Genomic DNA, 64,206 nt, shown 5'->3' with positions numbered 1-64,206 from the left:
AATCATTAATGTAAATTGTGAACAACAGTAATCTCAGTACTGATCTATGTAGTGCACAATTCCAACCTTAAAATACTTTTCTGTTTCAAAACCCTAAGTTAAGAGGGGAAAGAATTAATGGGAACCTGAGGAGCAACTTTATTACACAGAGGGTGGTACATATGTGGAATGAGCTGCCAAAGGAAGTGGTTGAAGCAGGGACATTGACAATATTTAAAAGGCATTTGGACAGATACATGGTTAGGAAAGGTTTAGAGGGACATGGGCCAAATGCAGGCAAATGGGGTTAGCTTAGTTGGGCATTTTGGTCGGCATGGACCAGTTTGGGATGAAGGGCCTGTCCCTATGCAGTAGATTCTATGATTCTAACCAGCTTGTGATCCATTCTGCCAATTCTGTCCCCTGACACCTATGCCAGAATTTTACTGCCCCACTTGCCACGGGAATCGGAGCAGGCGAGGAGTGGACAATGGCTGCTGACCTCGGGTGGGATTTAACAGTTTCGGGACGGGTGAGACTGTAAAATCCTGCCCAAGCTTAGGTTTGTGTTCTGATGTTTTGACCTGAATCATGCATCTATTATATGGTAACTTACTGCCTACTCGTGCTGTTACTACTTAAAAAAATCAACAAGGATGGTCAAACATGACCTAATTATAGTGGGAGGAAGCTAGTGTAAAGTATAAACATTGAGTTAGATCAGTCAAATATTACTGTTTGTAATATATATAAATGATTTGGAGGAAAATATAACTGTTTTGATTAGCAAGTTTGCAGACGGCACAAAGGTTGGTGGATTTGCAGAAAGCGATGAGGACCATCAGAGGATACAGCAGGATATAGATCAGTTGGAGAATTGGGCGGAGAGATGGCAGATGGAGTTTGATCCGGACAAATGTGAGATAATGCATTTTGGAAGGTCTAATACAGATAGGAAATATACAGTAAATGGCAGAACCCTTAAGAGTATTGATAGGCAGAGGGATCTGGGTGTCCAGGTACACAGGTCGCTGAAAGTGGCAACGCAGATGGAGAAGGTAGCCAAGAAAGCATACGGCATGCTTGCCTTCATCGGCCGGGGCATTGAATTTAAAAATTGGCAAGTCATGTTGCAGCTTTATAGAACTTTAGTTAGGCCGCACTTGGAATATAATGTTCAATTCTGGTCGCCACACTACCAGAAGGATGTGGAGGCTTTGGAGAGGGTACAGAAAAGATTTAGCAGGATGTTGCCTGGCATGGAGGGCATTAGCTATGCGGAGAGGTTGGAGAAACTTGGTTTGTTCTCACTAGAACGAGGTTGAGGGGTGACCTGATAGATGTCTACAAGATTATGAGGGGTATGGACAGAGTGGATAGTCAGAAGCTTTTTCCCAGGGTGGAAAAGTCAATTATTAGGGGGCATAGATTTAAGGTACGAGGGGCAAGGTTTAAAGGAGATGTATGAGGCAAGTTTTTTATACAGAGGGTGGTGGGTGCCTGGAACTCGTTGCCGGGGGAGGTAGTGGAAGCAGATATGATAGTGACTTTTAAGGGGCGTCTTGACAAATACATGAATAGGATGGGAATAGAGGAATATGGTCCCTGAAAGGGTAGGGGGTTTTAGTTCAGTCGGGCAGCATGGTCGGTGCAGTCTTGGTGGGCCGAAGGGCCTATTCCTGTGCTATAATTTTCTTTGTTCTTTGTCAGGCTGAATGTCCTGCCTGTATTGTAGATTCTATGCAATTTGTAGAAACGTTGGTAGTTTATCGCAACTGGAAACTAATTGATTTGTTTCTAACTGCATTTGTGTTTTAAGTGCCCCAAGCTATCAAGAAAGCACATTGTTGAAGATGGTGCACTGTGACACAACAAGACCTTTATTGTTCCTAGAAGCTGCAATTTGTCCACCCCAACTGTAAGTATCGGGGACTGATTGTTAACAACGCACGCTTGCAAAATAGCTGAGGTCATGAATACTGCAGACAACACACATCAGTCTTAAAAGCAACTGTCACTGTACAGTACCACTGAAAACTACTGACAGCTGCATACACACAGAACTACTGACCACAATGTGCAGAGTATAACACTACGCAGTGCTAACTGAGAGAGATGCAATGGTATTTGTCAAGGTTCATCCTGAGCAGCTCCGTGATGCAGGACTCTGGGCTATACAGGCTGTTCCCAGGGACGCACACCGAGACAAATATGAACTGCTGCTGTAGGGCATCAACTTGGTGAAAGACACTCTTTGGTCTGCCCAAAACCTGTTGATCTTCCAGTGCAAAGAATTGTCCTCCACCGAGTGTTGCAGACTGGCACATTCCAAGGGCCAGGACTATTTGCTGAGAGACACACTCAAGCTTGGGGCATCCGCCACCAAGGCACAATAGGAAAAGCCACCGTGTAAGGCCTTTCACCGAGGGGTTAGTAATTGGGAAAAGCCTTCGGACTGTATAACTGTGTGTAACTCTGTTAAAGCACTACAAAGTGCAATGTGCAGTGTACATAATATTATAAAGAAATTTGGATTGTATTGTAACATATGAAACGTTTTTGGACTGAACACTGAAAATTTTGATCTTAATGAAAATAAATATGTTTTTTTGTAATGATTGGAATTGTTTCTGTAATGTTTTTTCAGATTATATATGAATAAAGTATATTTTTGAAATAAAAAAAACTCTCCTACAATGCAGAGTTAACAACCCTCTGAACAGCAGACACTAAGTGAAACCACAGTCCCAGGAGCTGCTAACACTGCACAGAATAAACAGCACTGTGAACTCTGACAACTGTCAGTGCTAATAAGCCACACCAACCACCAATGTGCACTATAAAAGCAGCAAAGACCAAAGTGTTCTATCAGTAACATCAGGTTCTAACAATAACATGCAGTTCAGTTGAGTTTGGATTCGTCCACAAGAGCACAACTGAACTTTAGTCTTATAATTACTGACAATAGATCCAAAATTCTAATGTCAATAATTGACAGCAACCGCTCGTGAAACTTCTTTGAGGTTTTGATCACTTTCATTTAAAAATAATGTCCTTTTAGCAAATCTGAATAATAAAATGGTCAGAGGTCATTTTGCTTTCATGTAAAATTCAAACTTTGTTTGCAATTACTATTTAACCTATTTGAAATAAAATCTGGAAATTACATGAGCATTGGTAGAGGTGGAAGACACAGTCCAACGCCGGCATCTCCACATCAGAGGTGGAAGAGGCAGTTTTATTAGTTTCGCCAACCATCTGTTGAATTTAACAAATTATATTCATATTTAATTTGAACATACAAACATACAAATTAGGAGCAGGAGTAGGTCATTCAGCCCCTCGAGCCTGCTCGGCCATTCAATAAGATCATGGCGAATCTGACTGTGGCCTCAACTGCAGATTCCGTCTGCCTCTGATAACTTTTGACGTCCAAGGTTAAAGTACATATAAGACACAGTTTTTTAAATGAATGGATTTAGTGCAAGACAGCACTGCATCTCTTTCTGAAAAGCAAAAGCGCTATGCTCTTGCTTCATAGAAATAGCATAGCATCCAACTAATAGTAGTTACAGCAAACATGAATGCTGGAATATTCATGTTGGCAGCACAGTGACACAGTAGTTAGCACTGCTGCCTCACAGTGCCAGGGACCCGGGTTCGATCCTCAGCTTGGGTCAATGTCTGTGTGGAGTTTGCACGTTCTCCCCATGTCTGCGTGGGTTTCCTCCGGATGCTCTGGTTTACTCCCACAGTCCAAAGATGTGTGGGTTAGGTTGATTGGCCATGCTAAATTGGCCCTAGTTTTAGGGGGATTGGCACAGTAAATATGTGGGATTACGGGAATAGGGCCTGGGTGGGATTGTTGTCAGTGCAGGCTCGATGGGCCAAATGGCCTCTTTCTGTACTGTAGGGATTCTATGATCCTATGATCTGCCATGTTCTCTTGTCCATCTCTTGCATAGTCCCATGGATAGGAATTAAATCATAGAATCCCTATAGTACAGAAGAAGGCCATTTGGCCCATCAAGCCTTCACCGACAACAATCCCACCCAGGCCCTAACCCCACGTATTTACCCTGCTTGTCCCCCTGACACTAAGGGTCAATTTATCATGGCCAAATCAACCTAACCTGCACATCTTTGGACAGTGGGAGGAAACCGGAGCACCCGGGAGGAAACCCACGCAGACACAGGGAGAACGTGCAAACTCCACACAGACAGTGACCCGAGCCGAGAATCGAACCCAAGCCCCTGGAGCTAACCACTGTGCTACTGTGCCGCCCCAATTGATTGAAATAGAATTGATATGTACATTCACACATCCTTTCTGCATGCCATGATCCAGAATGAGGCACAATATTAACTCAAATCACCAAATGGAGCAGCCTCGGATCTCCACCTCATGACAATCCCACAAATGGAAGAGTAAACTTCTATGATGTGAATTAAAAAGGCAATTCTAATTCCAATAAATGTGGTTCCAGAAAACCTGAACCAAAACGGTAACAAATTAAAAACTGTAAAATATCAAATTGTGAAATCAAATAGTGTTTGAAAACTCAGACAATTAATGCCAAAATGGAATGTTCTGGTCTACATCAACTGAACAATTGTGGAGCATGAATCTAATCTGTCTTTTTAAAAGCTGGTCCATTTTAATCAGTTCAATTTATTCAGTTGCCATTTTATGACATCTGTTCAGATGTGATGCTATTTTGGAGCCACACAGTGTCACTATAGTCACATTTTGTTTTGTAACATGAAGAACTGGTCTATTAGGAAAAGCAAAATCCGGTGGATACTGGAATTCTTAACAGCAGAAAATGCTGGAACTTCTCAACAGACCAGGCAGCATCTGTGAGGAGAGAAACAGAGTCAAATATCTCAGGTTGATGACCTTATATCAGAACTGTTTACAGAGAAAGGCATAGATCATCATCGGCTGTTCTTTCAGACAAGCTAATGAATGATCTGTGATTTCCATAACAACGAGTATAATTATTTAAACTGCATTATCGAACATGATAACCTTGATACGCAGAATCGCATCCTCAGTGAATGTTTGAATGAGAATCAGGCAATAAGGCTTTAGCAACGTAATGGTTGTAGTGTTGGATCTGTGCATCGTTGGTTCAGACTGACCGAGAGTGGACCCCTACAAAGAGTAAGGCTGAGGTCAGAAGGAGTGAGGCCGGGAGAGGGGCAGTCAGAGAGAGTGAGGTCAGGAGCAAAGTGATCAGAGAGTGCAAGGCATGGGACAGACTGTTATGGAGAGTGAGAGTGGGAGTTGAGTGGTTAAAGTGAGGCTGGGAATGTACAGTCTCTCTGACTGTGAGTGTATGAACTGCACAAAAGGAAAATAATCACATAGTGACTTCACCACACATAAAGGTACACACGGGTAAGTCGACAGGAAAACATTTAAAATAATTTAATGAACATGGAAAGTAAGCTAGATCAATTATTAGCATAAGCAACAAAATGTAATTCAATTTGATACAATACATAATTTTTAACTTATTTTTATACATTGTATATTGAATAAATAATCAAATAATTACAATCGATGTTTAATTAACCAGATCTGAAAGAATAAAGTTGAAATTAAATAAAGACTAGTATTATTAAATATTTCATATTTTTTCATTATATTAAATCTGAGATATAGATAAGAATTAAACTACTTAAATTCACAAACTAAAATAAAGTGACGTCAGCACAATAGAAGGTCAATAAAAGTTATTATAATCCCAGAAGACCATTGGGGAGAGCTGACGGGTGGTGATTTAACTTGAGGGTCACCACACCTCAGGGCGAGGTTAAGAAGGAGGGACCTCCATGAATAATCTCAGGTGGTGCAAGAATTGAACCTGCACTGCTGGTGGCATTTCTTTGCATGATGCATGAGTTAACCGACGCCCCAACAACAGAAGCAGCTGAATGGTGAATAACTGGGGAATGTTTATTTAAGTCTGAAGTTTATCCTTTCATTTAGTAGTCTAATAAATCAAGGTATTGGCAGGCACACCTGTGAAATGTGCATCCTGTACCATGTGGGGGCTCCAGAATGTTTGTCGTCTCCTGGACAAGTACATGTACAGAGGTTGTTAGCTAGAAAAACTCAAGCTTCAGATTCCAAACATTGAGCAGCAGTTGGTGTCACTGTGGTACATAGATAGCAAATTTCAATGGGTGATCAGTCAGTGGCACAGTGGTTAGCACTGCTGCCTCACAGCGCCAGGGATCCGGGTTCGATTCCCAGTTTAGGTCAATGCCTGTGCAGAGTCTGCACGTTCTTCCCCCATGTCTGTGTGGGTTTCCTCTGGGTGCTCCGGTTTCCTCCCACAGTCTGAAAGACGTGCTGGTTTGGTGTATTGGCCATACTAAATTCTCCCTCAGTGTACCCGAACAGGCGTCGAAGTGTGGCGACTGGGGGATGTTCACAATAGCTTCATTGCAGTGTTAACGTAAGCCTACTTGTGACAATAATTTTAAAAAACTAAAGTGATGGCCAGACAGTGAAGAAGAACCAGGCAAGTGCATCTCACTCTCCAACAGATATTCAGTTCTGAATAGTGGTGGGGAGATTATTCCTATCCACATGTAGCTGAGCTGTACAGGGAGGCAGGAGGAAGATTGAGAAAGCAATAGTGATCAATGTTTCTATAGTTAGCAGAACTGACAGGCATTGATGCAGCCACAGATATGAATCCATAATTGCCTCCCTGGTGTTAGCATCAAATAAATCACCAAATAGCTGCCAAGTACTGTGAGGGGAGAGGGTGAACAACCACTCACCCTCTTGTTTTGGAAATACACTGTAGCTGGATCAAAATCCTGGAACTCCCTCCCCAAAAGCACTGTAGATGTACCTAAACCTCAGGGACTACAGTGGTTCAAGAAGGCAACTCACCGCCTTCTCAAGGGCAACAAGGAATGGCCATTAAATGCTGGCCTAGCCAGCGATGCCCACATCCAGTAAACAAATTTAAAAAAAACAGAGGTCATGATCCATTTCAGCAACATGGGTAGAAACAGCAAGTTTGGCCAGGCCCAGGAGCCAGTTCATGAGGAGGTCTTAGTGACCTTAGTAGACCTCATAGAACCTTAGTGAGGCTGCACTTGGAATATAGTGTTCAATTCTGGTCGCCACACTACCAGAAGGATGTGGAGGCTTTGGAGAGGGTACAGAAAAGAATTACCAGGATGTTTCCTGGTATGGAAGGCATTAGCTATGAGGAGAGGTTGGAGAAACTTGGTTTGTTTTCACTGGAGCGACGGAGGTTGAGGGGAGACCTGATAGAAGTCTACAAGATTATGAGAGGCATGGACAGAGTGGATAGTCAGAAGCTTTTTCCCAGGGTGGAAGAGTCAATTACTAGGGGGCATAGGTTTAAGGTGCGAGGGGCAAGTTTTAAAAGAGATGTATGAGGCAGATTTTTTACACAGAGAGTGGTGGGTGCCTGGAACTCGTTGCTGGGGAAGGTAGTGGAAGCAGATACGGTAGTGACTTTTAAGGGGCGTCTTGACAAGAACGTGAATGAGATGGGAATAGAGGGATATGGTCCCCGGAAGCGTAGGGGGTTTTAGTTAAGTCGGGCAGCATGGTCGGTGCAGGCTTGGAGGGCCGAAGGGCCTGTTCCTGTGCTGTAATTTTCTTTGTTCTTTGTCTTCCTCCTTCCCCACCCCCCTCCAGGTGCCTGTAGTTCAGGAGCGTGAGGCTGAAGTGTAAACAAAACTGTAACAAAAGGTGTCTTTTAAGAAAGTTCAGAGAGGGTGCAGTCTACCACAACCTATATAAGCAAGGTCCACAGATTCCACAAGGCTGCAAAAATGGCACGCTTCTTGGGAGTTTGTGAACGATGCAATCTAAGGTTGTCTGGGACTGCTGTGTGCAACACCCTCCACCCCAGATCCCCAATGTTAAGAGGGAGCACCCCTCCATTGAGGGATCTCCACTGGGGACCTCTGCCATTGGATGGCAACAAGGCACACCAAGGTGTGTCCAGGCGATGGGCGGGGGCAAGGATATGAAAGGTGTGCAGCAGAAACTCATACACGAAACCCCTCCGTGCAGTACAAAAAGGCACGGAGGGCCTTTCTGCAAGGAGGCTCGGGCTGTGGGGTACCAGTTTTGAGGCAGGTTCAGGGCTTCAGGCTAATGTGAAATTCCATCTGAGAAGGGGTGCGTTCACCACACAACCGCAGCTCCTCATGACCATGAGTGACATTGGCTCTGAGCACGGCCGTTTTGAGATCACGAATGGCATTGTCTGCAAGCTGGACATCCACCACCGTGCGATGCGCTGACTCGTGGGTGGAGCTGCAGGTTCCTGAGCATCAGCTCCCTGACAACAGCCGCTACTCCAGACGGGGGAGAGCTGGGGAACGAAGCAACCATGTTCCAGACTCGGAGCAGTTCCCGGTAAACGACAACATTGCAAGGAGTTAAGAAGACCCCTCAAGCCCCTGCCAGATTACTATTTTGGTATAAATCAAATAATCAAACAAACTGAGGGACAATTTAAATGATGCAGCCCTTAAAGGGACATCATCTGAACCAAGAAGCAAATCACAAACGAAACTTGAAACATCAAATCAAAATGTAATTAAGGGGGTCAATAAAGTACCCCAGCGCCCATGGTGCCTATCAAAAATGGGAGGCCTTGATGGTGTCGATGGGCTCCAGGGACACCCGGCCGCAAATGTAGCTGCAGTAGAGGGGCAGACACTCAGATCAGATGATGCCCCACTACTGTCTGGATTGGCTGTTTGCAAGCTTAACCAAGCCCAGGAGGAGGTTAACAAAGAGGTCCTCCTCCTTCCCTGCCCCATCTTCACGCCGGGTGCCCATAGATCAGGAGCATAGATAGGACTGAAGTGCAAATAAACTATAATGAAAGGTTTTTTAAGAAAGTGGAAAGAATATGCAGTCTACCACAAGCTTTATAGCATGGTCCATGGATTTCACAAGGCCACAAAAAGAACTGGCTTCTTCAGAGTCCGTCAAGTGATTCAACCCACGGTTGTATGGGACAGTTGTATGGGCATACAATACCTTCCACCCCAGGTCCCCAGTGTTTAGGGGGAGGATTCCTCCGTAGAGGGACCTGCACTGGAAAGCCCTTGGTGTCTGCCCAGGATGCACAGGAGAGGTAGAGGCAGACTGCTGTTTGCTACATCCTGTTGTTCGTGATTATCTTGACTGGCTGTGCAGCAGCTTCTCCTCCTCCCTATGGCTGCCCGATGGGCACTGGCTTCCATCTTGGGGTAGAGGGGCAGCGGTAGAGATTGAGAAGCCTCGCCGTCCCCGAGTGCTAGCACTCCTGGGATGCCCACAATTGCCCACACTGTGGAGTTTATGCCCTGAACCATGGAATGCACGCCCCATGCCATGGGATGAACATCCTGTGCCGTGGAATGTTTTCAAGAAGGAGATAGATGTATTTCTGATTTTAAAAATGGGATATGGAGAACAGATAGGGAGGTAGATTTGAGACCAGGGAGAGGTCAGCCATGATCTGATTGAATGGAGGAACAGACTCAAAAGGCTGAATTGCCTAATTCTGTTCCAAATTCCTATGTTCATATGGAATGCTATAGAGTGCACGTCCTGCACTAAGGTCTCCACTGCAGCCGCCATACAGCGTTGACATGGCTGCCTTGGAGTGTTGGCACGATCTCCTCAGACAGAAGGCATTGCGACTCCTCCTTACAATCCAAGGATTGATTATGGCATCCATCCCTGATGTTCTCCACTCCAGCAACTGAGGGATGACCAAGTCCAGAGGAATGTAATCTGACTGGGGCTCATCAAAGTGCTAACTTCCAGCAGTCATCCGACTGCGGGGTTCCTGGGACATCCCTGTGTCTGCCTGCTGTGGATCAGAAAAAGTGAGGTTCTCAGCAGATGGTGACCTCGAAGACTCTCGGGTGTGTGCCTCTGAGCTGGTGGAGGGTGCAGGTGAAAGCTGTGGTGCCTCTTCAATCTCCATGTCGGAGAATTCATTTGAGCTGCTATTTGTGTTGGTCTCTTGTGCCTGACTGGTGGGGGCATGGGCTGGACCTCTGAGGTGCCTGTAAGAGAAGGAAGATGGCATGAGCGCATGTCAGGAGCATAAGGATATGAGATAAACTCATGTGAGGTTGGCGAGATGGATGATGGTGATGTGGGTCCTCCCCCTCGGCACAGGAGCACCAGCCAGCTGGAGGGCTCTCTCCTCAACGTGAGAGAGGATTTTTAACTCAGCCACTCCTCCGCCCATCTGTGATCTCTCTTTTTTATTGTGAGTCAGCTTGTTCTGCAAGAGAACAGATGGGGAGAGTGTAAGTAGGCTGTCTGCCAGGTCAGATGGTAAGGATGCCTGGCATGTGCGGTTGGTGGTGGGAGCAGGGATGTGATGAGACAAAGAGGGGAGATGAGGAAGTATGTGGGAAACACTCCGAGACTGGAACATGGTCGCCTCGCACCCCCAGCTCTCCCCCGTCTGGGGTAGTGGCTGTCGTCAGGGAGCTGCTGCTCAGGAATGTGCAGCTCTACCCACAAGTCAGCGCATCACACGGTAGTGGATGTCCAGCTTGCAGCCGATGCCATCCATGATCTCAAAACAGCCGTGCTCAGAGCTGATGTCACTCGTGGTCATGAGGAGATGCAGTTGTGTGGTGAGCGCACCCTTCGAAGATGGAATTTCTCATTGGCCTGAAGCCCTGAACCTGCCTCAAAAGGGGTAATGTCCCTTGAGGTGGCAGTGAATGGGCTCCCAGTGGATGTGTGATGGATGTGTGGGTGGGTGAGAGGTGACAGATGAGAAGAGTGACTTAGCCTGGCTGAATGGTGGAGGCCCTTCATCCTCTTTGTGCACTGGAGACCCACCCTCTTCTGCAGGGAACTGGTGCTTACCAAGCCTGCCACCACCTCCCATACGGGGTTGGTGACTTTGCTGAAGAGTTTTCTCCCTCCTGAGGGTACAGGATGTGGCACCTCTCCTCCATGGCATCAAGCATTCGAGTCAAGGCTCCTTCAGAATTTCTCGGAGCAGCCGCCCTTGCAGCCATTCTCTTTAGTGGGCTTGGAACAAGTGCTGGTGAAGCATTTAAATAGAGCTCCCCATAAATTAATGCACTCAGCTGATGGCTGGATGGGCAAATCAGCTTCCGCCTGCCACGGAGGTGGCGCGAGACCTGTGAAACATATTTTTTTAAAGTTCGATTCCCGGCTTGGGTGACCGTGTGGAGTTTGCATGTTCTCCCCATGTTGCCCTGGGTTTCCTCTGGGTGCTCCGGTTTGCTCCCACAGTCCGAAAGATGTGCTGGTTAGGTGCATTGGCCATGCTAAATTCTCCCTCAGTGTACCCGAACAGGCACTGGAGTGCGGCGACTAGGGAATTTTCACATTAACTTCTCTGGAGTGTTAATTTAAGCCTACTTGTGACAATAATAAATTTTAAAAATATGAAAGAAATCAGAAAATTCTGCCCAATGTGTCACATTCACAATGTGGAAAGTCCTCTGGTCAAAAGCTGTTCCACTCTGGCTCTCGACTTGTCTTGTTGTGAACTTTGTTTATGGATTTGCATTTGCATGGGTCTCTGGTGCTCTCCTTGCTGCTGTTGCCATGCTGCTGCTCCTGGTTTCTGTTTGTTTGTGTCCTATTGTGCCCTCTGGGTGCACCTCTGGAAGCCAGATCTTTTGCATAAGTGGGCCCAGTGTCCGCACTGTACCACACGCCTGGTACAGATCTTGGAATGCACAGCAACTTCGCAGTGGATGCGACAAGCCATACTTATCACACAGCTTGCTTGCTTTTTGTGACCTGTTTATTGGGCCGATACTGTGAACTGCACTTCGTGCTTGCAGATGTTGTTGCCTGGCTACGATGGCTTCGTAATTCCTGACATCTTCTAGCAGTGCATCAATGCTGTGATCTTTCTTCTTTTCTAAGAGGTTTTTTGGAATGCTTCGATAGGTGTTGAGGTAATTATCAACTCCATTATTTGCTCTGACAATTAGGTCTCTGAGAAGTTACATTCGTTGCCCTTGCTGTGGCATCTACTGATGAATTGGTCTATTGATTCCTGCGGCTGTTGCCTGCAGAACATCAACGCTAGGCATGAATTCCAAAATCCACTTGGACCCGAAGTTGATCCTCTCGCACTTTCCATATCTTTCTGGGAGCTTTCGGGTGCTCTTCAGATAAATCAGATGTATTGACTCTGTGTAACCCCTTATTATCAATTGTTATCAGTACTTTCATGGCTTGCTTGTTTGGTTCTGCAACTGCTCAGTCTACGAAGCATAACTGCAATCTTTGTTTAAAAAGTTAGGACATCGGTGGCCTTCCAGTTCATGTTGGGGGGTTTGGGTATCCCTCTTTCAGCTGTTTTTTTCAGATACTATTGATATATAGAAATATTCGATGTGCCTCCACCAGTGTTCTATAGAATTATAGAATCCCTACAGTGCAGAATGAGGTCATTTGGCCTATTGGGTCTGCTGTGAACTCTGTTTTTTCTCTTGCTTTATAATTTATTTTATGTACTCCTCGCATGCCTTCAGCACTGTATCTGATGTGCCTTTTCTATTTTTCATTCTGTATTTAACTCTGTACCCTCAACCCCGTTCCAACTGGCCTTTATTTTCAGTAGCACGATGCGGCTTTTTGCTTGCTCAGACTTGCTCAGCCCAAAGGTTTGGGCTGTTACAGTTTGTTTCTTCTGTTTTCAGTGCTTGTTTACGACTGTTTTGTGTAGCGTGGGAATTTCTGGAGTGCTTTTTAACCTTGTTTGCTGTTTCTACCCTTGGTCTTCAAGCTTGCATTCTTTGCCCTGCCAAAGAGAACAATCATCCCTGTACACCACGTAGTAATATCCTTCTGCTATCAATATGTAACACAAATCAGGTATACGGATTCCATTTGTTTGAGGAACTCTGCTGGAGTTTATTTTTTAGCTAAATCAGTACAGCGATAGATCAATCTCTGGACACATCCTGTTGTCTATGATACTAAAATGCAGAGAGTGTGGCTTCTGGTCACATGACAACATGAAGGACCTGGCTTATCTGTATGTTGAGCTTCTTAAAGGGACATCACTATTTATATTACATTAACTTTGTTAGGTCACATTTATTTACAACGTAAGTGGGTTCGATCAGATTTATGACTGATTCCCCAGGAAGAAAAGGCATATTGGTTTGTCTGGAGTATATTATTGACCAGGTCTGCTCTGAGGTGTTTGTCACTGCAATATGTAATTGGATCCAGTGCCAGGCAAATAGACTACAGAGTTTAGAGCTGCTGTTCCCAAGCTGTGAGTCATAGAATCATAGAATCCCTTTAGTACTGAAGGAGGCCATTCAGCCCAACGAGTCTGTACCAATCATGATCCCACCTAGCCCTATTCCCACAACCCCACACATTTACCCTGCTAATCCCCCTGACAATAGGGTCAATTTAGCATGGCCAATCAACCTAACCCGCACATCTTTGGACTGTGGGAGGAAACTGCAGCACCTGAAGGAAACCCATGCAGACACGGGGAGAATGTGCAAACTCCACACAGTCAGGAATTGAACCCGGGTCCCTGGCACTGTAAGGAAGCAGTGCTAACCACTGTGCCACCGTGCCACCCATCATGACAGTTGGAATTTTTTTCTTCTTCTCAAGACCATTTAAAATAGCACTTGTGCAGCCACAGCCAAACACCATTACAAGCCTCCACTGAGGCTGGGGCTGGAGCTCCAGCTGTCAGTGCTGCTGCAAGTCCAGCCCAGGCAACATCCTGGTGAATCTCCTCTGCACCCTTTCTAGTGCAGTCACATCTTTCTTATAGAGTGGCGACCAGAACTGTACACAGTACTCTAGCTGTGGCCTAACGAGTGTTTTATACAGCTCCATCATTATCTCACTGCTATTACATACTATGCATCATCTAATTAAGGCAAGTATCCCTTATGCCTTCTTAACCACCTCATCTACCTGACCCATTGCCTTCAAGGACCTATGGACATGCACCCTTAGTCCTCTGTACTTCCTAGCATCCTATGATTCATTGTGTATTCCCTTGTCTTGTTAGTCCTCCCAAAATGCATCACCTCATACTTTTCAGGGTTAAATTCTATTTACCGCTGTTCTGCCCATCTGGCCAGTCCATCTATATCAATCTGTAATCTAAGGCTTTCCACCTCGCTATTTATCACATCCCAAATTTTTGTTTCATCTGTGAACTTACTGATCATATCTCCGGCATTCCTGTCTAGATCATTAATGCGCAGTACAAACAGCAAGGGACCCAGCACTGATCTGTGCGGTACACCACTGGACACAGGCTTTCAGTCACAAAAACAATCTTTGATCGACACCCTCTGCCTCCTGCCACTAAGCCAATTTTGGATCCAATTGGCCAAATTGCCCTGGATCCCATGGACTCTTACCTTCTTGATCAGTCTCCTGTGCAGGACCTTGACAAAAGCCTGACTGAAGTCCATGTTGACTACATCAACTGCACTGCCCTCATCTATACTTAGTCACCTTCTGGAAAAATTCGATCAAATTTGTTAGACATGATCTTTCCCTGACAAAGCCATGCTGAATATCCTTGATTCATCTTTACTTCTCTAAGTGGTGATTAATTCTGTCCTTCAGAAACTTTCCAAAAATTTCCCTACCACTGATGTTAAGCTCACTGGCCTGTAATTATCTGTTTTTTCTCTACTTCCCTTCTTGAATAATGGAACCACATTAGCTGTCCTCCAGTCTTCTGGCACCTCTCCTGTGTGGAGATGCCGGCGTTGGACTGGGGTAAACACAGTAAGAAGTTTAACAACACCAGGTTAAAGTCCAGGTTAAATAAACCTGTTGGACTTTAACCTGGTGTTGTTAAACTTCTTACTGTACCTCTCCTGTGGCCAGAGAGGATTTGAAAATTAGCGTAAGTGTCCCTGCAATCTCCTCCCTTGCCTCACACAGCAACCTTGGATACATCGCATCTGGGCCTGGGTATTTATCCACTTTTGATTCTGCTGAAACTACTAACACCTCTTCCATCTCAATGTTAATCTGTTTAATTATATCACAGTTCCTCTCCCTGCTTTCTATATCTGATTTGTCCTTCTCCATAGTGAATTCAGATGCAAAATATTCATTTAATACCTCACCCACTGTCTTTCAGCTCCACACACAGGTTGCCACTTTGGTCCCTAATGGGCCCTACTCTTTTCCTGGTTATCCTCTTACTCTTAATATACTTATAAACCACTTGAGATTTTCCTTTATTTTGCCCACCAGTGCTTTTCATGTCCCTTCTTCACTCTCCTAATTCCTTTTTAATTACCTCCTGCACCTTCTCTAGGGCATCCATTGCCTTCAGTCCCCTTTATCTGCCATAAGCCTCCCTTTTTTTTCTGTGACCAATCCTGTATTTTCCTTGACATCCCGGGTTCTCTGACCTTTCGGTTCCATCCTTTACCTTTATGGTAATATGTTGGCTTTGTACTCTCTCTATATCCTTTTTGAATGACTCCCAATTTTCAAATAGTCTCTGGCTACAGGTGAGGTACTAGAGGACTGGAGGACAGCTAACCTGGTACCATTATGACTCTTCGCTGGATTTTCCTCCAAGTAGTTGCTCCCAATTGGCTTTGGCCAGATCCTGTCTTATCCTATTAAGATTGACCTTCCCCCAATTAAGAACCTTATTTCCAGTCCATCATTGTCCTTTCCATTACAATTTTGAATCTTGCTGAGTAAGATAGCAGAATGTGTTAATAGAAGAACAAAGGTCGGTGTTCAGTGAAAGCAAAACTTTAGAACAGATGGCCTGATATTGCGCTAGGACAGAAAAAAATGGATTTAAAAAAGGGGCCAAGATGGAGGAAAAAGTTCACAGTCCAAAGTTATTGAACTCAATGTTCAGTCTGGAAGGCTCATATGAGACTAATAGGAAGATAAGGTGCTATTACTCCAGTTTGCGTTGGGCATCTCTATAACATTACAGTAGGCCATGGACATGTGGGCATGAGAGCAAGATGGTGAGTTGAAAGGAAGGTTGAGCTTATGCTTGGGGACTGAGTGTAGGTGCTCTGCAAAGCGGTCACCCCCCAGTCTGCATTCAGTCTCCCCAATGTAGAGGAAATTGCTTTGGGAGCAGCGAATACAGTAGACCAAAACTGAAAGAGATGCAAATGAAATATTGCTTTACCCGATAGGAGTGTTTGGGGCTTTGGACACTGAGGAGGGAGAGAAAGGGGCAGATATTCCACCTTCTATGATTGCATGGAAAGGTGCCGTTGGAAGGAAATGAGGTGTTGGGGGTGATAGAGGAGTGGACCAGATGTCACAGAGGTAGTGAATGCTGACAAGGGGTTGAGGGAAAGATGTGTTGAGTGGTAGCATCATGCTGGAGTTGGTGAAAATGGTGGAGGATGATCCTTTGAATGTGGAGGTTGGTGGAGGTGGAGTAAAAAGTGAGGACAAGAGGGACCCTATCATGGTTCTGGGAGAGAAGGGAAAATGTGAGGTGCGGAAGATGGCTTGGACACGTTTGAGTGCCACAGTGGTGGGGGGGGGGGGAGGAGCATTGGTTATGAAAAAAACAGACATGTCAGAAGCCCTGTTTTTGAAGGTGGCATCATCAGAACAGATGCGATGGAGGTGGACAAACTGAGAGAATGGCTTGCATTCATTACGGGAAGCTGGGTATGAGGAACTGTAGTTGAGGTAGCTGTGTGGGAGCCAGTGGATTTGTAATGAATATTGGTGGTCAGTTTATAACCAGAAATGGGGACAGAGTGGTCACTGCTTCTTGGCCAAGGTCTATGAGATGGAGTGCCTCAGATGAAGTAATGGAATGGTAAGTACATAAAATAACATTTTTACAATGTACTTTCAAAGTAAATTTTCATATTTACATGAATTAGTATATGCTAATCCATAAAATGTGAACTTTGATAATTATGTATTAAATATGACTATGCTTTTTTTTACTGGTGCCAGTGGTGATGTTGATTGGATCACATTGGAATAGTTTGGAAAGCAGTATAGGGTTGTTATGGTTGCACAATATGGCTGAGCAAGGTGCAAATGATGAAGAACAGTGATATTGTCGAAGGTCCGAAGCTTCATGAAGATCCTCTTTGATAGGAACAGGTGTAACTGTCTGGTTAAAGAATTTGGCCTGGATTTCTGTCTCCAAATGGAAATGGGAATTGGAGTGCAAAACACTGTAGTTTGATTTTCTTTGGAGGAAAAACAATTTTCCTCCACCTGGGCGGCACTTTAGCACAGTGGTTAGCACCGCTGCTTCACAGCTCCAGGGACCTGGGTTCGATTCCTGGCTTGGGTCACTGTCTGTGTGGAGTTTGCACATTCTCCTCGTGTCTGCGTGGGTTTCCTCTGGGTGCTCTGGTTTCCTCCCACAGTCCAAAGATGTGCGGGTTAGGTTGATAGGCTATGCTAAAAAAATTGCCCCTTAGTGTTCTGGGGTGCGTAGATTAGAGGGATTAGTGGGTAAAATATGTAGGGATTTGGGGGTAGGGCCTGGGTGGGATTGTGGTCGGTGCAGACATGATGGGCTGAATGGCCTCTTTCTGTACTGTAGGGTTTCTATGAATTCTTCCCAACCCAATGACATTTTTGTGTAGCCTCTTTGCAGGTCAAAAAGGCCCGAATGCAAAATGCACACACCGCCTCTGAGCTTGAGATACCTAATGTGAAGACCACAGGAAAATTGTACATCTTCCAGCAAGCATTTTAAGAGATGTATGGGGTTTTGGAAGCCATAAAAAAAACCACATCCCCTCAGGGAGATGGTGATCAGTGGAGAAGTCTGCTGATAAGTCGGAATATTCTGACAAATGTAAAATAATTTGAAAGCTTCAAATGTAACATAGTTGTGTTTTAATGCTGTGGTGCATCATAGGAGTTCTGGAAAGGTAAGTTGACTCTTACATTGATTAAAATGCAGGACCTGAAATGTAATAATCTCAGGATTACTGCATTAGCGAGAACAGCAATAAAAGAATAGATTAGATGAATGTGTGGCTGGTGTACCAGGGTTAGTTAGATTCTTGAGGCATTGGGATTGGTTCTGGGGAGGGTGGGACCTGTACTCGCTGGATGGGTTGCACCTGGGCAGAGCTGGGATCATTTTCTTCGTGGGGGCTTTTCCTCATTCCATTGGGGAGATTTTAACTAGTATGGCAGAGAGATAGGAACCAGTGTGCTCAGATGTGTTGTATTTGGATCAGAAAATATGAGGAAGAACATTAGTTAGTGATGTAGTCAGTGACTCAGAAAGACAAAAGAAACAAGGGCTAAAAAGTGTCCAAGGAAATTGATGGGGTTCAGCTGCTTATACTTCAATGCAAGGAGTATTACAAACAAGGCAGAACAACTAAGGGCCCAGGTAGACACATAGCAGCAGAATGTCATTGCTATAACGGAAACCTGGCTAAAGGAGGGGCAAAATTTGCAGCTCAATATCCCTGGCTATAGTCTTCAGGCAGAATAGAGTGGGTGATGAAGTGGGTAGCATTATTGGTTAAATAATCAATTACAGTTGTGAGAAGGGTTAACAAATTAGGCTTTATGGGATGAGTTTAGGAATAAAGAAGGGTCAGTCGCACTACTAGGAGTATACTACAGACCCCCAAACATATATGTAGACAAATTTCTACCTGTAGGAATAAGAAAGCAATAATAGTAGGAGACTTTAACTATCCCAATATCAACTTGGTTTCAGTCAATATAAGGGGCATTGAGGAGTATGAAACAGTGATCAATGCAGTATATGTTGTTTCTTATTGCAGACCATTGTTCAGCCAGCAGTAATTAACGGTTGGATGGCTAACAAATCAGTGTCACCAGGGCCAGCTGGATTGTTCCCTAGGATGTTGACACAGAGGTCAGGGAGGAAACAGCAGATACTTGGGGATTATTTTCCAATCTTCACTTGACACAGGGGAGATGCCGGAGGGCTGGAGGAACGCAAATGTGGTTCCGTTGTTTAAAAAGGGTAAAGGAAATGCCAAATAATTATAGGCCAGTTAGTCTTACTTCGATGATGGAAAAATGTTAAAATCAATCCCGGGAGATCAGATAAAGTCACTTAAAAGGCATGAACTAGTCAAGGATAGTCAGCATGGCTTTTTGGGGCAGTCTTGCCATACAAATTTGATTGAATTTGAGGAAGTGATGAGGGTAGCATTGTGGATGCTGTCGACATGGATTTTAGTAAGGAATTTGACATGGTCCCACATGGCACACAGGGTTATGTCACAAATTGGATGCAAAGTTGGCTTAGTAACAGGAAACAGAGCGTTAATTGTTCATGGCTGTCCTTGTGAATGGCAAGCTGTTTCAAGTAGTATTCTGCAGGGCTGTGTTGAGACCCCCACTGTTTGTTTTATATTAACTTGGGGGAGGGCAGGGCAGAATTGGAAAATGTGCAGGTGACAAAAAAATTGGCCATGTTATGGATGAGGATAGCAGTAAGCTCTAAAATTCTAATAGATGGGTTGGAATGGGCAGGTAAATAGCAAATGTGAGATAATGCATTTAGGGAAGTCAAACAGTAAAAGGGAATACACAATAAATGGGAATATACCAACGGGGTAATGAAGTGAGATCTTGCCGTGCAAGTGCACAGGTCCCTAAATGTGACAGTACAGGTAGATAATGTAAAGTAAGCATATGGAATGTTCTCCTTCATGGATGTAATTGTTCTGGAGAGTGCAGAGATTTACTAGTGTTGCCAGGGATGGAGAAATGTAGCTGAGAGATTGGAGGATACATTGTTTTCCTTGGAACAGAGAAGGCCAATGGGTGACATGATTAAGGCATACGAGATTGAGTGGTAGACAGTAGACAAGAGAAACCAGTTTCCTGTGAGATACTTCAAAAGTATCTTCAAATTCTGTAAATTGAGTTTGTGTCTGTTTGCCGTTTGTGAGCACATCTCCCACTCCACCAGACGAAGGGGCAGCGCTCCAAAAGCTAGTGGCATTTGCTACCAAATAAACCTGTTGGACTTTAACCTGGTGTTAAGACTTATTGTAGATACTTCAAAAACCAGGGATCATAGATTCAAGCTAAATGGCGGGATTAGAAGAGACATGAGGGAAAACTTTTATGCAGAGGGTGGTGCGTGTCTGGAATACACTGCTTGAGTTTGTGGTGAAGGTAGGAACCCTTAACTCTCAGGGTTTAGGGAACTGGATTACTGTATTGGAGAGCTAATGCAGGTCTTCTAACCAGCTGGCCAACACCAATTAGCACTGCAAACCCAAACCCCATGAAGACAAAAATCTCGTCAAGTGTGCACTTCAGAAGGTGCAGAATTTTCCTGTGCCCAGATTGAAAATCTTCCAGATCAGTTAGTTTTATGTGACATTTTCTCACTGTTGCCTCCACTTTATGAAGTCTAGCATGAGGCTCCTGCAGTTGCATGGAAAATAGGTCTCTGATGAGGATGCAAGCCTGTTTGACTTTATCTCATGATGGATGTGTACAGAAACCCGTTTCACCTTACTTTGGTTACACCAAACTTCTGATGAGCATTTTTCAGTAGGCCCCAAAACATCCATTAGCCCTTGAAAAACCAAAGTTGATGCAACATCCCCTTCCACATTTAAGGGAAGTAATACTTGATTACCTCAGGATCACCTGTTCCTGGTTACAAGGAAAGATGCTGCAGTTAGGAGCCAAAAACATTCAGCAATGCTGCTCTCATTTTCAGCTGCAGTCATTCAATTGCTATGTGATGACCAAATGCTCAGTTCAACTTCAAATGCCAGTTAAAAAAAAAACAGTATTTGTATAAAATCAATACAATTAGCTTTTTTAAAGCTTGAGTCACAAGTAGACTTACATTAACACTGCAATGAAGCTACTGTGAAAATACCCTAGTTGCCACACTCGTGCCTGTTTGGGTATACTGAAGGAGAATTTAGCATAGCGAATGCACCAAACGAGCACATCTTTCAGACTGTGGGAGGAAACCAAAAGACAAAGAATGTGCAGACTCCGCACATTGACCAAAGCTGGGAAGCGAACCTGGGTTCCTGATGCTGTGAGGAAGCTATGCCAATCATGGTACTACCCCCAATTAGTAACATCCAGGCTGAGATTGCCAAGTAAACCAAGGGTTTAACCATCTAGCAAAACACATTACCTATGCAGTGATGGGATTTGCTGGTACTGGCATTACTGGTCAATAGTTACACAAGCAGAGCCTCAGGCATTCCGTAGCTGCAAAGCACAATTTAAACTATGATAGAATCCTGCAGCGGATGATTATCTGCCTAACTGAAATGAACCGTGCACTTTTATTTAATCATTAGCACCTTTCAATAAAGGCAGGAAACTGCAGTAGTTGAATGGATTGAAATACATCAAGTGGTATAAATTCAGTGCACAAAAGGGACTGGAGTTGAAAAATATACAGGATTGGTAGATGATCAGTTCCACCCAAGAGCTGGCACAAGTACAATGATCCAAATGTCTGGTTGTTTGGTGAAGTATATTGTAATCTCAAATTACACAGAACATAGAATACCTAATTTCAGTTTATGGAATCAATTCTGACAAGGTATAGATCATGACTACATTTTCTCTTCCTTTAAACTAACCAGAAAATACCATCCCACTGCAGCTGCAAGAATGGAACTGTTGCATTGTTCTTACTGATTACTGCACTTGGTAACAAACTAACCCAGATCATTTCAAACACTATAAACCCTCCTTTTCAGCACAAGACCTTGCTAGCAGACCAGAAACACTTGGTGAGCTGGGTACTGTCAATGATTGATCATGAGTTGACGACAGCTACGCGTGGTAGCTACTACAACTGTTATGGTAATTGTTGGTTGCAATTCTGATTGTCTTGTGTCAAGAAAATGAAAACATGTACCCAATCCAAGCAGCTCCTTGGGACAACTGCAACCCTCATACAATGACTTTTAATCATAGCTGTCAAAATCTCAATGCAAGCTAGTTAAGAAGTTACAAATCCCACTTGGTACCTCTGGCAGTTTTAATCAATTACAACACTGGACTAGTTCACTTGAAGGCTCAGCTATTCAGTTACTCCAGACATCTGATACAGTGATAGCAATTTGCATAGGTTACAGTGAAATGCTTAAAGGATCTCAGTGGAGACATTTTAATAGTTCTGAGCAAACTAGGATAACATTTAATATTAGAGCATCAGTGGAAGACAATTCTTGTGAGCAGAAGCAATTCTAGCTATCATTCCAAATAAAAATGGCTAAGTAGGGATAGGGATCCATCCAGTTGCATGGCCGAGTCAACTTTTGCTCACTGTTTTTCTTCTCAGCTAGCAAAAGTATGAGGAATAAGTCATCCTCAAGCAAATAGACAAGTTTAGTTTACCTAGTTTATTTTAAAAACCATAAAATGTTCCTTACAAAACAAGATTGCATTCTGCACATTTACTGAATGGATCTGGCACATTTAAACTACCAGTACTATTGTCCATAAACAGTGTACATCTTAATGTTACCATATTACAGGAAATACAATAAACCACTGAAACATTTAGAACAAAACATAAAACCCAGAATCCACTGTCACTGTTGGAAATTTTTAAACTGTCTAAGCTGTGCTAAGGTTTACTAATTAAAACATGACAAATGAAGAAAAGCAGAATATGATCTATGCTCCCAGTGTGATCTATGTAAGCAGAGGAATGTTGGCTCTTCAAACAAAAGCAGTGACAAAAAAGCATTGATGTATTCCTTCAATCTTCTCCGCTTTTTTGTTTTACAAGAAGTGCCCAGAGTACTGCCTCACACTGTGAAGGGAAAGCACAGAATATTTTGAAAACGTTTCAATTTTATAAAAGGTAGATAGTACAAGCATATAAAGACAATAAATCCCTCCACTTACTTTGACCCAAACCACTTCCTAATTAAATGTACCCCAAACAAAAATCAAGCCTCCAACCCGCAAGTTTACATTTTAAACTCAATTTACTGCAACAGGTTTGCAAAATTAGTTCTGGTTACCAAGATTTGGTCAGAACATTTTCCAACACCATTTAATATATCTATATAAAATACTGTGCTTTCAAGACATGCAATTTGAGCAATTCACTAGTGCTGGGTCGAAAGTTTGATATTTTGAACTTCTAAAGGAAATCTTTGCCTTCAGAGGTTATCAGCAATATTGCACACCCAATTGTGTATAAATTCAATTCCCCAAAATGACCCTTTCCACCACCAAAACAAAAACGTTCCCACTACCAAACTGACCTTTTCTCGTGTGGAGCTGCGGTATCTGAACGCACGGGTCAGCTTAAGAGCGCAAAGCGGCTGCTGTAGCTGCACTGGGGAGAAACCAGGTAAAAAAAAATAAACTAATTTGACCAAACAATTTTTTTCAATGAATGTTCAGGTGCGAGTGCAGATCAATTCGACCCAGCACTAAAATTTTTAATCAAAGCTTGTGTACACAACAAACAGCACAGAATTGTATTCAACTTAAAGGTAACAGAAAATGGTAGTTTGCTGTTGCAGAACTAAAAAATTTACTGAAAGTAAAGTTTGAATAGAACTTTCAGGAGAGATATGATCTGCGCTATATGGCAGACTGTGATTTGTTGTCAATCCAAGTGTCAAAAACAACAAAATCACTAGTCTTCCACACAGAACCAGACCACAATCCAAGTTGACTGATCTTCTATACTTCTCAATAACATTAGAATTAGAGGTTTTTCACAAGTAGAATCAGTTACTATTCATAAACTGCAAATTTTTAAACAAACATTTAAACAGCAGATACCATTTGTGGAATTAGTTGCCAGTGAAACAAACAAGTTTAAATATTTTTATAAAAAATCAATTTCAGAACATTTAGAACTTAATCAAGGATGCTTATCATAGCCCAGCAGATGGAAAGACAAGAGGAAGCCAATTTAGCTGCTATATGAAAGTTTAAAAACATCTATTATTACTACTTGCCTGTTCTGCAGCAGATACTGTGCATTCTGGATCTGGTCCTGTGTGCCTGTAATTGTGATTATACGATCCTCAGAGCCTTCAAGGGGTTCATCAATCTTGATGGATGCTCCAGATTCATGACGGATTTGCTTAATTCTCTGACCTCCTTTACCAATTATAGAACCAGCCAGCTGTTACAAAAAGAAGAAATTGAAGCATGTAGTTAATGCGCAAGAACTCATTTCTGAATCAGCACTACATGGTCCAACTAAAAAAAAAAAAGAGTGCTACAGCCATGACCTGCAATTCTGATCTTGACCGTAGTGTGTAACATGGAGAAATGATGCAGGCCAAAGAGCAAATACAGGGAAGAAATCTTTATCCAACTTTTAAGTGCATTCTCATGGCAAGTGTCTCCTTGAACAACTCCTGGAGCTCCTAGGAGATGCACGAACTGCCCAGCAAAGGGGGATCTACAATCAGAATCCTCATTTCTGGGAGTACGAAAGACAATTCTGAGCAAGGTTGACAGGTTAAAAATGATTGCACCAAGTACTGGGAATTTAAGAGTTTATAAACAAATCTAAAATAATCTTACGTCTTTGGGGATTGTGACTTGTGTAGTAATGATTGGGCCTCCCAAATCTCCATATCCACCACGGTTACCTGAAAACCAAAAATACGCGTTACTCATGAATTAAGTTAATCTAGTCAAATTTATGTAATTACTTCAAAGAGCTGAACAGAGCAAACTTACCATATCCAGAAGCACCCTGTTCACAAGGATGAGGAAAGAAGGACAAGAAAGCAGATCTTAATATGTTGAAATGAAAATCTTGAATCAGATCATGATTATCTCCAAATCTAACCATAATTATGAATAGGTATCAACCCTTGCAGATCGTAAGGTACAAGAAAATAAAACAACCCAAGATGGAGTAGCCCCACAATATTGTATGGTTAGTGTAAGCAGCACATGCAATAGCCTATTTTAAGTGTGGTTAGGCGAGGTAACATTTGGAAAGTAGGTAGGAAAAAAAGTGCAAGTAATCCGCTCATCCCAAATGTGACAACTGATTTTACAGCCATTTGCATATAACTGCATTAGTATTAAAGTTTCTACCCTTTCCCATTATGGAAATGTTAGTAAAATTTAAAAAAATTATAGCCTACTTACCATTCCATCATAGCGATCGTTCATTCTGTTCCTGCCATAGAGAGTACGGTCACTACAATGAAATAGGAGCTATTTGTAAACACAGCAACTGCCCCAAATCCAGACTACTTTGGCAAGTCAGGATGGTACAGCCTGTTGTCCAATATAGCAAAGATTATGGACTAATTTTACTTCTGAAATAGAGCAATTTAAATTACTTCCAGCCAATTATCCTTACTGAATATTTGTTGCAAGCACAATATGACTAGCAATTCCATCTAAATTACACCCTCAGCCACTTTTGTTTTGCACAAGTAAACGAGCCTAGGTAACACTATCAACTGATGAAATTAATCCACTCAAAGCAATTTTGTTGATTGCAATTCTACATCTGTCTAGAATTGTCAATTTAAAAACAGCATCCTAAATACGCCCAGATGATTCATACAAAGGCAATTGTACATTTAATAACTATCAATTGATACAATATCTTACACTGGAAGAAAATACATGACTCTCAATCTTGAAGAGTTGCTTTTCAGATTTGGTGGCAACACTTCAAACTCACCCTCTAGGTGGAGGTGGGGGAGGCAGGATACGGCCTCTGCCACCTCTTCCAGCACGAGGCAGAGGTGGGGGGCCCCTACGGGTTGGTGGGCTCATATCATCATAAGCATCTCTTCTGGGTGGGGGCATGGGACGGCCTCTGCCTGAAATTCCCATAGGACCCCTGCGCTCATATCCAGGTGAAGGAGGATGAGGACCACCTCTGCCACGCATTTGAAAGGGAACAGGACGCCTTCCTCTGTCATCAAACATCATTGTAAATCCACCATAATCATAGGTTTCATCATAGAAATTCGGATCATATGGCTGTGCACGCCCCTTGACAGGAGACTTGAGACAAAAGAAAATATGTTACTCATGCTGCTAGTATAACTCAAGATAGCCACTGATAACATTTTATTCAACATGAGCAATTACCAATCTAAACAAGGCCAATAAAGCCCCAACATATCAGAAATTAGCCGAGGAACGTAAAACCTTCATTACAATCTCCAGATACACAAAGACAGTAATACTGGAAGATAAATACCAACCTCTGCCAATAATCCCAGGATGATCTTGATGCACTCAACCACTCGGTCAGGTTTACCTCCAAGCAGAACCACTCGATCAGTTGAATGAGGACAACATTCCTGAAACAGTTTGATAGTTGTCTGTGTGCTCTGGCATCAAAAAGGAAATAATTACATGTCAATACCAAAAATACTCTTCAAAAACAGATTTAGACAGTTGAACAATTGGAGTATGGAGGGATACAGCCCTGTTGATTAATTCTAGTCTACCCATAGAGAAAGTTGTGCTAGATCAAGACAAACAAAAGAACAGACCAATGTCTTAATCTTAACTGCCTTACCAGGCAGCTTTAAAATTAATGTGCATTTCAGTGAATCCAGAGGATGTGCAGGAATTTAATGCTGGAAACAACAATGGGTTCAGGTAAACATGAATCTGACCATTTACAAAATATTCACTAAGCAATCAAAACCAAATTTTAATACAAGATGGGCTTACCTCTCTCAGCTCCTTAATCTTTACTCCCTTGACACCAATGATGCTTCCAGCCTGGCTCTGATGAACCAACATTCGTAGTTCACAATCAAAGTCCTTCCCTTTATAGTGTTGATACTGTAAGGTCAAAAGTTGAACAACAGAAGCATAAAATTCTTGAACTGCGTTACTTATTCTCTATATAACAATCTCATCCAATTTAAACTTGAGTTGTGGGCTGACCACATAGCTCAATTGTTAACAAGGCCACATTTCATGCAGATCGTAACCAATTAAAAAAAGAGCACAACTCACCTCTTCCAAAGTTGGAATGATCTTCGATAATATATCACCAATCGTTTCAATATCCGCATTTATACTCAATATGCTGCCAAATGTTTTTTTAAACCATTGACAATTTAAGGAGAAAGGAAACAAAAATCAGTGAGTAAGCCATTCATAGCGTTCTGAAACAATGCATCAAGTACATAACATTTAAAAATAAATTTTACGCAAGTATTTAGTAAACCCCCATTAAATATTTACTAGTAACATGCAATTTAACGAATTAACATTTCAAATTAAGACAGCTTTGGAAAAATGGGTAACTGGAAGGGCTCAGATTAAGTGGGCAAGAAAAAACGACGTACAGCTGAGCAGAAAAGTGGAAAAAAAATCATTCGTCCCCACCACCAGCAATTTGAGAAACCCCTGGAAATATTAGCAATTTTGGCACACCTTCTCATAGGCAAAAGCAGAAGTATGTGAGTATCATGGAGAACAGTATTAAAAAAGGTGTTTGACAAATTTGGAGAAAGGTTAAGAAACTAGTTGTGGAAACAGCACTACTATGCCCCTGCAGGAAACCAAATACAAAATAATAAAAGGAAAAGAACAATGAGACAGAACAAATGAAAAAGTGAAGGGTGACGAAAAGTTAGCTTGTAAGACTATGATAGGCAAATGTGGGGAGCAAGGTGGGCCACAAGGATAGTGCAAGAAAGACAGATTTAACAAATGATTTAAAATGCAGCAAATATGCAACACTTGAAGCTGTGCTCCTTCCATTAAAATGAATTAGTGGATTGCTCTGGGTGGGCAACTCACGTAATAAAGACCAGCCACAAAAGACTTAATGGGGAAAATAGACAGAAAATAACTTGAAAACAGTACACTTTCTATAAGGGACTACTAATTAATAACAACAAATTCAGGTTATATAGATACAATTCCTCGTTCTAATCAGGCAGTGAGTCATAAACTGTTGGGACATACCGCTCGGGGCCACTGCTGTCTGGGACTGATACACTGGCATTGTACTGCATTGGTCACAAAGGCGTTCGTGGTTGTTGGCATTGGGCAAGGGCATTCAGTGAAGTTCAGGTATTGGTGCCCATTGGCATTTGAGCACATTATGGGCATAGCCAACCAGGGTATTCAGATGGGCGTTCAAGGGGCAGATGGGTCAACGTCATGATGGGCAACGCAGGGAACATGTCGATCCAGTACAAGGGCAACGGAGATAAATGGCCAAAAAAACAAGGAGAGGGAAGAGGGGGGAAAAGGAGTAAATTTTAATTGAATGATATTATAAAATCTATTCTCATCACTCTATATATCCTCTGTAAAGACTTCTGAAGACTCTATACAACAATGGAGGCACTTCATAACTACATTTTTAGAACAAACAACAGTAGTTAATTTAAATAATATTTCACCTTAAGGGAAATAACTACAAATAATCACTTCTGAATGAAATTAACATTAACCTGAACTGCTACAGGGCATCTATTTATGCTGGCTAATATAAAAATTACAATTCTGTTCAACTTTATTTTCTCAAAACATTGCCTCCCATCTATGGAAACATAGTTAACACTGTTCTATACCCAATTTCATATCAAGCATTCTTCTTTACATAAAGCAGTCTTTGTCCTTCACGTACATCTGTATAGCTGTTGAAGTAAGAACAGATGGACATCTTTAAAAAAAAATTTAAGTTCTACTCTGGGAAACTCTGGATTACACTAACCACCTGCAATGTTTCTCCACTTAATATTGTAGTTCACAAAATAGGATATGCTGAAATTAAGGATTGTTACAGTTATGGACACCTTACAAAGACACTCAACTATGATAAATTTAAAACGGAATCCTAATTTAAAAAGTGATTGACATCTCCTCAAATCTAACCCAGTCATAATTGTAGAGAAATAAGATTACACATTACAAATGGCTGTCCTCTCAGAACAGTATAATTAACTAATCTTAAAATATGTCCATAGTTTGTGACTGTCTAGCAATACATTCAGAACATTGCTCTAATTGTACTTAGTTAGCATGACAATTAACTTAAACAAAGTGCTATATCTAAATAAATTTTAACCTACACTATAGATGTATACTCACGTCTGTACGCAATGACTTGATGTTTTTGCCACCTTTCCCAATTACTGCACCAGCATTCTTAAAAACAAATCAAAGTCAAACTCTAAGCAACCTTCATTAAATGCTTAAGCATATTCTAAAGTGACATTCAGATTTTAAGAACAGACTATTGAAGTCTGATTCTAATTATCCATTAATAGAAAGGAGAAGAGGATTCTCACCTTACTCTGCAACAGAAGCCGTAGCTCCACACACTGGTCGTTATTCCGAGATCTCTTAAAGGCTTGTTCTCCATCATGGTCCTCAGCAGGACGTTTGCCTGAAAGTTTTGCGTGTTTTTTAAAAAAATATCAAGCTTTATAAATATTGTTGGCACACTAAATCTAGCTTCAGAATATTCTCCCTAGAATAACAGTTGGCAATTCAGTCCTTCATTCGCACCCTGGTTGGCAATCTGGTAATATTTAGTTAAAAGCAACTCAGGACAAAACTCTACAGCAATGCATCATGGAATTCTTCACTTTCCCACTTACCTTCTGTGCATCACAATGTTCACTAATCCAACCTGGAGAATGTATATCCAGAACCAAAACCAAATGGAATTTGTTCTCACCGATTAGTTGTTACTGAATTATTTCTTGAAACTAGGCAAAGTTGCTTTAAAAACTAAATGCCCATGTATATTTTACATGTAATTCTAGCTATTAGAAAAATTCAGACTTGTGTAAAATGAAAACAGACACTAGAAACTAGTTATGTGACTGTGGAGAGAAAACAAGTTACATCTTCAAGGTATATATACCCTTGTGTACAAGCAATTAAATGAGATGTCTTAATTGGGAGTGATTGGGTAAAATTCTGCAGATGTGGGTCAAAGGTGCATCCCATTGACCCACATCTGCAGAATTTTATCCAGAGCTGCATGCCACTGGCTAGACATGTTTAAACCTGGAAAAAGTAGTGATTAGCCAAAGGCAATCTAGCTAAAAACATCTCAGAAGGATCAGCGATCCTAGGACGATTTGATGCCAAGAAGAATGCTACTTGGACAATGAAATTTCTGGAGGATACAAGGCTAGCAGCAAGTTTGGAATTTAAAAGACATGCAAGACCACTTCAGTGGTAAATGGAGCTGATGCCAGAGATATTAGACCATGAGCCTTGAGATAACATTACCAATGTAAAGACAGGAGGACTTCTTTCTGAATGATAGCTAGTAGACAAGTCAAATCAATTCATGCAGATGGGGATTGAGGGTGGTCCAGAGCACAGGAAAGTCAACCTCGATGGATAATGGCCCTCAAGAAGCTGCTTGCAATTTCTGTTGCTCTTGTCAGAGGAGCAGAGCAGTAACTTAAGAGGATACAAGATTTGCAGTATGGAAGGCTATGGATCTGGGAAATATACATTTGCACATCTTGGGGACAGGAGCAATGGCATGAGGTAAGAAACCAAATCCAAAAAGGGAGATGAAATGGCCTCTAGTGAGTATAATGAGGAAAACATTTGTTACCATGCTCTGGTTTCTAGCCAATCCATTAAATAGCTCTGCACAACCCAATTTTCTTTCCTATACACATGGAGGCAATATTTCCAGCCTTTGTTGACAAACCAGTTAAGTATTTTCATTCAAGACTGCTCTGTAAAATACTGTTTCTGAAGGAAAAGAACAATTAAAAATACATTGGGAAATCACAGTTCATGGCATTATAATCTAAGGAAACAAAGCACAGGACTAAATACTAATATTCTTGTGACAACTATATAATACAAGAAATGCAAAAAAAAGCAAAACATACAAGAACCAGGGCTAAGACTACTACCGTTGGTCTCTGGGCTGTTATATTTGATGTCTTGCTGATCAGTCTCCATTTTAGATGTCAAGAATGGCAAACAATATGCAAAACTTGTTATGCAGCTAGTCTGTAAGACAAAAGTTTTTCAAAATTAGTAAATACTCATTTGCTAAATAAACCAAAGTCAATTCTCCCAAGAATATAGTCACTAAATGAGTAAATTTGTGGCAATTTTATAAAATTGTATTCAATAATCTCGTACAATTCAGTGATAAACTACTGCTAAAAAATTGAACTCCACATTCATGTCAGATAGCATGTCAATATGAAGAGACTCACTTTGGACTAGCCTTTTACAAGGGAAGAGTGAAAATATTAGCTCAGACACTTCAAAACATTTATGTTCCCAAAGCTGCATAACTAATCTAAGTATCAATTTCAGAGACTGCTTTAAAACAGAACAGTTGAGACCCATGGGATGAATAAACTAGAGGTTCACTATCTCCACTAACCACCCAGCAACCTAAATGAATTTGCCACTGTACATTTGTTAGAACATCTGATAAAGGGCAACATTGAAGATACTCAAATCCAACATCACTCACTCAAGTCCAACTTTAAAACCAGTCCAGAAGGACAAGATGAAACAAAAACACAGGAAACACTTAGCAGTATGAAGAAAGATTTGGAGTTGAATTAATTCTTCAGGACTGAAGGAGGGTAGAAATGTGAGAAGGGGGAAGGGAAGGAAAGGATACATCTTGGATAGGGTAGAAATTGAGATTTAAACCAACGCATGGGAAAACAAAGGGAGAAACAAGGTTCATGATCCAGAATTGTTAAAAAGAGGCTAGAAGACTGCAAGAACCCAAACTGGAAGATAAGTTCCATTCCTCAACAGAGGATTGAGCTGAAACACAGCAGGCCAAGGAGATAAATGTGAATTTGAGAACAAGGTGGTGAACTAAAATGGCAAGCTCAGGTGGACTGAGCAAAGGTGTTACACAAGTGGACATGCAGTCTGCATTTGATCTCCGCAATGTAGAAAACAGCATTGAGCAGCAAATATGCTCTACTAAACACACTGGGGATGGAGGGGTACAAGGTCAGATGTAACACTTCCTGTCATGATACAGGGACAAAGTGTCAGCGAGGTTTGAGGAGCAGATTAGGATGTTATGGCAGAATGGTCTTTTTTGAATGGTAACAGGCGAGGAAGATATGAAAAAGGCAGGACAATGGCACAGTGGTTAACACTGCTGCATCAGCGCCAAGGACCTGTGTTTAATTCCCAGCTTGGGTCAACTGCCTATGTGCAGCCTGCACGTTCTCCCACTGTCTGCGTGGGTTTCCATCCAGTCCAGAAACGTGCTGGTTAGGTCGGTTGGCTATGCTAAATTGCCCCTCAGCATCAGTGGGGTTAGCCAGGTAAATACATGGGGCTATGGGCATAAGCCTGGGTGGGATTGTTGTTGGTGCAGACTCGATGGGCCAAATGGCCTCCTTCTACAGAGATTCTCTGATATCTGAGACAATTCCTTTGAATGCCAGAGATATGCAGGAAATGGATTGTACACGGCAAAGGGCTCTATGAACTACTGTGAAGGAAAACACATCAGAATTATCATTGAGGAAGGCTGCATCATCAAGAAAGAAGTGGAGAAAATGGGAATCCATTCAGAAACATGAGGGAGATAAAGTTTCAATTGAGAACAGAAGGAAATAGCATTGTTACTGTCACCAGGAGTTGCAGGAATAGGGTTACCCAGGGTAGTAGCTTTTCTTTGGACGAAGTGAGAAAACTTGAAATTACTCAGTGGAAGAACAAGTTCAGAGGAAGGATATGGCTCCAGTCACTAACTGGCATTAAACTACCGAAATGAGATGACTGCAAGTGTTGAAAAATGAGGTGGCAATGTCGAGTAGTGGGAGAGTCTTCCATGGGTTTTCTCCACTTCTCCTCAGTCATCATTTTAAAAAATCTGTTCCAACCACCCCAAAAGTGAAGGGTTTGCATTTGTCTAGTACTACCACATACACATTTACCTACAGGCAATGGACTGAGCATGGCATATTCTGTATTATCTTAAATCACCCCCAGGACATGGTAAAGAAGTTGGTTGGAAGCACAGCCACCTTGCAACAGACTTTCAGCAGCTTTTAATGGCCGGTAGATGCTTTTGTTTTGATAGATCACAATTGGAAACTGCGTAGCATTGTTACGCGTCATTTACTGCTTCCATTGAAGGGATTTATTTAAATGTTAAACAGGTGGGTAATTTTATTGACACCACCCCTTCCTTGTAATTTCACTCCCCTACCTGCGGGACAATATATATTATTTTCATATTTAGATTTTAGCAGATTTTGTTTGAGACTAGATCTGCAGGCTAAACTTCATTATCAACTCGAGGCCACACACTAATCCATTGCACTACCCCGTTCACTTCACCACCAGTCTAAAAAACCCTTTCCTCTTATATTCCTCCTTCGACTTAACACCCAAATCACCTCAAAATTATCTGGACACTTCAAGGTACGATACACGTAACATGCGAGCTCAGTTAAGAGCGATCAACTAAGAGGGTGCCACTAAGATTATGGTCCGCGCTTTGGATAATGTGCGCTCCATTTCAACATCTCTAAAATATCAGATTTATTGATCACAACGGATATTAAACAGGAGATGGGATGAATTTTAACCCGGCTAAATACAAAGCAACACGTGGGCGAAACAAAAAGCGCGTGTCGGATGAAATCCGGCCACTCGAGCGCCACCATGAAGCAAATGGAGCGGGAACACCTCAGAACCTGTAACATACAAGGGTGGCAATTATTAACAGTGGCAGATTAATGGCCCCATCCAGACAGGCACTTAAACAAATACGAGGCTGACGAGAAAATGCCACTGGGAGTTGCTGCGTCTCCCCACCATTTCGGGCCCTGTGTCGGAGGGGTGGGTGAGCAGTGTTGCGAACATGCGCTAAGTAACCCCGCTGCCGTCAAACTGCAATGGAGCGCCTTAAAATGGCCGATGTGATGAGACAGCGAAATGCGCCTAGTAACGCGATTAATAAACACTGCGGCTCAAACCGCCATCCCCTGCCTGCCCCGCTGCTCCCCCCCTCCGCCACCCTTCCTCCCGTCGGGGAGAGAATTGAGGAACCGAAGCGCTTCTAGAACGCGGCCGCCATTCGGAACAACAAACCATCCCTAAAATGGCGGCGGCGAGGTCGGCACGCCAGAAGACTCGCGATCGATTGCCTCTTCCTTTTCTGAGGGGGAGGGGAAGCAGGGCGGATAAAACCGCCGCCATTTATCCCGTGACTCGACAAAGAATCTAGAGACGGCCAACGGCAGCAGCGTTTTACAAGGCCACAATCACCCGGGACGACTCCAACTAGGCCCGCACTGCCGGGCGCCTCTGTGTTGACCGGACAGGAGTCAAACTCGATTTGTTTTTTTTAAAAAAAAACTGACTTTCACTATCAGGCCACCTTCCAAATATCCGAGAAAATTAGTGGACGGTGGAGTAAAATGTCTTCCACACCTCCCCCGCCCCCCCGCAACTTCCACACCAACGACGAAACGTGCCGCTCTCAATAACTTGCCATTTCTTAAAAAAAACTAATCTTTTTTCCCCCTTCTTACGACAACACACAACATATATCGTTTTTCGGAAGGGGGGGGAAATTGAAGCGCGGTAAATAGGCGAGCTGCCTGCTTCCTTACCGAAGCTAACGGCTGCGAACAGAATCCGAGCTCAGCTTTCCACAGAAGCGAAGCAAAATGGATCGCTCTGGTGTGGCAGCGACTGCTTTACCCACAAGCACCAGCGAGCGCAGGCCCCACCCAACTCCCCCGGACCCGTCACTGATTGGCGCAGAGCCGGCTACGTCCCGCGGACCGGTGACGTAACCCGAGACACGTCCTGCGGCGATTGGTCAGGGTGCCCGTCAATCAAATAACGTCAGCGGCCGCCCTTGTCGCCCTTCTGTTTTTTTACAAAAAAATAAAATTATATAAAATATGCAATATACACAGTTTCTACTGGGGCTCTTTGTGAACAATTATTCCTTAAAACTGCTTATTATTGCAGCCCCCCCGATAATGTAGTCTCCTGGCGGGTTTTGTTTTATGTCAATTTTTTGTGGCGAATAAACCATCAAACGACGACCAAACGGTGAAGAACTGCGAGATATCGCGATATCTGTCCGCGCGGGTGGCGGGCGGGCGATTTCCTCAGCTGGGGATGGTGTGATATATAATATAATGTTCTCTCACATAGACTGGCGGCATCTTAGTGTGTGCTTAGTATTGGTCGTTAAAGCAGGGGAGGAAAATACTGTACCACCGTGCTTTTGGTCTAACCTTCGGTCAGAATTTCCTCTAGTTTTCCGCCAGGTGCAGTGAGTGCAGTCCATAGTCACATTGATTTAACAAAATTCAACAGATTTTCCTTCAGTGAATCCTTAGAGGGCTTGGCGTTCAAGGTTTGTGGAAGATTGTTCTTTGTTCTTGGGTGAGGGATGGAATTCACAAAGGGGTGTATGTTGGTTAGGAACTCTTGAAGCTGTACTCAGTGGGCCTTTAATGGATTCGAGTCCTAGTCGATTAGCTCACATTATGGGTTTCAACACATTTAATAGTACCATTGGTTCTAAACATAACTCATATGCTCACCTCATTACACAGTTGTCAACAACCATCGCATTTTTAAAAAAAGTGGATTTTCTTGATTCTGTTTGAACCAAGCTTTCTGAGGTAAAAACAGAAAATGTTGGAATAACAACAGGTCAGACAACATCTGTGAAGAAAGAAAGTTTCAGACTGAAATGTTAACTTTGTTTCTCTCTCCACAGATGTTGTCCGACCTGTTCAATAATTCCAGCATTTTCTGTTTACATTTCAGATTTCCAGCACACGCCTGTATTTCGCTTTTATTCCTTTCTAACAGTATGTTTGCTGCTAAAGCCTGCCTGTTTTAGAAATGTTTAGAAATAATATTTTTGTACCGTGTGAAATAGTTAATCAACTTTCAAAAAAGTACACAGGATCTGAACTTTTGTAAGTAATGGTGGTCTGTTTTTAAATGTCACTGGTCACAGTTGGTGGTACTATGAATCGAGAAACATTTGCAGCATCAGGGTGGGACAAGATCATGGGAGGTCTTAGACTGGAGTGTAAGAATTTTCAATTGAGTGCAACAAAGGACTCTTGAGGTGCCATGGGTTAAAGTTCATCTTTACTGCCTGAAAGCAAGTATTGCATATGTTTAAAGTTTATTTATTAGTGTCACAAATAGGCTTGCATTAACATGCAATGAAGTTACTGTGAAAATCCTAGTTGCCACACTCTAGGGCCTGTTCGGGTACACTGAGGGAGAATTTAGGATGGCCAATGCACCTAATCAGCGCGTCTTTTGGACTGCGGGAGGAAATCCACACAGACACGGGGAGAACAAGCGACAGACAGTGACCCTAGCCAAGAATCGAACTGGGGCCCCTGCTGCTGTGAGGCAGCATTGCTAACCACTGTGCCACCATGCCATCCATATGAAGAAAGCTGAAAGGGAAATTCATGTCAGGGGAATTGTAATTTGGTAATATTTGTTTTTGCTTGTTTTGTATAGGTTCAGAAAGGGATGTGTGTTCCTGCCATCACCCTTGAGATTTTCTTTTCTATCCAGGCAATGCTTAATGCTCAACGAGTTAACAAAAGTGAAAATGTGTCTCAATGGCTACATAGGCAAGAGTAGTGGGTGAATGGTACTCAATGGGGAAGTGGGGAAAAATATGTACATCAGAATTATTCTGTAGTGGTCGACCACAACATGAGATACATTAAAGTTGGGAATATTGCATCGTAAAATATTGTTTTGGTGTCAAGTTGGCCAAAGTTTGTAATTGACACACTGATAACATCATCTATGGAAAATGTCTGAAGGTACCTTACAAGAAAATTAGTAGAAAACAAAATGACAAAATACAAAACAGGGGCAGATACTGTTCCATGGAGGGTAAGGTGTCTGAAAACTTATTTTAAAAGGATGAGATTTTTAACTGGGAAAATTACGTGTGAAATTGGAATAAGACCATAAGATAGAGGAGCAGAATTGGTCTATTTGTCCCATCAAGTCTGCTCCGCCATTCAATCATGGCTGATAAGTTTCTCAACCCCATTCTCCTGCCTTTTCTCCATAACCTTTGATCCCCTTGCCAATCAAGAACCTATCTATCTCTGTCTTAAATATATTCAATTACCTGGCCTTCACAGCCTTCTGTGGCAATGAATTCCATAAATTCACCATCCTCTGGCTGAAGAAATTTCTTCTCATCTCGGTTCTAAAGGGATTTATTCTGAGGCTGTGCCCTCGGATCCTAGTCTCGCCTACTAATGGAAACATCATCCCCGTGTCCACTTTATCCAGGAATAATTTGAGTGAGGCCAAAGAATTTAAACTCAATGTGGTGGGAACATATGACCATAATAGTTAAGCAAGGATGATGCAAATGAAATATAAGGAAAAAAGTACTTTTATATAACACCTCTTGTTCTTTTGAAGCCCAAAGTCCTTAATAGCCAATTACTAGTGTAATGTTTAGCAGGGTATGGACTGCTGAATTTTGAGCATGTTTCTATTTCTTGCTGCCAATTAGATGTTATTGCAAGGTATGCGGCTGTATAGGTGAATATGAGCGTTGTTTTTTTATTAATTCTTGGGAAGTGGATGATGCTGGCATGATCATATTTATTGTACGTCCCTAATTGCCCTTGAGAAGTTGGTGGTGAGCTGACTCTTGAATCATCACAGTTTTTGTGGATTAGGTTACGCCTAAGTTGCAGCTGATGCTGTACCTTATGTCCTTAGCCTGCTGCCCTTACTCTTGTGGGGTGGTAGAGGTCATGGGTTTGGAAGATGTTATTGGATGCTAGATTGAAGACCAAGTAGCTATAAATAGGATATTGAAATGCAGCAACTAATATTTAAAACAATGCAAATACTTTGTTTTGTGTTTTCTTTAGGTTTCATTATTGAGTTTAAGACCACTAAATGAAATTTAGAAAATCAAAATGATTTCTGCAAGAATTGAAACTTGGCTGGAAGCAACATGGCATCTCAAAGTTCCTTCACACTGGCTTCAAGCATGTGTAGAGTGGATTCAACAGGAGAACCAAGGTGCTGCTTTAACACAGGCCCAAATCAACAAACAGGTTTTTGAGCAATGGCTTCTTACTGATCTCCGAGATCTGGAGCACCCAGTTTTGCCAGTTGGAATCTCGGAAACTCAGAAATGTGAGCTTAGTGGATTTTACTGCTTACAGATTGATTCTTTAGTCGATGTCAGTCAAGCTGCATACAGCCAACTGCAAAGAATCAGGGGAAAGGACACCACTAATGAACACGTGACGTCAACACAAATATCCCAGAGATCTTGGGAAGTAAAACCAACCCGAATGTTGATGCTGCAATTAACAGATGGAGTCCAGGAGCTCCAGGGTATGGAGTACCAGCCGATTCCTGCTCTCTATAGTGACCTTTCACCAGGCACAAAAGTGTTGTTGCAGGGTAATATCACCTGCCGATTAGGACTTCTGCTGCTTAAACCTGAAAATGTGAGGGTGCTAGGAGGTGAAGTAGAATCTCTTGTTGAAGTAAACTCCCAAGTGAGAATACTTGCGAGGTTAATTGGGGAACCATATGACACTGTTGTAACTAGAGTGAATAATAATGATCACAATAGAACTGACAGGATTGATGAGATGCCTCAGCTTTTGGGACCTTCAGATGATGAGCTATTGGCTGGTTTTGATGAAGATGATCTAGTTTTAGAATCCAGAATGGATTCTGAAAGTGGGTATTGTAGTAAAACTGACACTTCACTCAGTATTCCAAATCGCACACCGGCTCAAACCAGTGCTTTAGATAGCAGGTGGCAAAGTATGGAGTCCCAGACTCCAGAAATGTCTCGAGAATTTCCAAGTGAAAATAGAGAATTATTAGATTTTAACGATGAGGACTTTGATGAGTTTCCCTTGGATGAACTGGATGATGATTTGTTCTTGCAGGATGAAATGACTGCAGAAATTGAGGCTGATGGAGCAATCATCCAGTCCCCAAATTCGCTCAAATCCTTAGTGGAGGAACCTCAGACAAGTGATACAAACCGTGTTGCAGAATCAACAAACAGCAGATCCAGTCCAAGCGAGGAGCAAAATGTAAATACCGCCGATAATACTTCTGGCTATAGCTTAAAAAGTCAAGTTAAACTTCTTGGAAGTGGTGAAAATGCAGGGCCAAGTTCCATGCTAAGTAGCTCAAATGCTCAAGAATCTCACGATTCCCTGAAAAAAACAAGCATTAGTCCTGTGGAAAGAAGAAATAATACAAATATTTTCACTATGGAACTGGAATATGAACAGTGTAAATCTTTAGCACCGTATGAGTCCTTTGACAATAGACCAAAGCATGATACTAAATCTGAAAACCAGTGCACCATGTCTGCAGCAATTTCAGGTCCCTCCAGCAATGGAGGCAGTTTTCATCTGGACTGTGTCAGAAAAAGCAACATGAATAGAATAAAGTTCAACGGTAGATCTGTAGAATTGAACTCTCCACCATTTACATACTTAAATATTCTCTTAGATAAGAAACCTGAAGTAATAACTGTGATACAAATCAAAGGCTTCATTGTTACTTTACTAAATAAACTTTCAAGTAATGGTGGTCTGTGGAGTATTAAAGCGAGAATATCAGATGGTACTGCCTACATGGATGTAGAACTTGGTGATGATATTTTGAGAAGCTTAATTGGCTTCTCAGTGGCTGAAATGAGAGACTCAATAAAATGTCCCAACCAACAGCAAAAGGTAACTGCAGGGTTGCAAAAATGCCAACAGGAGCTGGTAGACCTCTGTTGTCTAATGACTATTGAATTTAATCCAACTGTAACTACTGCTAGAGTTCTGGCTCTCCGTGAAGTAAGTCTAGAAGATCTGCAACACTTACAGCGTCGTGTATGTGAAAAAATAACTGTTTAAATAATTAGGCAAGTGGCGTTTGAGGCATTTTTTGCCATGTGCTCTTGCAGCACAGATTTGGAAGATTTTAAAACATAATAAAAATACATGCTTGTGTTTCACTTGTGAAATTGACTTCTGAAAAATAAACATATATTTTAATGCTTTTAATTTTTTCACTTAAATTTCAACCAGACTAGAATTCATTCTGTAGTTTGATAGGAATCTTTAACGCCTCAGCAAACATGAGGACACTATAATCATCTAATTTAGCATTTTGCCTTTTGTACCTATATAGAGTTCCCTTGCCCTTAACATATCCCCCTTTATTCCTTTAGCAATAACTTATCTATTATTAACCTCTTTAAAGCTTTTATTTTGATTGGGCACTTCCTCTATAAAACAAAATTCTCCCGATCTTTCTTTTAATTCTTTTGGTGATCTTAAATTTGTGCTCTTCAGTTAGCCATTCACTAACCAATAGAATGGATTTATCCTCTTTACCTGGTCCACTCAATCAAATCTTCCTTTAACATATTTTCTAATGGGAAGCATATGATTTTTCTATCCTCTCCACACTGGTATTTTCTTACCATATCTGTTTTGTCCCTTTTCCATAACCAGCCTTCCCAAAGGGAAGGGTGTCCAAAATTGTCCATACTGCTGCAGTTGCAGCAAATCTGCCTAATTGGAAGGGGAGGTGAGTAGACTTCCATTTGCTTCCTACCTGTATCCCTGACCCATTTGCTGGATTTAGTGCATTTAAATATTTCAGGAAAATGCAGGGGCTATTTGCAATACTGCTGAGATGTCTGCATTAGTTATTGAATGGGGTGGAACTGTTTGCTGTCCTGTCACAGAGTGAGTGGGCTGTATTGGTTGATTGCCAGTTTCATATTAATTGAGTCTTTATAATGCAATTGATAGTTTCACAATTACAAATTCCAAAATAGATATGTTGAATTCAAAATTCCACCTTTCTTTCAGTTTCAAGCATGACAAGCAGTAATTGTTGATGTATTTCTTTCATTTGCAAGATGTCATGATGTACCTGCCCCTGTGTATTGTAATTTAATTTATGCTTGGAATGGCTATGTGGCATAAAATGTGAAGCAGAGGACAGGCAGAACTGGGATCTATAAAGGTTTTGTTTGTGCTCCAAAGATCCAGGATGAGAAGTTACAACATTGGCATCTACCTGACAGTGTGGAAGATTGCCCAAGGATATCCTGGGTACAAAAAAGTAGGACAAAAACAAACCAGCCAATTACCACCTCATCAGTCTATCTTCTATCATCAGCCAAGTGATGGAAGATATTGTCAACAGTGCTATCGAGCAACATTTACACAGCAATAACCTGCTCACTAATGCTCAATTAGGTTATTTCAAGGCCACTTTACTGACCTTACTGCAGCCTTGGTACAACATTGACAAAAAATCAGAACTCGAGGTGAGGTGAGAATGATTGCTCTTAACATTAAGGCAGCATGTAATGGAGTATGGCAGCAGGGAGCCCTGGCAAAACTGGATTGGGAATCGGGGAAACTGCACTGATTGGAGTTGTACCTAGCACAAAGGAAAAAGGTTATGGTTGCTGGAGGTCAATCATCTCAGTCCAAGGACATTGCTGAAAAAATTCCTTGGGATAATGTCCTAGGCCAAACATCTTCAGCTTGCTTCATCAGTGTCCATTCCTCCATCATAAAGTCAGAGGTGAGGATGTTTGCTGATGATTGCACAAATGTCATTGTGACTCCTCAGAAACTGAAGTCCATTTCCATATACAGCAGGGCATTCAGGCTTGGGCTGGTAACTGGCAAGTAATATGTGCAACCCAAGTGCCAGACAATGATCATCTCCCCTGGACATTGTGGCATTAACCTCACTGAATTTCCCCACTATCAACATCATGAGGGCTACCATTGACCAGAAACTGAACTGGACCAGCCACGGTGGCACAGTGGTTAGCACTGCTGCCTCATAGCACCAGGGACCTGCGTTCGATCCCCGGCTCGGGTCACTGTCTGTGTGGAGTTTGCACATTCTCCCCGTGTCTGCGTGGGTTTCCTCCGGGTGCTCCGGTTTCCCACAGTCCAAAGATGTGCGGGTTAGGTGGATTGGCCATGCTAAACTGCCTCTTAGTGTCAGGGGAACTAGCTAGGGCAAATGCATGGGGTTATGGGAATAGGGCCTGGGTTCAATTGTGGCTGATGCAGACTTGATGGGCCGAATAGGCTCCTTCTGCACTGTAGGATTCTGATTCATCGCTATGATTCATCTATGATATAAATACTGTGGCTAAAAGTGCAGGTTACAGGCTGGGAATTCTGCCACAAATAGCTTAACTGACTCCCCAAAACCTGTCCGCCATCTGCAAAGCAAAGTCAGGAAGGAATGTGACAGCATCCACGAAAAAACAGCCTGCTTGATTGGCACCCCGTCACTCCCTCCTCCACCACAAACACACAGTGACTCCTCCACCACCACCAACACACAGTGACAACAATGTGTACCATATGCAAGATGCACTGAGCAGCTCTCCAAGGCTCCTTTGGCAGCCATGACCTCTGCCACATATAAGGACGAGGACAGCAGATGCATAGGAACATCACCTGCAAGCACCCTGAATGAGAACTATATCACCGTTCCTTCACTGTTGCTGGATCAAAATCATGGGCACTTCTGTAATAACACTAGAGGTGTACCTACACCACACAAACTACAGCAATTTAAAAGGTGGCTCACCACCACCTTTTCCCAAGACTGATGAAAGATCATTGTAGAAATACATGATGCCTTACCTGCTGAGTATTTCAGTGTTCTCTGTTTTTATTAAAGATTTCCAGCATCTGCAGTGTTTTGCTTTTGTAGTAGCGATGAACCATGGTTTATCAGACTGGAGGGAAGTACACAGAATACTCTGGGTATACCCCAGTGAAGCCCTGCTGTTTTTGATATAAATGACTTGGACTTGGATATAATTTCAGAGTTTGCAGATGTTAAATTCTGAAATAATGAGGATCATAGTGACAGACTACAGGAGAATATAGATAGGCAAAATGGGGAGACATGAGGCAGTTGAAATTAGCTCAGAAGTCTAAAGCACTTTAGTAGGAATAATGAGAGGCCATATGAACTCTGATTTTAAAGGGGTATAGGAAGAGAGGTTGCATGGACACATATGAAGTTGGCAGGAAAAGTTGAGAAGCCTGTTGAAACATAGGATCCTTGGCTGTATTCATTGAGAGACAAAGTACAAAAGCAATGAAGGCACTTCTTTACATCCTGTTTTCAGTAAGGATTCAATTCTGCCAGTTTCTCCATCTCACCTGTTATGATGATGCAACCTTTCACACCACCAGTGCTTCATATACTTCCTTCTTCCACAACTGAGGATTTTCCACCCTCACCCTGGTTGACAGGACCCTTTACCATGTCCATCCCATTTCCAGCACTTCTGCTCTCACCCCTTCCCCTACCTTTGAGAACCAAATAGGATTCTCTTTATCCACCCACCCAATCAGTCTCTGTTCTGAATGGATCATTTCTGCCACCTTTGGCGTGTTACATTACCAATTCCTTCCCCTTCCAACATTCCAGAGGAACCATTCCCTCAAACCACCCTGGTCCACTCCTCTTTCCCACAGTACTTTTCCACACAACCATTGGACATACAACAGCCACCATTTTAGCTCCTGTCCCCTCACCGTATAAGGCCCAAAACGATCCTTCCAGGTGAAGCAGCAATTTACGTGCTCTTTCAATTTTGTATACTCTATTCTTTGCTCACCACATGGTTTGCTCTACACTGTGAGAAGAAATGCAGAACGGGTGACCACTTTGCAGAAAACCTGCATTTAGTCTTCAGACATGAACCTGAACTTTTGGTTGCCTATAATTTTAATTCTCACCATTTGCTCTCATGCTGACCTCTGTCAATGGCCCCCTGCAATTCTACTGAAGGTAAATGTAAGTTTGAGGAACAGCATCTCCTCTTTCAATTAGGCACTCTACAGCAGGGGTGCACAGACTTTAGCGACTTGAGATCTTTGATAGTCATCCTAACACGATCCACCAGTGTGGTTTACCCACTCCCTCACAAAGACATTCAAACATGTTGCAAATATAGACCCAGACCTTCCTGTTGCTTGCCATTTCAACACCCCACCCTGTTCTCCTTCCCACAAGTCCATCCTTGGCCTTTTGCAATATTACAGCGAAACCCAACATAAACTGGAACAACAGCACCTCATCTTCCAATTGGGCCTTCCGGACTGAACATTGAGTTCAACAACTTCAGAGCATGAACTCTCTCCTCCATCTATTTTATTCCATTTCTTCTTTTCACCTTAATCATCAATTTTTATTACTTTATATTCTTATTTTTATTTTTCCACTTCTAACATCTCGCTTTCCATCTTTTTCTCCCCCCACCCCTCTGCCGCATCCCTACACTGCACTTTTGTTCTGCCATTTACACATTCTGATCTCTTAAGGAACATTCTTAGCACCATTCTCAGCCTTTATCATCATTTACATTCCTTTTGTATTTTTGTCTATGCCATTCCTATCAATGATGTGGAGATGCCGGCGTTGGACTGGGGTAAACACAGTAAGAAGTTTAACAACACCAGGTTAAAGTCCAACAGGTTTATTTGGTAGCAAAAGCCACACAAGCTTTCGGAGCTCAGAGCTCCGAAAGCTTGTGTGGCTTTTGCTACCAAATAAACCTGTTGGACTTTAACCTGGTGTTGTTAAACTTCTTACTATTCCTATCAATTACAGCCTCCCCCACGTCCCCTCTCCACCCCCCCCCCCCCCCCCCCCCCCGCCCCGCCACCAACCCTTCACTAGTATAAATCTTGCCTGATGTTCCTTGTCTTCAGCTCTGATGAAAGGTCATCCTGACTCGAAACGTTAGCTCTATTCTCTCTCCCCAGATGCTGTCAGACCTGCTGAGATTTTCCAGAATTTTCTGCTTTTTTTGTTGTATACCAAATACTGCCTGCCTGTGGGTAAAAAGAACAAAAATGCACTAAGAACACTCGAACATAAGATTATGAAAGTGGCAAATTTTAGGTGTCTTGGTACTTGGACCTAAGATCCTAACCTTGAAATAAACAAAAAAAATAGTTGGGTAAAGTAAATCCGATAATTTTAATTGTGACAACTGCTGTTATGTCTGGATAAATGCAACCTCTCGCTTAAGTTGAATTGCTGCCTTCAACAAAAACCTGCAGACGGTTGCTATGGTATCAACAGTTTTAAAAACGTACAACGTAGCTATCAAACTTGAGTAGCTGCAGCTTGGGTGCTGTGAGAGGGTGGGGAAGGTTGGGTAGTGTTAAGGGGTTGAGAGGTACTGTGGGGGAGTGAAACATTGAAGTGTTACTGTTAGAAGTGTTGGCCCCCTCTCCCTTGAGACAAACCCCTTCCCTCCACTTACTGCATTTCCAGCTTCTCATTCCACTCAACAGGCAGGTTGACGGACACTGTCTGCCAACTCCCCATCTCCTGGGTAGCTCGATCTGCCTCAGGTTGCCACCCCTGTCTCCCCTCTCCTCCACCCAAGTCTGTTTACCCTCCAAGGTCTACCCACCCCCCCCCCCCCCCCCCCCCCCGGCCCCCGATCTCTCTCTAAGGCTAGAGTAAGTTACAACATGGCAGCCACTGAGGCCAGGTTTCATCAGATTCCCTCCCCCAGGCACAATTGGCAACACTTACAGTTTCTGCCATTCATGCTCAGTGCTGCCACCTACAGCCAGGTCACGCAAAGCTGCAGCACTACTTGTGCATGGGACACAGCAACATTATCATTCATTTTGATCTACTTAAAGCTGCAATCCATCAGTCGACTGTAATCAATGTCTTGGGCACCACTGTTCTACAGCATTCTGATCTCAACATTGAGTTCAACAATTTCAGCCTGATCTCCGCCCTCATTTATTATCCTTTTCCTTTGCAGGTTTTGGTTTTGCTTTTATTTTTTCCTTGGTTTTGCTTTTGGATGGCAACTGTTCATCATTCTGCCATTCAACCGCCTCTAGACACATTTTTGTTTCTTGCCCTATTATCACTCCATTTGGACTTGCAGACACCAACCTTTTTGTCATTTAATCTCTCGTCTTCTACCATAACACCCTGTTCATTTTCCACCGTTCACCCAACCCCTTTTACTTGCTTAAACAAATAATATTTCTAACAGTTCTGTTGAGCAACCTGAAATATTAACTCTTGCTCTCCAAGATGCTACCTGGAAAATATGTTTCCAACATTTTTTTAAATAAAAGCAAAGAAGTAAGGTTAAACTTTTACAAAGCACTGGTTAGATCTCTGTTAGTATTGTGCTGAATTGTGGACATCATATTTTAAAAAGGATGTCAAATTTTCCAAGAGGGTGCAGAAGAGATTTACTAAAATGGTATCAGGGAAGAGGGGCTTTCGTCATATGGAGAAACTGGTTAAGCAGAAGTTGTGCTCACAAGGGCGGCACGGTAGCACAGTGGTAGGCACTGCTGCTTCACAGCTCCAGGGTCCCAGGTTCGATTCCCGGCTCGGGTCACTGTCTGTGTGGAGTTTGCACATTCTCCTCGTGTCTGCGTGGGTTTCCTCCGGGTGCTCCGGTTTCCTCCCACAGTCCAAAGATGTGCGGGTTAGGTTGATTGGCTAGGTTAAAAATTGCCCCTTAGAGTCCTGAGATGCGTAGGTTAGAGGGATTAGTGGGTAAATATGTGGGGGTAGGGCCTGGGTGGGATTGTGGTCGGTGCAGACTCGATGGGCCGAATGGCCTCCTTCTGCACTGTAAGGTTTCTATGATTTCTATGAACAGAGAAAATTAAGAGGAGATTTGGCAGAGGTGCACAAAATACTGAAATAAAAATGCTGAACATACTCAGCAGCTCAGGCAGCACCTATAGGGTCATAGAGGTTTACAGCATGGAAACAGGCCCTTCGGCGCAACTTGTCCATGCCGTCCTTTTTTTTTTAAACCCCTAAGCTAATCCCAATTGCCCGCATCTGGCCCATATTCCTCTATATCCATCTTACCCATGTAACTGTCTAAATGCTTTTTAAAAGACAACATTGTACTACTACCTCTGGCAGCTTGTTCCAGACACTCACCACCCTCTGCGTGAAAGAATTGCCCCTCTGGACACTTTTGTATCCCTCCCCTCTCACCTTAAACCTATGCCCTCTAGTTTTAGACTCTCCTACCTTTGGGAAAAGATATTGACTATCTAGCTGATCTATGCCCCTCATTATTTTATAGACCTCCATAAGATCACCCCGCAGCCTTCTACATTCCAGAGAAAAAAGTCCCAATCTATCCGGCCTCTCCTTATAACTCAAACCATCGTCATATGGAGAAATATTTTCTGCACTCTTTCTAGTTTAATAATATCCTTTCTATAATAGGGTGACCGGGACTATCGCACAGTACTCCAAGTGTGGCCTTACCAATGTCTTGTACAACTTCAACAAGACGTCCCAATTCCTGTATTCAATGTTCTGACCAATGAAACCAAGCATGCTGAATGCCTTCTTCACCATGCTGTCCACCTGTGACTCCACTTTCAAGGAGCTATGAACATGTAACCCTAGATCTCTTTGTTCTGTGACTCTCCCCAACGCCCTACCATTAACTGAGTAAGTCCTGCCCTGGTTCAATCGACCAAAATGCATCACCTCGCATTTATCTAAATTAAACTCCGTCTGCCATTCGTCAGCCCACTGGCCCAATTGATCAAGATCCCGTTGCAGTCCGAGATAACTTTCTTCACTATCCACTACGCCACCAATCTTGGTGTCATCTGCAAACGTACTAACCATGCCTTCCATATTCTCATCCAAATCATTAATATAAATGACAAATAACAGTGGACCCAGCACTGATCCCTGAGGCACACCGCTGGTCACAGGCCTCCAGTTTGAAAAACAACCCTCTACAACCACCCTCTGGCTTCTGTCAAGAAGCCACTTTTGTATCCATTTAGATACCTCACCCTGGATCCCGTGAGATTTAACCTTATGCAACAACCTACCATGTGGTACCTTGTCAAAGGCCTTGCTAAAGTCCATGTAGACAACATCAACTGCACTGCCCTCATCTACCTTCTTGGTTACCCCTTCAAAAAACTCAATCAAATTTGTGAGACATGATTTTCCACTCACAAAGCCATGCTGACTGTCTCTAACCAGTACTTGCGTCTCTAAATGCCTGTAGATCCTGTCTCTCAAAATACCTTCCAACAACTTACCCACCACAGATGTGAGGCTCACCAGCATGTGGTTCCCAGGCTTTTCCCTGCAGCCCTTTTTAAACAAAGGCACAACATTTGCCGCCCTCCAATCTTCAGGCACCTCACCTGTGACTTTCGATGATGCAAATATCTCTGCTAGGGGACCCGCAATTTCGTACCTAGCCTCCCACAACGTCCTGGGATACACTTCTTCAGGTCCCGGGGATTTATCTACCTTGATGCGCTTTAAGACTTCCAGCACCTCTTTCTCTGTAATATGGACACTCCTCAAGACATCACTATTTATTTCCCCAAGTTCCCTAACATCCATGCTTTTCTCAACAGCGAATACTGATAAAAAATATTCATTAGGATCTCACCCATCTCTTGTGGATCCGCACATAGATGACCTTGTTGATCCGTAAGAGGCCCTACTCTCTCCCTTGTTACTCTTTTGTCCTTTATGTATTTGTAGAAGCTCTTTGGATTCTCCTTTGCTTTATCTGCCAAAACAATCTCGTGTTCCCTTTTTGCCCTCCTGATTTCTCTCTTAACTCAACTCCTACACCCCCTATACTCTTCAAGGGATTCACTTGATCCCAGCTGTCTATGCATGCCATGTGCTGCCTCCTTCTTGACCAGGGCCTCAATATCCCGAATCATCCAGAGTTCCCTACTTCTGCCAGACTTGACTTTCACTCTAAGAGGAATGTGCTTACCCTGAACCCTGGTTAATACACTTTTGAAAGCCTCCCACTTACCAGATTCCCTTTGCCTTCCCACAGACTCCCCCAATTAACTTTTGAAATTTCCTGCCTGATACCATCAAAATTGGCCTTGCCCCAATTTAGAATTTTAACTTTTGGGCCAGACCTATCATTCTTCATAGCTATCTTAAAACTAATGGAATTATGGTCACTGGTCCCAAAGTGATCCCTCACTAACACTTCTGTCACCTGCCCTTCCTTATTTCCCAAGAGGAGGTCAAGTTTTGCCCCCTCTCTAGTCGGGCCATCCACGTACTGAATGAGAAATTCCTCCTGAATACACTCAAGAAATTTCTCTCCATCCAACCCTCTAATACTATGGCTGTCCCAGTCAATGTTGGGATAGTTAAAATCCATTACTATGACCACCTTATTTTTCTTGGAGCTATCTGTAATCTCCTTACATATTTGCTCCTCAATTTCCCGCCGACTATTTGGGGGCCTATAGTACAACCCTAACAAAGTGATTTCCCCCTTCTTATTTCTCAGTTCTACCCATATGGACTCAGTGGCCGAACCCTCGGATATAGCCCCTCTCAGTACTGCTGTGATGTTTTCCCTAATCAAAAGTGCAACTCCCCCTCCTCTCTTACCTCCTGTTCTATCTTTCCTATAGCATCTATACCCTGGAACATTGAGCTGCCAGTCCTGTCCCTCCCTTAGCCATGTTTCAGTAATTGCTATAATATCCCAGTCCCACGTACCCATCCATGCCCAAGGTTCATCAGCCTTGCCCATTAGGCCTCTGGCATTGAAATAAATGCAGTTTAATCTGGACTTCCCTTGCTCTCTGTCTTGCTTTTGCCTGATCTGTCTGGTACGAAGATTACTGACACTGCCTTTACTACTTAATGTGCTCTCTTTAACTTCTGTGCTGCCCTCAACCTTCTCTTCTGTCTCCCTACTGCCTTGGATCACACCCTTCTGCTAAACTAGTTTACACCCTCCCGAGTGGTTCTAACAAATCTCCCCACCAGGATGTTAGTCCCCCTCCAGTTCAGATGTAACCCATCCCTCTTGAACAGGTCACCCCTTCCCCAGAAACGATCCCAATGATCCAAAAATCTAAATCCCTGCCCCCTGCACCAGCTCTCAAGCCACGCATTCATCTGCCTAATCTTCCTATTCCTATTCTCACTAGCACATGGCACCGGTAGTAGTCCAGAAAATACTACATTCGAGGTCCTGCACTTTAGCCTTCTGCCTAACTCTCTATATTCACACTTCAGGACCTCATCCCTTTTCTTACCTATGTTGCTGGTACCAATATGTACAATGACCTCTGGCTGCTCACCCTCCCCCTTAAGAATGTCCTGCAATCGCTCAGAGATGTCCTTGACCCTGGCACCAGGGAGGCAACACACCATCCTGGAGTCTCGATTGCGGCTACAGAAACGCCTGTCTGTGCGTGTGTCTGTGTGTTTCTATAGAGAGAAACAGAATTAACATTTCAGGTCGATGAGAAGATACAGACCGTATTCTTCTTCACTTATAGAGTCGACACTGATATATTCTTTGGATTTACCTGATGTTCCTTCTAAAACCTTTTCATTCAAATCTAGTGAATCATCATTCTTAGTGCAAGAATAGTTTTTGAGTTATAAGTGGTACTAAATGCATCAATACTTTCACCAAATAGGAAATCAACAAAACTTTATCCCTCAGAAAAATAATTCTCCAGCATTTCAATTGAAACTTCCAATCCAATCCTCTAGACATTACTTACCCCAAACGTGCCCCAGAAATCTTCCTTCAAAAATTAATTATTGTTTCAAAATAGAATAGTCACCGTGTGGCTCATGAGAAAAGTATAAATGTGCACCACCTCCTTGCTCCAGCCTTCACTTAAAAAAGAGGAGCAAAAAATTGTTATGCTTGGTTCTCTGTGCACCTAAATGTTGAATAAAGTGTTAAAATATCTAATTGTCCAATTGTCAACATACATCACCGCCTTCCATCAGGAAAAAGATACAAAAGTCTTGAGAACGCGCACCAACCGACTCGAGGACAGCTTCTTCCCTGCTGCCATCAGACCTCTGAATGGACCCATCTCATATTAAGTTGATTTTTCTTTACACCCTAGCTATGACTGTAACACTGCACTCTGCATTCTCTCCTTCTCTATATAGGGTATGCTTTGTGTAGCACGCAAGAAACAATATTTTTCACTGTATGCTAGTGCATAATTCAAATCAAAACACCATTTGGCATCACCCACGAACAACAGGTATATGTCCTATTCAAGCACTCCAGACAGGCAAAAACTGAGTTTTATTATTATAGATATTTCTGTGATTACATTTCAATTGATAGCTACCTGTCAACTCCACTAATCAGTCGATGCTTTGCAGAAGATGTGTACACATCCCTTTTTGTGTAGTGTGCAAATTTTGATATATTTGATTTTGATCATTTATACATATTTGAACAGTGCAATGGTTCTAACACTGACCCTCAGAGAACCACTATTTACATCCATCTATCTGAAAAAATATTACAGCCACATTAGTCAGTGCTTTTTTTCCCAGTTTTGACAAAGGAACTGCATCCAAAATATTAACTTTCCTGTTGTTTCCACAGTTTCTGCCTGACCAGCTGATTGTTTGTAGCATTTTTTGTTTTTGTTACAGATTTCTAGGTTTTGGAGTATTTTATTTTTCGTCCACTCTCTGTTTGTCCTTTAAACAACATCCTAACCATAATGCCAATTTAGTGTCACCTTGGTCCTGAAATGCAATCCATTGCCATTGTACTCTGAATTAGTACCATCTTTATATTTGGTAATCTCTATTTGGGCACAGCTTTCTGACCGATTTGCAGGTAGCGCAATATAATTAGTGTTTGGATTTATCTGTTCTATCTGCCACATTCATTCCTACCACCAAATGTCTAATCTGCCCGCTTTAATATGCATGCTTCAGGGTCTGACATTTTAACAGCTGTATGCAAAGAAATATTTATTCCACTGAGAACCAAGAAAGAATTGGATAGTATCATTCAATTTTATTTCCCAAATTTATACACTGAATATGAATTATGACTTTCAGCCTTTATCGGACAATGCAATTTTCAAGTGAAGAGAGGAATACCACATGGCTATGTGCTGTTAATAAAACAGAACTAATATTCAGAGAATTAGATGGACATCCAAGGTTAAAAATTGGAGGCAAGATCATAACAAACATTTTGGCGACACAGTGCTACTTGCAGAATCACAAGAGGGCCTATAAAATATTGCAGAACGAGTAAAATCTGGAAGTTTAGAATGGAGATGAAGCATGAACATGGAAAGGGCAAAACAAAGAAAGAAAGAATAAATTAGAAGAAACTAGTGTGAAAATTGAAGTGAATGGTGTAACACTGGAACAAGTAGATGAATTTGCCTTCTTAGGACTAGTGATAACAGAAGGCGGCGGATGCAATGCCAAAATTAGAAGAAGGATTGAGATAGCCAGAAGTAATTTTATGAAGATGAAGGCGGTGTTTACAATAAGAAAACCCAAGCTTTAACAAGGAACTAACTCATAAGATGCTACATTCTATCCACTATGTGTCTTGGAAGCCTGGACAATAAATAAAGATCTGTGAAAGCCTTTGAAATCTCAATGCTAGGAAGTATGCTAAAAATTCCATATACAGACCGTGAGACCCAGGAAGAGGGGCTTGAAATTGTAAGAATGTAAAGGACTCTTAAAAAGTGACATCCAGAAAATAAAATGTCAATATTTCAGCCATTTGATCAGAGCTGAAAATCTAAAGAGACCTCTCCCACAGGAAAAGTGGAAGACAGCAGAAATAAGGATTGACCTTGGTGTAGTTGGATGATCATAGATCATAGATAGATTCCCTCCAGTGCAGAAGGAGGCCATTGGCTCATCGAGTCTGCATCAACTCTCTGACAGGCCCACTCCTTGCCTTATACACATAACTCCACACATTTATTCTGCTAATCGCCCTAACCTACACATGTTTGGATACTAAGGGGCAATTTAGCATGGCCAATCCACCTAACCTGTACATCTTTGGATGTACTTCACAGAGCAGTTGCAGACTACCCACAGTGGACGTGTGAGGAACGGTGCAAGACAAATGAGTATGATGTTCCATCGCAGTAGATCTCCTGGTAGGAGTAGCTGCAAGTAGCAACAGCCAGCACGCCATGACAAAAATGAGGGACTTTAGAGTCACAGACCTCTATCAGAAATTACCCATGTATTCTTTGGAAAATTAGATGCGTAGAATCCCTACAGTGCAGAAGGAGGTCATTTGGCCCATTGAGTCTGCACTGACAACAATCCCACCCAGGCCCTAACCCCGTAACCCCGTAACCCCATGTATTTACCCTGTTAATCCCTCTGATACTAAGAGGCAATTTATCATGGCCAATCCACCTAACCTGCACATCTTTGGATTGTGGGAGGAAACCAGAGCACCCGGAGGAAGCCCATGCAGACACGGGGAGAATGTGCAAACCCTACACAGACAGTGACCCAAGCCAGGAATTGAACCCAGGTCCCTGGCGCTGTGAGGCAGCAGTGCTAACCATTGTGCCACCGTGCCACCCCAGTGTAAGATGATCTTTCAAAATCCTCTCTAAATCATTAAATGTAATTGAATGCCCTCTGTACCATTGAACAATAGGTACAGATTAATTAATCCTATATCCGTTGTTTGTTGCAATGCTAAAAGATAATGAACATCTATTCAGCACAAATTAATACCATCAATCTTGAAGAGTAGTCCCAATTCACATACATCCTGGGATCATCCAAGGAAAAAAGCTTTGTGAATTACGGTCAATACCACAGGTGAATGTTAGATAATGAGTGCTCTGTTTATACCATACATTTGTTCAGTAAAATTATGAAATGTATTCCTAAATGCTGACTTAAGTGGAAACTATCTTCATGGGATTATTGAGGATTTTGTTTGGTACTGCTGCCATGAATCCTTTCTCATTCATAGTGCTTTCTATTATTACGCATGTGAACTCTGAAGTAAAATGAAGATAGAAAGAAGTTGCCTTTATAGAAGCCATTCACAGCTTCAGCATGATGTTATGTAGTCAATGGACTGTGTTTGGACTTAGTCACTTGTTATATTAAGAAACATGGCAGTAATGTCGTACACAGCAAGACCCTGCACAAAATGGTGTGTTATGGCCAGGTGAGAAGTGTTAGAATGGCTGTCCTCTCCAGCTCTCGGTTGACTGCAACAAGTTTTTTACAAATAATTTTCTTGCCGATTTAGTGAGTGTTTAATTATTTAAGTGTTGTAGCTGTAAAAGACACACAAGCCCACGGATAACCTCACGATGCTCCACTTCTCCAGCTTCCACCCCAAACACGTTAAAGAAGCCATCCCCATACACAGGATCTGCTCAGAGGAGGATCGCAACAGACACCTCCAGACGCTGAAGGATGCCCTCATAAAAACAGGATATGGCGCTCGACTCATCGATCAACAGTTCCGATGCGCCACAGCGAAAAACCTCACCGACCTCCTCAGAAGACAAACACGGGACACGGCGGACAGAGTACCCTTCGTCGTCCAGTACTTCCCCGGAGCGGAGAAGCTACGACATCTTCTCCGGAGCCTTCAACATGTCATTGATGAAGATGAACATCTCGCCAAGGCCGTCCCCACACCCCCACTTCTTGCCTTCAAACAACCGCACAACCTCAAACAGGCCATTGTCCGCAGCAAACTACCCAGCCTTCAGGAGAACAGTGACCACGACACCACACAACCCTGCCACAGCAACCTCTGCAAGACGTGCTGGATCATCGACACGGATGCCATCATCTCATGTGAGAACACCATCCACCAGGTATATGGTACATACTCTTGCAACTCGCCAACGTTGTCTACCTGATACGCTGCAGGAAAGGATGTCCCGAGGCATGGTACATTGGGGAGACCATGCAGACGCTACGACAACGGATGAATGAACACTACTCGACAATCACCAGGCAAGAGTGTTCTCTTCCTGTTGGGGAACACTTCAACGGTCACGGGCATTCGGCCTCTGATCTTCGGGTAAGCGTTCTCCAAGACGGCCTTCACGACACACGACAACGCAAAGTCGCTGAGCAGAAACTGATAGCCAAGTTCCGCACACATGAGGACGGCCTCAACCGGGATCTTGGGTTCATGTCACACTGTCTGTAACTCCCACGACTTGCCTTGACTTGCAAAATCTCACTAACTGTCCTGTCTGGAGACAATACACATCTCTTTAACCTGTGCTTAACGCTCTCTCCACTCACATTGTCTGTACCTTTAAGACTTGATTACCTGTAAAGACTTGCATTCCAACCATTATTTTGTAAATTGAGTTTGTGTCTTTCTATGCCCTGTTTGTGAACAGAACTCCCACTTACCTGATGAAGGAGCAGCGCTCCGAAAGCTAGTGGCTTTTGCTACCAAATAAACCTGTTGGACTTTAACCTGGTGTTGTGAGACTTCTTACTGTGTTTATGCCAGTCCAACACTGGCATCTCCACATAAAGACACACACAGACAGGCTTTCTTGTAGTTTTAAAACGAAAAGAAATGTGTTTACTGCTCTTAATACCGAATAAGTAAAAAATCATAAAAACGCTAAACTTCACATTCACCCATGAGGGAGAGACACACACAAACACATGGCATGGTGGCACAGTGGTTAGCACTGCTGCCTCACAGTACCAGCGTCCCAGGTTCAATTCCTGGCTTGGGTCACTGTCTGTGTGGAGTTTGCACATTTTCCCGTGTCTGTGTGGGTTTCCTCCGGGTGCTCCGGATTCCTCCCAGAGTCTGAAATACGTGCTGGTTAGGTACATTGACCTGAACAGGAAATTTCACAGTAACTTCATTGCACTGTTAATGTAAGCCTTCCTTGTGACTAATAAATAAACTTTAAAACACACACACAAAAGCTCACAAGGAGGGAGGGTAGTTTGAAGTATTTAAGAATGTCCAAAAGAAAATAAATTTACTGGGGATATCTTTCCCTGGAAAATTTAGATGTTGAAAAGCCTGCTGGGTGGTTAAATTGGGATTTGAACTTGCATTTAGCAAAAGACACAATCTACTGAAGGAATTAAAGTTTGCACTAGAACCAGTCGCCAGGAGGATTGTCAAGGTACTGATTGCTACCTAAATTGCATGCTACACTATTATGGAGGCTGCACAGTATTTTGTTGGATAGCACTTGACAGGATGGCCTCTTCTAACGGTGACCAGTTAATTGAAAGTAAATGTTATTGTAGAGGATTTTGAGTGCTACTTCATGTTATAACACTTCTTACTGTTCATTTGCTGCTAGAGGTTTGAAGTGGACTTTTGAAACAGAATGGGAGACTTTGTGGGGCACTTTGTCAAGACTTCACCAACATTTTTATCATTTATTCTGAAAATTGTCTGAGGCCTTCACCTAAAATGGATGAGTGCTGTACTACCATATCTTAATGAAGACCCTACTGGAGTCACCAAGAGAAAGGGAGTGATTGGTCATCAGTATTTTGGCTGGTGCCTTCCTTGGTCTGTAGGTGGAATGGGAGGAAATGAAATCAGATAATGAGCACTAGTTGCTGCGGAAGAGAGGAACATGAGAGAAACGTGGACTCCTTCGCCACCCATCCTTTGCACCCCTCCAACCCCGCAACTCCCACCAGGATTTCCAGTGCTACATCGGAGAACTTGTACCTAACTTGTTCTTGTTCTTGTTCCTGTACTTGTTCCTAACTCATTCATTCAGCCATCCCACTTCAAATCTTTTGCTCAAGTGATTTGATTTATTATTGTCACTTGTATTGGGATACAGTGAAAAGTATTCTTTCTTGTGCGCTATACAGACAAAATATACTGTTCGTAGAAAGCACAGGGGAGAGGAAAAGGAGAGGGTGCAAAATATAGTGTTGCAGTTACAGATAGGGTGAAGAGAAAGATCAGCTTAATATATGACTACTTCAGGGGGAAAGAAAATCAAGAAAATAATGACAGAAAGTCTGACCTCTGAACATAACTAGTCTATCTCAGAAAATACTTTCCAATAAGTCACTTGCTGCATGTGTAGTTTCAACCATCCAGAGTATAAATGAAGCAACAAATCTACACAATCCTTCCATTACTGGTAATCATAAAGTCCATTCAGCTTGGTTTAAGAATTTTAATTTCAACTCTATTCCTATTCAAGGAAACTCAATCTAATGTTCAGATGAACATCAAGTTATGGAATGCTTTAATTTTGAGTTGGCACCACATGCAAAATATCAGTTGCAAAAGCAGAACTTCCCTGGTTCAGTCATCTTCTTCATGAACACAACAGTGGACCCTGAAGATCTTTCACAGAGTAACCATAATAGCATGGAAACAGGTTTTGTCAGCAGGTGCTTCCTCAGTTTTACTCTCCCACTAAATTACAGTAATTGTAACTGTTTATCTCAAAGTTTTAAGAAAATAAACTTCCTAAAACTACTTTAGATCAATAAACAAGCAAATAAAAAGTGGAATTTGCAGGTGTACAGGAAACAGCAGACAAATGGAACCAGTTGAATATCTTGTGCAAAGAGCAAAACCAGGTGAAATAAGACAAATCACCTCCTCCTATGCTATACATTTCAATTAATTTCTAATTAAGTTTTCTTAAACCCAATTTTGTTTCGTAGAACAATCATTCATTTCAATAAAAGCTCGGTTGTAAGTGCAGAATCGTCTTAAAGATAAACAGGGTGTAAGAGTGATCGATATAAAACTGGCAGCAGCATGAAAAGAAAACATTTTCTGGCCAGCAGTTTTAAGTATTCAGCATACGAAAGCACAAATGAATGCTGGGAAATCAGGCAGAGAATCCCATTCTTCAAATTTGTCATTTCATGTTGACTAAAGGTGCTCAATTGAAACAAAATATAAATATAGATGTTATATTTCAGGATATTCAGTCATTTTAACAAAGATATATGTTATGTACATTGATGTCACTTTTAATTTGATCTTGTAGAAGGGTGTGAGGTGGCAGTGGATATTTATTCAAACCAGACAATAAGGATGTTTAAATCTATGTGAACCATCCAGACAGATTGATCTGCATTAATTCTATTAATTTTAAGTAACTGCAGGAATGCAAGAGGCTTTCAAATTGGATGGGTTGTGGATAGGTTGATTGACCACTTTACTAGCCAACCCATGGATAGTTAAGGGATCAGATGTCAAGCCCTCAACTTCCTGTCTAAGGAGAATACAAACAAGCTGGGAGACAGCTGTTGAAGGCCAATTCATAAGTTCTGCTGAGACAGGTAAGGGGTCTCTTTCAGAAGGAAGATTTTGGTCTTATTCTATGAGATGATTGACCAAAAAAAGTGTTACTCAGCTTGTTACAGGGACAGCGTGACATGATTTATCATTTTCATTATGAAGAGGGACTGAAAATAGGTTGATGAATGTTGAAACATTCTGTAACTGTTACCCAGAACATTCACTTACTGACTAACGAAGTACATATAAGATGATTATGGTATCCAGCCCAAGCAGCAAGTGGGTCTCATACTTTGAGCATGCCATTTTACTTCTAGATTTTAAGGTAAACTTCTCATCATAAGAGACATTGGTCTGTTTATGGGAGAGACTGGTAGAATTTCACCTGAGAGAATATCTTGGGGAAGACCTGAGTTTTGTCAGAGCAGGAGAGGTTCACAGGTTTGGTCCGCATGTCCAATTAACAAATGTAAGCTTAATACATGATGGTACTTTTAAAGAGTACTTTTAATGTTTATTTTTGGGTATGCCTTCAACTACGGTAGTTGGTGAAACAAGGTGGAATAAGGTCAGCGTATCAATAATGCTGCTGTGGTTCAAATCAGGTCATGTAGCACAATCCAGGAACTGAAGCTTGAACCTTCTGGTTTTGTATATGTGACAAAGATCACACATTATCATTTACACACTAACGTCTTGAGGGAGTTTAGAACTTAATTTCAGCACAGATTAAAGTATCTGAATTCTGAGATAGCTGACTTCAGCAGAGGTTAGGGTCTTCTTCTTTGACAGTCCCTCAGGTTTGAGGATGACTTGCTTCCACACTATAAATGAGTTCTCAGGTGACTCAGGAGTCTAATGTGTGACCTACAGTCTCTGTCACAGGTGGGCAAGGTTGCCATACGTTTCTTTTGTTGTCAATGCTTGCTCTCGGCATTGAAACTCAAGGTGTTCAGCTCCTTCATGGATGCTTTTTCTCTACTTTGGGCAGTTTTGAAGGCCTTTGTGAGGTCAAAGAAGGCCATGTACAAAGGTTGGTGCCGTTCCTGTATTTCCCTTGTGGTTTCTGCGTAGTGAAGATCATGTCCCTTAGTGGGCAGAATTCACATTGCAACTCTGGGAGGAGCTCTTCAGCCACAGGGAGAAGGTGATTAAGGAGGCCTCTTGTGATGACCTTTCCTGTGGCCAACGGCAAGGAAAGTCCTCTGTAGTTACTGCAGTTGGACTTGTCACTTTTTTTGAAGATGGTCACAATTGCAGCATTTCTGAGAACTCCCGGCATGTTCTTATTCTTCCAGATAAGGGAAATTAGGTCATGTATTTGTGCCAATAGTGCTACTCCACCATGTTTTAGTGCTTCAGCAGTAATTCCATCTGCTCCAGATGCCTTGTTGTTCTTTAGTTGTCAAATGGCCTTTTCTACCTTGTGCTGGGTTGGGGTTGTGCTCAGATGGTGGCGGGTAGCATGCTGCAGGATGGAGTCAAGGAAACTCATAGAAACATAGAAAAACTACAGCACAAACAGGCCCTTCGGCCCACAAGTTGTGCCGAACACGTCCCTACCTTCTAGACCTACCTATAACCCTCCATCCTATTAAGCTCCATGTACTCATCCAGGAGTCTCTTAAAAGACCCTATTGAGTTCACCACCACCACTGACGGCAGCCGATTCCACTCATGTTGAAGATAGTCTCTGTTAAGGAGATCTTCGAAGTTCTCCTTCCAGTGAGGGCTGACTGCCTCACTGTTCTTGTTGAAGACTTCTCCATTCTTGGCCAGCAGTGGAGTGGAGCCTTGGGTGCTTGGGCTGTAGGTGGTCTTGAATGCACTAACGAATGGTTCATGGTTGTTGGCTAATTGCTGGATCTTCTGCACTTCCTCCACCCAACATCTGTTGTTTAGGTCATGGGTTTTTTGCTGGATCTCAGTGTTCAGTCGTCTGTGGAGCTGCTTTCTGCTCTCGAGTTGGATTACTGCTTCAGATTCAGAAATTTTTTTCACTTGCTGCTTATGAGCTCCTGGACCTCCTGGTCATTCTCATCAAACCAGTCCTGGTGTTTCCTGATCGAATGACCAAGCATCTCTTCACAGGTGCTGATTATGGAGGACCAGGCACTGTGGACACTCTGCATCATCACATTGGCAGTGCGGCTCTGGCTGAATAAGACCAGTTGTTAATGTCATTGAATGCCTGAGCGTTGATTTTCCAGCGGCATTGTTTCTGTTGCTGTCATTGGTTTGGGCCAATATTGATAGATTAGAGCAGAAATGAGTGTCACCACAGATTAGGATAGAAGTGAGTGTCACCAATTACCTCAGTTGTTAGAGAAGAGAAATATCAGCTCAGATTCCTCCTGTTTGATTGCTGAACACCAATCCTTTCTGGCAATGCGTAAGTATGGAACTAATGGGAAACCCAGTAAGAGTTTTAACAACACCAGGTTAAAGTCCAACAGGTTTATTTGGTAGCAAATACCATTAGCTTTCGGAGCGCTGCTCCTTCGTCAGATGGAGTGGAATCATGACAAATGGGAAAGACAGGATTCTACTTAACAGTGAAGGCTGTGTGGTTGAGTAATATATTTGTCCTTGCTGTCAAGGTTCATAGTAGAATGACAGTTGTTTGGGTAAAGTATTGCAGGATGACCTGTACCCATGGGATTGCATCCTGCAAATGGTGAATATCTTCAAGAAAGAAGAAGGGGAGAAATGGACAAAAAACTAAAGGTGGGAAAATTTCAGGATTTCATATTTAGTACCATGGTCATCTTTTCTAATATTAGTAACCTTCATTAATTTAATGATAACACTTCTGAGGCAAAAGAGAAGAAAATGTGGGTGGCACAGTGGTTAGCACTGCTGCCTCACAGCGCCAGGGACCTGGGTTCAATTCCTGGCTTGAGTCACTGTCTGTGTGGAGTTTGCACGCTCCCCCTGTATCTGTGTGGGTTTCCTCTGGTTTCCCCCTACAGTCTGAAAGGAGTGCTGGTTAGGTGGATTAGCCATGCTAAATTCTCCCGCAGTCAGGCAGGGAGGAAATGGCCGAGTGAGGGAACCATGGTTCACGAAAGAGGTGGAATGTCTTGTGAAAAGGAAGAGGGAAGCTTATGTAGGGATGAGGAAACAAGGTTCAGATGGCTCAATTGAGGGTTACAAGTTAGCAAGGAATGAGCTGAAAAAGGGGCTTAGGAGAGCTAGGAAGGGACATGAGAAGTCCTTGGCGGGTCGGATCAAGGAAAACCCCAAGGCTTTTTACTCTTATGTGAGGAATAAAAGAATGACCAGGGTGAGGTTAGGGCCGGTCAAGGACAGTAGTGGGAACTTGTGTATGGAGTCAGTAGAGATAGGCGAGGTGATGAATGAATACTTTTCTTCAGTGTTCACCAAGGAGAGGGGCCATGTTTTTGAGGAAGAGAAGGTGTTACAGGCTAATAGGCTGGAGGAAATAGTTGTTCGGAGGGAGGATGTCCTGGCAGTTTTGAATAAACTGAAGGTCGATAAGTCCCCTGGGCCTGATAAAATATATCCTAGGATTCTTTGGGAGGCAAGGGATGAGATTGCAGAGCCTTTGGCTTTGATCTTTGGGTCCTCACTGTCCACGGGGATGGTGCCAGAGGACTGGAGAGTGGCGAATGTTGTTCCTCTGTTTAAGAAAGGGAATAGAAATGACCCTGGTAATTATAGACCGGTTAGTCTTACTTCGGTGGTTGGTAAATTGATGGAGAAGGTCCTTAGGGATGGGATTTACGACCATTTAGAAAGATGCGGATTAATCCGGGATAGTCAGCACGGATTTGTGAAGGGCAAGTCGTGCCTCACAAATTTGATAGAATTTTTTGAGGAGGTAACTAAGTGTGTTGATGAAGGTAGGGCAGTTGATGTCATATACATGGATTTTAGTAAGGCGTTTGATAAGGTCCCCCATGGTCGGCTTATGATGGAAGTAAGGAGGTGTGGGATAGAGGGAAAGTTGGCCGATTGGATAGGTAACTGGCTATCTGATCGAAGACAGAGGGTGGTGGTGGATGGAAAATTTTCAGACTGGAGGCAGGTTGCTAGCGGAGTGCCGCAGGGATTTGTGCTTGGTCCTCTGCTCTTTGTGATTTTTATTAATGACTTAGAGGAGGGGGCTGAAGGGTGGATCAGTAAATTTGCTGATGACACCAAGATTGGTGGAGTAGTGGATGAGGTGGAGGGCTGTTGTAGGCTGCAAAGAGACATAGATAGGATGCAAAGCTGGGCTGAAAAATGGCAAATAGAGTTTAACCCTGATAAATGTGAGGTGATTCATTTTGGTAGGACTAATTTAAATGTGGATTACAGGGTCAAAGGTAGGGTTCTGAAGACTGTGTGGAGGAACAGAGAGATCTTGGGGTCCATATCCACAGATCTCTAAAGGTTGCCACTCAAGTGGATAGAGCTGTGAAGAAGGCCTATAGTGTGTTAGCTTTTATTAACAGGGTGTTGGAGTTTAAGAGCCGTGGGGTTATGCTGCAACTGTACAGGACCTTGGTGAGACCACATTTGGAATATTGTGTGCAGTTCTGGTCACCTCACTATAAGAAGGATGTGGAAGCGCTGGAAAGAGTGCAGAGGAGATTTACCAGGATGCTGCCTGGTTTGGAGGGTAGGTCTTATGAGGAAAGGTTGAGGGAGCTAGGGTTGTTCTCTCTGGAGCGGAGGAGGCTGAGGGGAGACTTAATAGAGGTTTATAAAATGATGAAGGGGATAGATAGAGTGAACGTTCAAAGACTATTTCTTCGGGTGGATGGAGCTATTACAAGGGGGCATAACTATAGGGTTCATGGTGGGAGATATAGGAAGGATATCAGAGGTAGGTTCTTTACGCAGAGAGTGGTTGGGGTGTGGAATGGACTGCCTGCAGTGATAGTGGAGTCAGACACTTTAGGAACATTTAAGTGGTTATTGGATAGGCACATGGAGCACACCAGGATGATCTTGGTTTCAGATAAAGCTCGGCACAACATTGTGGGCTGAAGGGCCTGTTCTGTGCTGTACTGTTCTATGTTCTATGTCATAGAATCCTGGAATCCCTGCAGTGCAATGGAGGCCATTCGGCTCATCGAGGTCGGCACCAACAACAAACCCACCCAGGATTTATTCCCTAAACCCCACATATTTACCCCACTAATTCCTCTCGCCTACACATCCCGGGATACTAGGAGGCAATTTAGCATGGCCAACCAACCTAACCCGCACATCTTTGGACTGTGGGAGGAAAGCGGAGCACCCGGAGGAAACCCACGCAGACACAGACAGTGACCCAAGCTGGGAATCAAATACAGGTCCCTGGAGCTGTGAGGCAGCAGTGCTAACCACTGGGCTGCCCCAAAGTGTACCTGTACAGGTACCGGAATGTGACGACTGGGGGACTTTCACAGTAATTTCATTGCAGTGTTGATGTAAGCCTACTTGTGACAATAAGTAAACTATAAACTTTAAAAATAATGTTAGCCTTTTATAATGTTGTTTGTGAGATTATTTAATACTTTTCATTATGCTTTTGCTATTTATAATGTTCCCTTCCCAATTTACTTTTCTCAAAATTATTCTGTTACTAGGAGAAAAAAGTTGAGAAATCCAGAAGCAGAAACAGAAAATGCTGGAAATGTTCAGCAGGTCTGACAGCATCTGTGGAAAGAGAATAGACATGATGTGGAGATGTCGACGTTGGACTGGGGTAAACACAGTAAGAAGTTTAACAACACCAAGCTTTAACAACACCAAGCCACAAGCTTTCGGAGGCCCAAGCCCCTTCTTCAGGTGAGTGGGAATTCTGTTCACAAACAGGGCATATAAAGACACAAACTCAATTTACAGAATAATGGTTGGAATGCGAATACTTGCAGCTAATCAAGTCTTAAAGGTACAAAAACAATGTGAGTGGAGAGAGCATTAAGACAGGTTAAAAAGATGTGTATTGCCTCCAGACAGGACAGCCAGTGAGACTCTGCAGGTCCAGGCAAGCTGTGGGGATTACAGATAGTGTGACATGAACCCAATATCCCGGTTGAGGCCGTCCTCATGTGTGCGGAACTTGGCTATCAGTTTCTGCTCAGCGACTCTGCGCCGTCGTGTGTCGTGAAGG

At 42.7% G+C, this 64,206-nt stretch overlaps 2 protein-coding genes across 9 annotated transcripts; one reads left to right on the top strand and one right to left on the bottom strand.

Moving 5' to 3' along the window:
- Window positions 1-22,125: 22,125 nt before the first annotated feature.
- On the bottom strand, window positions 22,126-34,671 carry hnrnpk (heterogeneous nuclear ribonucleoprotein K). 8 transcript variants are annotated; one of them, XM_078214463.1, is made up of 15 exons: window positions 34,564-34,671; window positions 30,835-30,958; window positions 29,257-29,354; window positions 29,057-29,113; window positions 27,923-27,966; window positions 26,963-27,035; window positions 26,672-26,785; window positions 26,194-26,322; window positions 25,662-25,990; window positions 25,115-25,166; window positions 24,695-24,710; window positions 24,536-24,603; window positions 23,959-24,128; window positions 23,251-23,324; window positions 22,126-22,790 (listed from the first exon to the last, which is right to left on the bottom strand). In XM_078214463.1, the coding sequence occupies exons 2-14, from the start codon at window positions 30,905-30,907 to the stop codon at window positions 23,294-23,296; spliced, it is 1,254 nt and encodes a 417-aa protein (XP_078070589.1). In that variant the 5' UTR covers window positions 30,908-30,958; window positions 34,564-34,671; the 3' UTR covers window positions 22,126-22,790; window positions 23,251-23,293. The 8 variants fall into 8 exon arrangements, with proteins under 8 accessions (XP_078070589.1, XP_078070594.1, XP_078070587.1 ...); XM_078214468.1 differs by having other exon boundaries at window positions 25,115-25,145; XM_078214461.1 differs by having other exon boundaries at window positions 26,672-26,795; window positions 26,964-27,035.
- Window positions 34,672-35,004: 333 nt separating this feature from the next.
- Window positions 35,005-40,021, top strand: rmi1 (RMI1, RecQ mediated genome instability 1, homolog (S. cerevisiae)). The gene is made up of 2 exons (XM_078215398.1): window positions 35,005-35,324; window positions 37,858-40,021. The coding sequence occupies exon 2, from the start codon at window positions 37,906-37,908 to the stop codon at window positions 39,871-39,873; it is 1,968 nt and encodes a 655-aa protein (XP_078071524.1). The 5' UTR covers window positions 35,005-35,324; window positions 37,858-37,905; the 3' UTR covers window positions 39,874-40,021.
- Window positions 40,022-64,206: the final 24,185 nt, after the last annotated feature.

This window comes from Mustelus asterias, chromosome 6 (genome assembly GCF_964213995.1).
Source record: "Mustelus asterias chromosome 6, sMusAst1.hap1.1, whole genome shotgun sequence".
Taxonomy (NCBI): Eukaryota; Metazoa; Chordata; class Chondrichthyes; order Carcharhiniformes; family Triakidae; genus Mustelus; species Mustelus asterias.
This window is presented reverse-complemented; position numbering and strand designations above follow the sequence as displayed.

What these genes read in the sequence shown, in the direction of transcription:
- hnrnpk (XM_078214461.1), bottom strand. Translation starts at nt 30,907, where the DNA reads ATGGAGACTGATCAGCAAGACATCAAATATAACAGCCCAGAGACCAAC. An exon ending in TAGTCTTAGCCCTGGTTCTT is followed by an intron (nt 29,355 to 30,834) that starts GTATGTTTTGCT and finishes CAAAACTTTCAG; the next exon opens with GCAAACGTCCTGCTGAGGAC. An exon ending in CCCCCACCTCCACCTAGAGG is followed by an intron (nt 25,167 to 25,661) that starts GTGAGTTTGAAG and finishes ATTTCATTGTAG; the next exon opens with TGACCGTACTCTCTATGGCA.
- rmi1 (XM_078215398.1), top strand. Translation starts at nt 37,906, where the DNA reads ATGATTTCTGCAAGAATTGAAACTTGGCTGGAAGCAACATGGCATCTC.